This window comes from Lottia gigantea (assembly GCF_000327385.1).
Source record: "Lottia gigantea unplaced genomic scaffold LOTGIsca_112, whole genome shotgun sequence".
Classification (NCBI taxonomy): domain Eukaryota; kingdom Metazoa; phylum Mollusca; class Gastropoda; family Lottiidae; genus Lottia; species Lottia gigantea.
Window position 1 is genome coordinate 547,909 of NW_008707048.1, and position 65,602 is coordinate 613,510.

The 65,602-nt window shown below is 34.8% G+C and overlaps 5 protein-coding genes across 5 annotated transcripts; 2 read left to right on the forward strand and 3 right to left on the reverse strand.

Moving 5' to 3' along the window:
- Positions 1-15,982: 15,982 nt before the first annotated feature.
- On the reverse strand, positions 15,983-17,854 carry LOTGIDRAFT_171277 (hypothetical protein; the record flags this gene model as incomplete). Its single annotated transcript, XM_009047466.1, has 1 exon — positions 15,983-17,854. The coding sequence occupies one exon, from the start codon at positions 17,852-17,854 to the stop codon at positions 15,983-15,985; it is 1,872 nt and encodes a 623-aa protein (XP_009045714.1).
- An 824-nt stretch (positions 17,855-18,678) lies between these two features.
- Positions 18,679-28,240, forward strand: LOTGIDRAFT_171278 (hypothetical protein; the record flags this gene model as incomplete). Its single annotated transcript, XM_009047467.1, has 5 exons — positions 18,679-18,746; positions 19,470-19,593; positions 19,775-19,932; positions 20,706-27,911; positions 28,111-28,240. 5 exons carry the CDS (start codon positions 18,679-18,681, stop codon positions 28,238-28,240), a joined length of 7,686 nt encoding a protein of 2,561 aa, XP_009045715.1.
- A 4,276-nt stretch (positions 28,241-32,516) lies between these two features.
- Positions 32,517-33,731, reverse strand: LOTGIDRAFT_171279 (hypothetical protein; the record flags this gene model as incomplete). The annotated part of the gene is made up of 1 exon (XM_009047468.1): positions 32,517-33,731. The coding sequence occupies one exon, from the start codon at positions 33,729-33,731 to the stop codon at positions 32,517-32,519; it is 1,215 nt and encodes a 404-aa protein (XP_009045716.1).
- An 8,973-nt stretch (positions 33,732-42,704) lies between these two features.
- Positions 42,705-50,465, reverse strand: LOTGIDRAFT_137098 (hypothetical protein; the record flags this gene model as incomplete). The annotated part of the gene is made up of 2 exons (XM_009047469.1): positions 42,705-43,001; positions 48,564-50,465. Coding segments are annotated over 2 exons (2,199 nt in total), but the record flags the coding sequence as incomplete, so codon positions are not given.
- Positions 50,466-56,437: 5,972 nt separating this feature from the next.
- Positions 56,438-56,758, forward strand: LOTGIDRAFT_137081 (hypothetical protein; the record flags this gene model as incomplete). Its single annotated transcript, XM_009047470.1, has 1 exon — positions 56,438-56,758. The coding sequence occupies one exon, from the start codon at positions 56,438-56,440 to the stop codon at positions 56,756-56,758; it is 321 nt and encodes a 106-aa protein (XP_009045718.1).
- Between the last annotated feature and the right edge of the window lie 8,844 nt (positions 56,759-65,602).

Sequence of the window (65,602 nt, forward strand, 5' to 3'; positions counted from 1 at the left end):
AAAGATAAAGTTCAACAATCATCAGCATTTCACAACTATTTAATTCATCCAGATAACTTTGCTGGCTGCAATTTGCCGTCGTTCATCTCGGTTTTTGTATTTCTTTTTTTGTATCAAATATTATAATGTATTGGTGTGAAATGTTTCTGTTATTAGTCTGTCGTCCTTCTGTTTTCTGTCATTTTCAAAGTACCCTACCAATTGATACTATAATTGGTCTTGTTATTATACGACGTCAACTGATTTTCTAGATTATGTAAAAGACAACTCCGTGGCTAATAAAAACATAAACTCAATAGATTTATTTAATCGTGTCTTATTAAAGAATCTTGTACAATTTATTCAATCGTGATTTATTGAAGAATATTGTACAATTTATTCAATCATGACTTATTGGAGAACCTTGTAGGCTACAATTTATTCAATAGTTAATTATTAAAGAATCTTGTACAATTTATTCAATCGTGAATTATTGAAGAATATTGTAAAATTTATTCAATCATGACTGAAGAATCTTGTACAATTTACTCAATCGTGACCTATTGGAGAATCTTCTACATTTATTCAATAATGACTTAGTAAAGAATCTTGTACAATTTGTTCAATCATGATTTATTGTAGAATCTTGTACAATTTGTTGAATCATGATTTGTTGTAGAATCTTGTACAATTTGTTGAATCATGATTTATTGTAGAATCTTGTACAATTTGTTGAATCATGATTTATTGTAGAATCTTGTACAATTTGTTCAATCATGATTTATTGTAGAATCTTGTACAATTTGTTGAATCATGATTTAGTGTAGAATCTTGTACAATTTGTTCAATCATGATTTATTGTAGAATCTTGTACAATTTATTCAATCATGACCTAATAAAGAATCTTGTACATTTTTTTTTCTTTTGCAAAGATAAAGCATGCATGGTTAATTATTCGTACTTAAAAAGACTAGAATGACTCCTTTAATTCAAATCTCTGTCAGAAACAATCAAAGATTCCACAATGTTAATTGTATCTATATTACCTCTTTTAACACAGTCCCTTTTATTCTTCCATCAATTCCTAACGAATTTCTCCAAACACTCAAGTGTTAGTTTGGTATTCTCGGTGAGTTTAGCATTTTCAAAATGCTTTAAATTAGAATTCTCACTGTGAGTGGCCAACATAAAGTCATTGGTATTGGATTAAACACTAATCCCAAATTTCGTTTCATTAAAGGGAAAGTGTGCACCAAAAATCGATTTAAGGTTATCGCGGGAGTAATCATTGTTCATTTTCTTTTAACTTGCTTACACAGTCTGTTTTCAAAAACAGAAATGTTACTTGTATGACGTCACTATCGCAACAGTTGCTATTGGTATAATATGACCATAAAGCGCATATTTTCATAGCACTCAATCTGAATCTAATCCTTTGAAATAGCTATTAACTGGAATACGAGTCTTGTCTTATGTTAATATTTTAGTAGTAAATAAAGAGCATGTAGAACTAGGCGAGTTAAAGTATTGATATACACCTTGATTAACAGTTTAATCTTTCACTGTATCAACATACACTGTTTAATTCGGACAATTATCGTCCTTACTAAAGTTCCTCTACATTTTGTTAGTTTAAATGATTTTAAACAACGAAACCTTGGATAATTTACACAATCATAATCAATTTTTCTCCATCCCTTCACAAGGAGTTTTACGCCTTGTTGTTTCCGTGTTGAAGGGGAACATCATGGAGCTTCCTTTTCACCTAATAATGATCTTAACTTTGGCATCGCCATGACTTTGGAATTTTCAGAAACAAAGCTACAGGCCAGTAGCCAGACTTGGTTGTTCGGAGGAAAAGTAATATATCCAGAGACCATGTCATATGGTTTTTAGTTGCATTAATGGAATGGGTCAATTGTCTATTTTTGGGGCAATCCCCCCCACCTTGTCCCCCTGTAGCTATGGCCTGAAAACCAAACAACTTCCACTAAAAGTAGGGCTACATTTCCACAGATTTCTGTCAATTCAATAACCATCACCAAATTCTACAAATCGAAAACTTGACCTCGATAATTTGGAAAATCAATCTTAGATTTGTTGATTTCCTTTTTTCGGTGGAATGTTTATCTATCTCCGCAAGATTTACCTTTTACCTTAACAGAGTGGTTGAGGTAGGATAAAACTGGTATGCTATTTTGGCACTGTTACATGGTTTAACTTAGTTAAATTGCTGTGGTATATAAACTGCTCTTACAGGGACTGTGAGGAGGCTTTCTAATTTTTGTATGTGTATCGGGATACTGATAGAAGCAATTTGCACCATTCTAATTTTCAGCATGGCGTCAATAGTTCCGCAATTGCACTAAAAATAAGTGTTTAATGACGTCACTATGTTCCTTTAGCAATGATACGGTATTTTCCACATTGATAATACACTACCGTTGCAGTAGGAACATGATATAATGCAAACTTACATAGTAAATCTGAAATTAATATCGTTTTAATAATAGGCCTGACGATGTTTTAAAAGGCTTATATACATTATGTTTATAGCTGTATTTTATGTCTTTATTTATGTTTTGGACACAAGTTCTAGAAGCGATCCGTCTTTCAATAATATCTTCAAAAGGCCTATGTACATCACCACCGACAGACAACTAGCATCTCTTTGTTTGAATAAATTTCATTGACCTTTCAAAATAAACACGTGATTAACATCAGTCAATAAATAAGCCGAATATTGATCGATTCACACTGAATAAACTAAACAATGTGATTGGTCGATAATCTAGAAACCGGAAGACGTGTCGAAATCGTGAACATTGAAGAGTTTGGCCAGTCTCTGGGAAATTGACACAGCAAGTTTGACTCTTGACACATATTGTGTTAATGCAGTCGACTCCAATCTTCATCACATCTAATTTTAAATGTAGGCCTATAATAATTACTCTACGATAACTAATCGCGAATGCTTTCATCTATGTAGCCTATATAACTTAGGCTATTAATCATAATGCTTATTACCATGAAATCATCTTCAATTCCTGATGACTGTATTGTATACAGTATTTTGTAGTTAAATGACAAAATACTTTTATCAATTGACTTTAGGGTTGGGAAATCAGATATTCGACCATTTTGAAAGTCAAAGTTTAGGTCAGAGTTTTGGTTTCGGATTATCAGTAATAGAAATTTGGCAGAAAGGGCTCCTATTGGCTTTATTCGCTGGCGTACAATCCAATCAAATCGATGTAGGCCTGTTCAGTGATCCAAGAATAGCGACTATTACAGTAAATAGACTAAGTACGAAGTTCGTAGGCTAATTGCTTGAAGATGCCTCATAGCGAGTGAGACGACGGGCTTCGCTCACATAGCTCACAAAATGCAGTCGTTTGTAATTCTATTACACGAAATACCTACAATATTTACTATAAGCCTATCATCATTTTAATTTTGGACATTTTTTTACCTGCAGGCTACCAACCGGAAGTTATTTCAGTCATCAGATTCGGAGGATTCGACCGGTCATATTTGTCTTTTGTATGCCACTTTGCAGAAAATAAGAGATGTTTGACTTTTTCAGTTCAAGGCTTGTAGGTGGTAATATGATACTATTTGAAGTCATTTCTACTATGAATTCAAAATTTTATATACTTGGTCGATTCGACAGGTCGTATCGTCCTGTAGAACTCTTCTATTTTAGAGTACACAAGCCTTTACTCTATGGCGAGGGAAGGTTTGAATTCTATTTTTTTTTCACTGTTCCAGAATTTAAGTCTATTGTTGATCAGAATATCTCTAGAATGGTTGCGAGCAGGTAAGACAAATATATAAAGTATTTGAGGCACCGGTTTATATTCATCTTGGCACCCTTACTTGCCTAAAAAACTTCGTAGCCGTCATTCTGTCAAAGTAACCTACGATACCAATTTAACTACATTAAACACATTTTGTACACTGCCAAATCAAAATGAAAAACCCGGAACGTATTTTAGCAAAGCGAACGAAAATGCAAAATGAAATTAAATTTTCCAACCACGTGCTGAGGGCCTAATTTCAACAATACGGGGAGTAAAATCGTATATTCGAAAATAAGTCAACTTTTAAAGCATGTACCACATAATTATGCCGTAGGCCTGTGTTTCCAAGTCAGCTGTCCGCAAATGAAAACCAGTGTGGAAATATTGACCTGACATAGAGACTTTGATGCAGAAATAAACATAGAGATTAGCGTCACACACCCTTTAATACTCTTGTCAATACAAACTCCCATCTTGATATGTTAGGTTCAAGCAGGTTGGCATATTGTGAACTGTTCACCTTGTGATCAGTATAAAGTGAGACATCTCGTGACCATTTTGCTTATGAACAATTTCTCATATGACCAGAGAAAGAGACAGAAAGTCTGTAAACTAAACCATAATCCATAATGTTTAATGACGTTTCCCCCGATTGTCTCTACCTATTTACTAGACCACAATGTGGTCAAATCGCTGCATTCCGTGATACAAAAATTGTGGCTATGGTAGTCAAGGTTTTAGTCTTAGTTTGTAAAGCTTAACATTGTGAAGATGCTGTTAGGCCTTAACTATTAGCAGCCTAATAAAGACTCAGAAAGGGTCGTGTATTCAGATTCTACACACTTTGCCGCCACAATGAAACTTATAAGCACCACAGTAAGGAAGTCTTAGCACATAGCGCCAAAACATAGACTATAAGTCATTTCTTAATATCGCATTGGAATCGTGGAGTTAAAACATGATTGATGAAGCATTCTTTCAAGTATAGTATATCCAACTGTCCAATTAAACAGGGTTTCGTACGAGTTGATAAAGAGAAAGTAATATTAGCTCAGTCTAATACCAAACTAAAATAAATAGTGACTACTATGTTTATATGCTCTGAACAGTATTCTATCTATCTCAATACTTCACACTATTTCCAATAAAATACCGCACCATCAATTCTCACGTAAATATCTTATCGATCGAATCATTCAGATGTCGAAAATATAGGCTACGACGATCAAACTCAATTGTTCAGAGGTTTTTATGTTTAATAGCCTGTGCGATATGGCATCAGTCATAAATTACAATTCAAATGAAAAATATATGAATTTGATCAAAAGTTTGTACTCTTCAAGTCTGCGTCCATCGTCAGACTGAAAAATCTGCATCTATTCCAGCCTCTGATAGATATTTTGACAGTTGTCGGCTGTGTAGAGACAGAAAACAAGGCCCTATTTTGTTGGGATTTTCCTCACTTCAGAAGGTAGATATTGGCGTACAGGGACCGATCTATTTAGTCACAGTGCTCGAGTTAGAATTTAAACGGGTTAAAAATTCTAACAAGACCTTCTCCGTCTGTGATGTGAATTCTTCAAGAAATTAAATAGTTGAAATTCTATTTATACATTCTTCAACAGAGTATGAGAAAATAAATGTTGAAATCCCCTGTAATATTAAGCGTGTCAGATTGGTGAAATTTTCCCCCTATTTACAGACACACGTTCTGAAATGTAAGAATTTCATAAACGCTCATGCCAATCTAAATACAGTGAATAGTTTTGTTATTGACATCATGTGCAAACAGATGCATAATAATATTACAATTCAAATAATGTCTGCATTTGTGTAAATAACAATATCTTTGAGAGGACTTGAATAATCAACTTTTCACAGAGACAATGGAGGGAGAAAATTTAAACCTCTAAGCATCTGATAACAAATGAATAAATACACCAAAATGATCGTCCACAACAAGTAGCAGGTGTCGAATGCCAACGAATCTTGGCACTGAATCGATTAGGTTGGATCTTGTTCTATTTCTTGAATTCCTTAAATCATGGGCTTTCAACACGTGCTTTCGATGTTGAAAATTTGTTAATACAACGCACTTTACCTGTGATAATTATATTTCCTTTTTATGAGAGTACCACGTTTTCTCTGTGTGGCAATGTCTTCCAGACCCCCCTTTCACCTTGTAATAATTGCCTTCCAAGCTTTTCACGTGGTGTGTGTGTTTCGACATACTCGATAGATCGATAAATAAAAAGATGCCACAACCACCACAGTCATTTAAAGCTATTTAAGGACATGTGAACGAAATATTTTTGAGTACCGGTAACATCAAAATATGATAATAAAGGTCAACTATGAATATAATAGCCGATCATAAAAAAGGTAAATATTAGCACTGAGCAAAGCGTAGAGCTGACGTTTTACTGTTGTCATTGTTTAACAAATTAACATTGACTCGACAGTTAACATCCTTATCTTAGATTAGACACTTAAACAAATATTTCAAAAACAATGTGACCTTTATATTGCCTAGACTGTATTTATATTGGTTATATTTCCCGATAATCCATCTTAATCCCCTGATCGTGCTCCAGATAGACTTTCCGATAAGACTAATCCCAATAGCTACGTATAAGCCGGAGGATTTTAACCAATCAAAACGAACCTTTGCATACAAAAACGATTGCCCTTACTGCTAAAATATTCACGAGTTTTGTGTGACTTCATATTTACAAAACAAAACGTATATATAAGCGTCTTGATTGGCTGGTTTGAAAATCACGTGACATGGTGAATAGTTATTATCTCAGTTCCAAATACGAGGTTTACGGACTAAAGTGAACCACGGTAAAAAAAAGATTCGGACGTCTTGAAGAGTTGCCTTTGTCCCTTCCTGCTGCTATACCAACCTAAGTGAAGGTGATTATACCAATCTATAGGTAGCGTCAACGATTATGTTAACAATTTTTCCCATGGAACTTTCTGACCTAATGTCATGTTATCTCAAACGTACAGTATTAACTGAGGTACGTGCCACATATTAATAAACAGTTAATGATTAAATCGAAATAGTGCGAATGATCTTGATATATCTTGACGAATGTCAAAGATATTTCAAAATCATCAATATACTTTTGACAACCCGCTATATATACAACCCACTATCACTTATATTGCAATAAAGCTTTTGATGAACATGTACGCTAAAGTAATAGTCGCTCTGTGCCTACTGTCGGCTGTTGTCGCTATCCAACAAGCTGAAAGAGCTGAGAGGTATGTGGGCTACAATGGATTAAACCCCTATCCTAACAATGGTAAAGCCGGTGGTGGATATTGTGGAATGCAGATTTGTCCTCCGGGAACCTCGTGTAGACGTATTGCTGGAAATATGCAGTGTGCAAGAGTGGGATAACCTGGCTGTTTCTCTACATTTACCGTTTTGAAGTACATAAATCTTGGAATTTATACAAGAAGATTTCGTTGTTTGTTTGATAGTTGATGGACATTGATATTACACAGATGACTGAACGATCCCATGAACCACATTCTTGTATATAGGATGCCTTTGCTCTCGTTTTTGTCAGTGGCTTCTAACTTTTATATTGGATAAACGGTTATGACTTTCAATTGATACTTTTTCTATGAACCTTACTAGACGAAAGTTTATATTTCATCTTCCACACTTTGCTTTTATTTTATTTTACTGTACAAAATAGTTATATAAAGAATATATTTAAAACACTGACAGTTTTATTTGATCTCGTTAAAACGTTGTGGAGAAATATCTTGTAAACCAGTTGTATTTATGAATACAGTCCATTGCCAAAGATGACGTCAACATAATGATGGCAATATATTGAATATTTTCAGAAAAGTGTCGTGTCTTTTGATGTTAACATCTTCACAATGTCAAGCTATTACGATTGGATTGTAGGCCATCAAATACAGCCAATCAATCTCTCAATTACACGTGAACAGTCTTTCTGCCGAGGGCACTGATTGGCTGTATTCGATAGTGTACTTAAATCAAATTAAATCGCTGTATTAACAAACTTCAGTGATACACAAAAACGTGGCTAGTGCTGTCAAGGTATTAGACGCAGTTCGTAATAGCTTGAAATTGTAAATAGGGGTGGTAAGGATTTTTTTTAAACCCATTATTAAGAAAACAGCAAAGCGAGTGAGAGTGCTAGTGAGTATTCTGTGCATTAACTTATTACTTCGCCCTTTCTTAGTTTAATGATTATTTCAGTGTGAAATTTTATTAACTCAAACTCCATCGAACCATACATTTTTATTTAAATCTGAGTAATGTTCTTTTCGAAATACCTACTATTTTGCCATAATTTGGACGAAATTTTGATTAACGGAATTCACAAAAGTGCAAAGGCAATATACACAAATCACATGCAAACAATTTGGTTATGTCCATGGTACAAGAAGAAGGGCATTATATAAATAAATATCCCAAATGCGTCTATTATCATGTCTTGCTCATAAAGATTAGATTATCAGAAAATCGTATTAGAATGTTTCAAATAGAAAAAAATGTGTATGTTAACATTGGTTATATTGACAAGTATGTGAAGCCTAACCCATCTTAACTAAACATTACATTGTCAATTTGTTACAAATAACAACACATTCAACACGTTTGTTTTCGTCTTCACTTTTCTCTACAAATTTTTCAAGATTTATCCAAAAAACTGAATTTTGAATTTGTGTTTCTCTTCGTTTCTCGTTTAAAAAATCACTTTATTGACACTGTCTTGAGGTAATTGTCTCATGTTCCGGATAGAAATTGACAACCAGAGATAGAAAAAGCGTAATTGAGGAGTCGCATATTTGTTCAATTTGTTTAAGAATAGCTTAAATCTTTGACTAATTGTTATATTTTAAACAGGTTAAAAATCAACAAAAAATCCAGCGTAAACAAGTTTTCTATGTTGATTTTTTTACAAGTATTGTAAAGTGGTAAATAACCGTCTAACATAAAGAAGTCTTGCCTATTTGTGAACTGGTAAGTCTCCATATACACATTCATATGCCCTTTTACATAGAAATGTAGTCAAAACGCATCATATTTGGCTTGTAGGCATGATAGAGGCTACAGTTTTTGTCCGATCTTAATGAATTTGGTGCGCATGTACGTCTATATAGTGATGACATCTCAGTCAAGTTCAAATTTGGTCATTATCGGAAGAATTAGTAGAGATTTCTGACAGCAGCTTTGCAAAAAGATATTGTGAAAATTCAAATTACATACACGAGCAGTAGAAATGGTGTAACTAATTAGGTCTCGAAATTATTCAACAGACATGATCTTGAAATGATGAAACCGACATGATCTTGAAATGGTGAAACCGACATGATCTTGAAATGATGAAGCAGACTAGGTCTTGAAGTGATGTCCTAATGAATGAAACAGACTATGGGTCTTGCAAATGTTGAAGCAGACTAGGTCTTGAAATAATGAAACAGACATGATCTGGAAATGATAAATCTGTGTTGGACTTGAAATGACGAAACTGTCCAGGTGTTGAAATTAAGAAACAGACATGATTTTGAAATGATTAATCAGACTGATCTTGAAAAGATGAAAAAGACACAGTCTTGAAAAGATGAAAAAGACACAATCTTGAAATGATAAAAGAGTGTTAGACTGGAAATGATGAAACAGTCCAGGTGTTGAAAAGATGAAACAGACATTATCTTGAAATGATAAAAGAGTTTTGGATTGGAAATGATGAAACAGTTCAGGTGTTGAAAATATGAAACAGACATGATCTTGAAGCGATTAATCAGACTAGGTCATGAAATGATGAAAAAGACACGGTCATGAAATGATGAAAAAGACACGGTCTTGAAATGATGAACCAGACATGGTCTTTCAATTACAAAACAGTCTATTTCTTGAAATGATGAAACTGTAAAAGACTAAGTCTTGAAAGGATGAAACAGAGTAGGACTTAAGATGATGAAACATGATGTTGAAATAATGAAACTGACATGGTTTTGAAATGATGATACCGACATGATCTTGAAACGATGAAGCAGACTAGGTCTTGAAAGGATGAAAAGAACTAGGTCCCGATTTCAATGACTTTTGATACATACTGCAAAAACTATTATCTTAGTTTCTTCATTTTAAAAATGGATAGCTGATACATGGAAACAAAAAAAGTCTGTTGATCGAAAGATTTCAAATAAGGGAGAAATATACGCATGCGCAATGATTATAAATTTGAAAGGGGTGTAAACATTTGCTGACGGTTCAGTGTTACTGAGGTATTGATCAGCCAACAAAATATTAACAATTTTCCTTCAACAGCAAGAAAACAGTGACAAACCGCCCCAGCCGTTGACGATAAAACATGGGTCGAATGATGGGCGAGAAGTAATAATTTTCAATCAAATTCAAAATGAAGAAAAATATGGATTTTGACGAATACTTGTGAACCAAATTGGATTTAAAAGAATTTACCTTGATAAAATTTATCACTTGAATATAATTTAAAATAAGGAATTAATATCATTGGACAAGATCGTGTTACAGGGTGTCTGTGAAATGTGCAGGACCTCTTATCGAGGTTAACAGTCTTAATAAAATGCCATGGCGGATTGTTACATGGATATTTATATTCATTTCTGGATTCTTGGTAAGTAACCTAACCTATACCAGCAAACCTATGGGATGATGAAGCACTATTTATTTTGAAAGAAAAACCAAAATCGCACTTTTAATGGTTTTAGAATCTTCTCAGAGAGATCTGAAGGAGATGATCCTGTAAAGGGGGTGGTATATATTATGTGGTAATCTGCGTCAACTATAGAGAAATATCAAACAATACTCACTGGAAAAACAAAACTTAAATGTGTCTAATTATCAAAATCTATTTCCCTTTCTAATAAAACTAGTTATCTAGAAGTTTTAAAACTTTTAAAATGGAATTTAATTGCAGTCAAGATTCTTAATCTGAACTGAGGCAGAATTTCTGAAATTGGGAACCAAAAAGTCATTTTTAAAGAGTGGAATTACTATTGGCACCACTGCACGTATTATTCTAAATGAGCAATGGTGAACAGTCTTTTTTGAGTTGTTAATTTTATTTTGTGATAAATATGATTTTTATGCCTCTATACTAAGAGCAAATTTACATATTAGAAAAGACTTGGTTGTAAATGTCTATCAGAATCACTGTCAATCAAAATTGCGCGGATTAGAAAGAAAATTCAGCAAGAAAGAATCGATTGATTAGTTTAATAGGTTAGAAACTTTAAAAGTGAACGTTGAACAGAGCAATGTACCAATTTCCCGTGTGCTAAGATAAAGATCTCTGAACAGTCATGTAATAGAAAACTCAAAACCCTATTTCAATTACGTCTTATTCATTTTACTATGCGATTTTCTATAATACTTTCCACTACTAAAATCCAATGCTTCTAGTACAACTATACCCAATGATTCAATTTTGCCATAATTATCGTCGAGTAAGACAAATAAAATAAGAAACAAATAAACCTATATCCCGATAGGTCATGTCATAAATTTGGGCAACTAATAGTTTAAATTGGCAATAAATATGTTTAAAACGCAAGTTTGATTTGAATTAAAATGATTAAATCGTTGGACGCATGTCAAACTCTCTTAACATAGTCATTCACCTTAAAGGGATAGTGAGGAGTTTTTCTAAACATTTTATGCGTATCGGTGGTATTTGTGAATTCTCTTTGCATCATTCCGATTTTCTGTCAGATGGTACCCGAATTCATAGAAACGCAAAATCATAGAAATGCTTAAAGGTGGGTTTCCTTATTTTGTAGTGTCAAATTAAGCAAACTATTTGATTAATTGGTGTTTCTAATGAATTATCAGGTATTCTTAATGTTATTATTGCATATAATTAAGAGTTTTAACTAATCATAAATGTCAATGTATATATAGTCTGGATAAACAAAAAGATACTTTTTGACCTTTCTTGATCGGTCACTCATTGGAATTCTGCTGGTAATTTTCTTCTAATTATGAATTAATTATTTACATGTGAAACAGACTGGTATTTTTCCAAGTCATTAGAACACCTCTACTTTCTAAAAAAAGTAAAAGCATTTTCATTTTCATAAATGGGAACCCATCTTTAACCTTATACGATGGCAAGAAGGAAATGTAGTTAATATTAGACGAAAATGAATTGCAAGAACTAGCTAGATATCTCACGTTTCCTGTTCGTTGGTGAATCCATCGTTTTTCGCTTTCTACTTTGCAATGTTTAGTGAGAGTCATTGAAATCACATGTCGTTCAAATCTTCAAACGCGAAATCACAGGAAGCAATTTTGACCGGGTCTTATTTTCAAGGAAATATGCTTTCGAATTTCTAACTTTATTGATAAATTTTAGAGTTGGAAACCATTGCTGTCATAATGACAATTATCTGTATCCTAAATTGTAACATATCTTTTAAAAATGCATGATTTAAATTAAACTTGGGTAAAATAGAAAAAAAAATCACTATTTAATCTGGCAGTAGTATGAAATGTTACACTGGTATGTGGTAATTTTGCCAAATCATCTGTGAGAGACATTATGATCAATATAAAAAGTTTTTAACAGACCAAATCACCTTACCATTTATTGATTAAAGTCTCTTGGTACACTTTTAAGACCCTGTCATTTAAACTCTCGGTTGAATGTGTATTAACGTACACAATTCTTTAAAATCTTCTCTTTGTAATATTATGATTCACAATGATAAACCTGCTAGACATTCCCAGTTTCAATGATTGACACCTCTATATAAATGTTGTATTATGAATGATAAACCTGCTAGACAAGTTTTTGTTATTTTCCCAGTTTCAATGATAAACCTGCTAGACACATCTATATAAATGTCGATTCTCAATGATAAACCTGCAAGACAATTTTTTTGTAATATTCCCAGTTTCAATGATAAACCTGCAAGACACGTCTATATAAATGTTGTGAATCTCAATGATAAACCTGCTAGACACGTCTTTATAAATGTTGTGAATCTCAATGATAAACCTGCTAGACACGTCTATATAAATATTGTGAATCTCAATGGTAAACCTGCTAGACACGTCTTTATAAATGTTGTGAATCTCAATGATAACCTGCTAGACACGTCTTTATAAATTTTATGATTCTCAGTGACAAACCTGATAGACATCTCTTTGTAATATTATGATTCTCAATGATAAACCTGATAGACATCTCTTTCACATATAATGATTCTCAATGATAAACCTAAAAGACATCTCTTTGATATATTCTGAGTTTCAATGATAAACATGATGGACTCTTTGTAATACTCCTTGCTTTTTGTAACATACAGTGTTTCAAATATTAATGACCTTTTTTTGGCACCTTTAAAGTCATGACTATAACGGGATATAAAACTGGTGGATATTCTTAAAGCCACGAGCGGAAAACAACATCAGTGACATTTTCCTTTCTTTTCAATTGAATTCTTTTTCTTATGGGATTGGTGTATGACGCTATATGGTTTCCCACCAATTTTGTCTGTATTGTATCAAGGCTTAACTTGAACATGATGTGTCTAACTTCAGCTTTCAAGTCACCTTGTTATAATATTTTGATATTGAATTTCTAGAGATACTGGATTAAGTCAGCTTAATGTAACGTTGATCTATAGTGTCTTTTTATCACCTGTCCTCGCCGCAATAAATACGATCTGAAATTGATGTACGTTTAAAGGTGATTAAATTCTATCATCATTGCACAAAGACGCCCGTGGTTCATGCCATCCCCAAAAACAAGCGATTTATGACGTCATTATCACAAAAGCTGCTAATACTATCTAAGGGCCTATGGGATAGTTGCTTCTCGACATAAGTTTCGGTGGAATTGCAAGAACTACAGACGTCTGAATGGAAATCAGTGTTCTCAAGACACATAAAACGTTCAGAAAACCACTTTTCAATCCTTCTATCATCAATAGTATTTGTAACGGCCGATTGTCTTCAATTGCCTTTGCTTTGAAGAATAAACCGCACAATGAAATATTTTAATGTGAAGTTTCCCGTGTTCATGACGTGTAATTAGATGTGGATAAATTTAATTTCAATAATTGTCGTCGTGAACATTCAATATGTGACGGGGTTTCGTTCAGTGTGACGTTCATGGAGGAAAAGTCGTAAGTATTTCAATCAGATTGAAGTTAAAATATACAAGGCGAGATCTGAACAGCCGTATTACCTTCAACAACCACTTTATCGAACTGTTTACATATTGAAATATTTTGAAAACTTTGTGTGCAAAAATGTGTATATTTTGTAGGCGGTTTGAGTATTTTACTTCAAATATTCGTAGCATTCCCGAGTTGGCACTCTCTTAAAGGCCAGTTATTTTTTTAACAACCATTTTAGCCGTGAGCCATATCAATTACTTGTATGTTTTCCTCAGAATGACGACTTGTTTTTGTCTTGTTTAAAAAAAAACGGATCTATTTTGATGTGAAACTCCTCAATCTGTCGATGTAGGGTTTCTTAGATTTGCAGATATAGATATTTCGTTTTTTGTTAAAACAGATTTGTAAAAAAAAAGCACAATATATCACTACTATGTAAAAAAGCCAACTTTCCAGGATAATGATATACAGACTCTTGAACAGTGGCTTTTTAAGGGTCATAAAGAGAGGGGGCCGAATAGAAGTCGACAGGGTTGTCTTGTTTGAAATTTCATTAGACCATTAGAATCTTATTATCTGACGCAGGATTTTTTATTAGCTAAGCTAATCAGTTACATAGTGTTCATTAGTCACCGTTGTAATTGGAGCCATCAGAATGTCCAGAATTATCCGCGCTAGAAAGTGATAAAGACGACTCGTCTTTTCTTTCTTGAGACATTTTCTTGCAATATGCTATATAGAAGATAATTATATTATATACAGATACAGTGAAATTCCTTGCTTAAGGTATACTTGGAGGCATTTTCGTACATTTCTGGTATTACTGAAGACTATTTACATTCAAATCCCCGAAAATGGCGAATCGGTCTCTTTAAGACGATGTTAATTAATATTTTTCAGATTGATTTGACCAGTGGTCGAGGTGTTTTGACCGTATGGCTACTCAACTATAAAAATGTTAAAGGAAGAACTTATGATGGTAGTTGTTGTGATTATGCGCCTACTGGTTCTGATACCTGTCCAGATCAATGTGATTATGTGATGAGATGTATCGTAACCGGTCTTGGCAGGTAAACCATTCTTCTTTCTTGTCGATAATCATACCAGTTACTTTCTCTCTCCTGGTAGTTTCTCGTTGATTCAGAATATAAAATTCCGTGCCATTTTATGAGACTACAAGGGTATACGAGTTAATTTTATATATGAACCATGAGGACAGGCAGAGTAAACAGGAAAAGCATTTCGAAGGTGTTTTGAATTCCTAACCTTGCTAATTGGACACAGAACACTTTTAGTTTCTTATTGCACCATTATATCCAGGTCCGACGTCTTTGGTTCCCGCTATTTCACAAAACTTCGTTATTTTCACATTCTACTGAAATGGTAACTGTGATAATGACGTCATAATCTTGTCATTTTGTTCTTATGATTACACTCGACTCGACTGAGAATCCGAATGGTGCAAATAGAAGCTGTAAGTTTCCTGGATACGCTGCCTATAAAACCCTTTTAACATTCATCACAGTATACCATTGTCTAACAGAATTCAAATAAACACAAATCCATTAGATTTTAGTCATTAGATATATTATATTGTTCAGTAATGTGTTTAAGACAATCAAATACATATTACTATTAGCGTTAAATGAAACTCTTTCAAATCTATATATAGAGACGAAACAAATTATAAATAACACATCTTCTGAAACACTTTCGAAATATGCTGATTCTTATCCTACTTCTGCTTTTCCAATCCGTTTATATGATGATGGATGGTTGGCGATGGCTGACATAAAATTGATTAGAACTTTTTTGGCGACTATAAACCTAACCACCGTGTTCTATAGGCATTCGAGCATTGTACGCTTAATGATGCTACCCTATGTATTACTCCAGCAGAAAAATAAGAAGTAAAACTCTTTTAAGAATATCTCATGTTTTCTATGATAACATTACTGTCAAGTAATTCTCTCCCCGGGTGGTTCATTTAACTTCATTAAGCCTTAAAGTCAATATTGAACAGATAATCTTCATATTGTTGAACGATTTTTGAAATAACATTCACAAAGCAACACCAAAACAGCCGACAGAACTCCAACCAAAAATACTAATATTAATCCATACAGATCATTCAATTGCATAGGCCTTCTCTCTGCAGGAATTTTACACATATTGGGTTGTTGATCTTTGTATACATTGTCCACAAATCTTTGAAGAAAGCCGTTATCCGATAAAGCCATCATTGTTTTCTTTACATGTTTCTGAAGATATGAATTTTTAGGAACAGTTATAGCTGCACTTAACGTTGAAAGGACACTTTCGACCACTCCAAACAGACAATGGTTGCTACTTAACAGTGCATAATTAGGATCTACAAGAATAAAAGCGTAATTCTCATTCACGTTAGAGTTCAGCACTTTAGCAATATGCCGATTATAGTCTACATCTAAAACAGTTGGATCTGTTTCATTAAACTTAATGATACCTTCCCAAATCTGCTTATAGGGCGCTGAAGTAGCACTGGCTAGCTGTTCGTGAACGTACCCCCCTTTACCTATACCCCACTTCCAATCTGACAGTGGGGCCAACTTTTCTAGGCTATTAAACGGCATTGTTTCCACAGTTTCTGTTAAAGTAGCTGTTAGATTACCCACATAGCTTGCTGATATTACGATGCTAAACATCCACAAGAACGCTATCAGTATTCTGGAAGCATCATTTCTGGATCTCAGCCCGTTTGCGTTCATAGAAAGGAAACCGACCATATTTGTGATAGATGACAAGATCCTAACCACGCGTATTCGAGATGCAGATTGACATATCCGACTATCAATGACGTAAAATAAAATTCCCAAAAATATCGAAATTTCAATCAAGCAGATGTATACTGCAGATTGCAAAGGCCGAAATAATTTTATCCATTTAGTTTCCATGTGGCCACTTTTCTTCAATAGAATCCCCATTTTCTGTATATGAAACGCGGGAAAAATGAAGTCAATGACTTTGAACCTGTCGTCAGTAACAGTCAGTTCTGCGATAACCATATCCACTTTCTGGCTGATCAGATCTCCTACTAGTCCTGTCCATGAGCCGTTTACTTCCCGTCCAAATTCTTTATCTTCTGGTTGAACTATGGTGTACGTAAAGTTTAAAATTTGCGCGATGATTGATGTAAGTTTGACTAATTCTCTGTTGAACGAGTTTATTTCCATGCCTTTTTCAATCATGTGTATTGTGTTATATGAGTAGATTGTTCCAATCTTCAAGTGTCGTCTATCTAATTTGTAATTTAAGTTTGGAAATATATCCCTTACTGAACAGTCTTTAGAATAATCTGAACACGCGAGTTTGACTATATTCTGGGTCTCAACAATGGTTAAAAGTTCACGAAAATTCTGCTTCCACTGTAAGATCAAAACATGACGAAGTTGCCATTCAAATTTTACAATTGCTGTATTTTCCGGATTGTCATTAACTACAATCCATTGAGATTCAAGTCTAAAATCGGTGGTTTTATTTGATTCCACATCAAATGAATTGAGGACTGTTAGAAAGTCTATGATTGAAGAACTGTACAACAAAACATAACCATCAGGTGATATTCTATAGCATACATCTAGGGTTTTCTTCAGTTTTGTCTTTTTCATATTACCAATATCCATTAAGGTTATTCGAGTGTCATTATGACTTATCTCTAAACTGGTTACCAATTCACTGAGTAAGGTATCTTCCGAAAATAAAATTACTATGCTTTTCCAGTGCAATATCTTGACTAAATTCTCGATAACCTTAATACAATGTACATTGCAATTATTTTTAGGAACTTGTGATTCGGAAAGAGTGAACAATTCGACCATTAATATACAGATTATAAAACAACTAAAACACGCTGCAACAGACATGTCTGTTTTCATCCTGCATCCAAATACATTAATGTGTATGATTTTATTGTAATAATTTTATCTCTAAATCTGCAAATGTAATTGTTTGATGGAAATTCAATTTCCATTGTACAAATATACATTACATGCGCCAAACTAATGTACCTGTATTATATGTTATTGTTAAAGGAATTACTTCATCTAATTCTGTTATTCCACACGACACAAAAGTAAAACAATTTGTAGCGATGTTGTTTTTCAGAAAGAGTCAGCCACACTTAATAAAATAATATACCGGCAAGTAGAATATAGAATACCAAAGGACCGAAATTCCAGGTTTCATGTTAGCATTCTAAGCACTGGAATCATTGGATTGAATACATTTTGACTTTGGCGAAGGATCAATTGCATCTGCTGACTGCCCCTTCCAAGTCTTTATAATCCGACTCACTGTAAGGAAGTACCGACATATATTGTGGGTGACCGCTTGAAACCTATATATGACGCAAAATTACTTTTTGAGAAAAACGCAAAGAACTATTGTATGTATGTTAAAATCTTATTTATTATTTTTTTTACCGCTATACGTGGAAAATTCAAATCTTGTATAACAATTTGAGTACTCCGACCTATTCAACCAATAAGTTGTATAATAGTACAGTGTGCGAGGTTTTTCGTTTTTATCCGCAGAAAAAGGAACATTGAACCTCGTAAAAAATAATATTTTAGGAGGTTTTAAATCTGACTGTTTACGTAATAAGTGGTTTTGGAGTTATTTGCAATCAAGCTAAGAATAAGAGGTTTTGATCACAAGATCCGCGCTTTTACGAGCTTTCGAAGTCAAAATGACCAAATATGGCATATACGAGAATTCAAGCGGTCACACACGATATAGTTCTGTATACTTAAAAGGGTGTAGAAATTTGAAACGAAAAAAGAAGCAAAAAACTCAAGACAAAATAAAAAAGAAATAAAGGATCCAATGCCTTGAAATATAATATATTATATTATACATCTATTTTAATGTTTTGATACTGGTATATGTTGAAACAGTTATATTATATTGTTTATTGTTTGCTGTTACTTAGATCATTCATTAAGACAGATCAAACAAATTGGTCCAAAGAACATTTATTGGGGGCTTGAAGCTATCACTATGCCATTTTGACACTTTTTTTTTAAAAAAAATTAACAGAGACACAATAAATTCCCTAATAATTACCGGTCTAATTCTGTTCTAAAATTTCATGAATCACGGGCGTCACGCGGGATATTGAATTGGTGTTGATAAACTTTGTATGTACAGCTAATACAGTGTTAATTTTCAGATATTCGTACTACTTTACATGACAAATATTCAGGGCATGGCTCATGTGCAATTAAAAGAACGTATGTGAAATGGCATCACTTCCCACACCGTTATTGGTATTTTCTCGAAAAGTTACAACCTATGAGGTCATATAATGAAAATAAAAATGTCTTCACATCCAATTTTCATTTTGAATTGAAACGTGATGCGGTAGCTTAAATTAATTTCTTTTCTCCAAAAACAAACATAAGACGACCATATATATTATCAGCCAAATTAAAAATGTTCTTCATTCATAACAAGTTTAACAATATTATTCTCTTTCAGGGCCAACGACCATGTGTTCCTCTTTCATCGTCCAATAAAATATGACAGTAATGATATTTCCTTTGAAGACGAATCTAGCCAAATGACTCAACTGACTATATTATTTGACGAATGGCCAACAACGGTAGGCACATTTGTATTCTTCCATGCAACATATGCATAATGAATCCTGTACATAAAAACTAAAAAGTAACAGGACATTAATTATTATGAATGCATTTATTATCGTTTTTTACATCTTATTCAGCATCCACACGGGAACATTCAATATTTGTTTTTAATTTATTTACCTCTTGTCGTTTTAGAGTTCTGTTAAAATGGATGTATTCTTTTACGATTACGATGATTTTGATCACACAACAGTTCTTGTAGATTGGTTTGAAACTCCTCTACAACGTAGTGTGGGGAAAGGAGAAAAACAAGTTGAAATTGTACGAGGAAATAGGCAAATGGATAAAACCAGGTAAATATTCTACTGCATATATACTATTGCCAGAAACATCGCAACACTAACGGAACACGCTTGATGCATTGGCGTGACGTCTTAACACTTTCTTTTTAAGAAATAAACTGTTACCCTATGGCGGTTATGGTCGTACATCCGGGCTAGAAAGTTGAATAAATGCGCAAGATTAATTTTCCAGCCAACCTTAATTTTGTTCTGATATACGACCATAACCGCCATAGGGTAACAGTTTATTGCTCATATTTACGTTTTCAAGACATTCTAATTTGATACAAAGACTTTAGTTTGAATTTAAGTAGGGCCTATTTCTTTACGTTTCAACGTTTGGGACTACCGACATAATTTTATTGTTTACATTGAGAGCGATACAATAACGTCAGTGAATAACGACGTCATTGGTTAAAATTACTACGCCTTATGCCTTAGTGATGCGGCAATGGCGTTTACGGTGATATAAACGCCACACGAATTTGTATTAGTCTAATGGAAAAAATAATAGCTAATGGAAATATTGAAATATAAACGACATCGGTTCGTCATAAACATTACGACGCGACATACTGTAATTGATAAAATGCAACACTAATACTTACAAAATAATGCCATACTAGTAAATTACTTACAACCGGTAGCATGCATGAATCAGAAAAAAAAATTACAGACACATTATCAAAGTCAACAATGTTACAGTTTGACCGAGGTACTTTGAATATTTATGCCTTAATTTCGACCAAATGATATACCTGTATCACATTTTTATATATTTTCAGGTTGGAATTCAAATGGTCTGTTCATTGTTTTGGAACAAATGACTGTCTGAAGCCACCTCCAGAATGGAACATCTGGCCATGGGCTGCTGAATCAAGAACTAATGGAGATTCTGGTGCTCATGGTAGTTCATACAATCTGACTAACGTTTCAAAATCTATGACAACGGTTAACCCCACTCAGAAGAAAACGACCGTTAAAATTTTCAACAAGAACATCAATAAACAATGGGTAGAAGCCGATGAAGAATTCACTGAAAACGAAATCAGATCACCTTTCAGTCCTTTTAATCCACACACTCATCATGGTGATATTCTAAACGTACATGAAAAGTTGTTCGATGCCCGTGAACATGCACGGACGATCGATGCAGAAGAAAGGTTTGATGTTGCCCCTGCACGCCAAGCAAACCACACCAGGTTCAAGAAGATAAACCCCATCGTTGACTATCACAAGCCTATCAATGCATACAAGAAAAATCACAAAGGTTTGAATGATAAAGTGATTGAACGTATGCCAGCCATTGATGACCCTTTTGCCACCGATGTTCCAGTAGTTCGAGATGAACTTCTGAAAGAGATCTATGAAAGGGTTGCTGTTGAGCTATCATTAAATGATGTGAAGAAAGATACAGAATTTTCACCAGCAGATCCGTCAACACGACTCCAAACTATCATAGCTGAGACTGAAACAAAAACTGGTGCCTTGCCAATGCCAAGAAATCCATACATAGATCGTAATGGTGAACATATCAAGCTGCCTAGCGTCGATCACAGCCAAAAGAAAGAAGCCGATGATAACTCTGAAGATCTTAGAAGGAATCCATCAGATCTGAAAACTTATTTGGTGAACACGGATAAAACATATAATCCAATTGAAAGAACATCCGTTTCTTCCAAGCTTGATGTGGAATCTATAACTGATCCTACAAAGGATGGCGAGTCTTTTAATACTAATACAGAACTGCCAAAAAAGATACAGGTGAAACGCAAACATCGGACAAAACCTCCCACAGTCAGAAAATGGGACAAAAATTACAACTGGAAGGAACACTACAAAGATTACGTCTTGCCAAAGCAACATTTATCTAAAGTTAAGACCCATACAATAGTATGGTCTCAAGGAAAATCAAAACGTCCAATAAAGGGAAAGAACAGCGAACCAGTGTCCAGAACTGGTGCTAAGAAATACCCACAAAGTAGCCTTAACCAACTGAAAGAAGCAAGAAAAAATTCATCAATAGAAATGGGATATTATAGACAACTTCACACCGATTTTATTACAAGACAAAATCAAAAGCGAAGAAATGAAAAAGCCAAGGTGAAATCTAGTAAGCGTAGAACAACACTCGGGTCTAAGATAAAAATGCCGGATGCTCATGATTTATCAACGGAGAAAACGAAGAAAATTCCTATTAATGTTGCCCCCATAAATCCCTTCGCAAAGAAACGGAAACCATACCAAGCAACACTAAAACTGGACAGTGGATTCACAGACTGGTCTAAAGATCTCCGAACAAAACTACCACCGGTGAATCCTTCAGCTAAAGGACCGATGGCTGTACCACCTCGTCACTACTTTTGGTCTAAAAATACCAACGTTACTCTACCTAATCAAGTAAAATATGACATTATCAAGTCTAAAAATACCAACGTTGCTGGACCAAATCAGTTCAATGACACGATCAAAACTACCCATGTTGGTACACCTGATTACGTTGAGTACATCAATTCTAAATCCATCAGTGTACCCGATGACGTTAAAACGGACATTATCGTACCTATTATTAGCAGTGTTGATAGACTCGACAACGCCAAAAATGCTATTATAAAGTCGAAAACCACTAACGTTTATGATAAGGATGACACCAAATCAAAGACCGCAAGTGTTGGTATATCAGATAACGCCAATGACATTATCAATGTTAAAAATGACAATATCAACTTCAAAATCAAATATAACTTAATCGAGCGTACATCCGATAACGTCAAGGATCACATTAAACCTAAATCTACCAGCGAGGCTTTACCTGGTCACGCCAAGAAGGACATTATCAAGCTTAAAAGTAAAAGTGTTACTGTTTCTGATCACCTCAAAAAGGACACTATCAAGACAAAAACTTCAGTTGTTGATGTTCCCGATCACGTAAAAAATAACATTATCAAATCTAAAACTACCAATGTGCGTGTGCCCGATCATATCAAAAGTACAGATCTCCATGAAAATATAATCATTAAATCCGAACCTACAAATCTTGTACCGGGTTTCTCCAGAGGTGATCGCAAATACCCCCAGACAAGTAAAGTTGGAACCACTACGCATAAACCTTTCAAAAATAAAGTCATTAATGCTGACTCTGTCGCTGATATCTTTGGAAGTGCTAATGGTAACTATAAGACCATTGACGGCTCTAGAACTGTACGCTATCCTATTAATGGTGACGTTATAAAAACCAAACCGACCGATGCATATAGACCCGAACTTGAAGAAAATGACTTGAATTCTATAACTAAAAAAAGTCCAGTGAGTATATCAAACCAGACCACAGCCAAAACTACGAACGGTGTCCCTCAAAATAAAAAAGTACAGTATTCTGAGAATATCCAACCGTTACAACCACCTATAAAATCACGCGACAAGATTGACAAGATGGCTAAGAAGAAAAAATCTTCAGATGCACCAAATTCGGTGTCTTCCGATAGCCATAAAGTGTCAAAGGTGTTCCATGAAAACAACAGATCATCATTCTCTGTTGGACCCTTTCTGCCGGAAATAGACATGGATGAAAGAACGAAAACAACGATACATTCATGGTATGTGAGCGATAATAGGCTACTGCCGGAGACAAAACAATCTTCAAAGAGACCACATAATCATGGAAATGCGGAAACGCGAAAGAAAACGACTCATCACAGAGAATCCGTAGGTACAAAGTTAAGAAAGAAATCTAAAGATATTATGCAAGTAAAACCAACAAAAGTCGTTGTGGATTCTACTAAATACATCCAAACAAGTTCAATCAAGGAGGCACTAGAAAAGTTAAATCCGAAGAAATCACCTTTTCGTCCTAAAATAAAACCAACGAATTCCCAACCAAAGCCTCACCAAACAACACAGGTCAAAACGATCAATAAAACGATAAAGAAGGCAGGAGAAGTGTTTATATCCGAATCAACAACCATATCTCAAAAGTCAACACCCAAAGCGACGGTTGACATAATTGGACAAGCCACAATTGCGTCTTTCACAAAAGCAAGTGGAAGAGATCATCTGGTTGTTAATATACCACTACCACCGCATATCAATGACAATGGTAATTCTGGTCCACAAATACAAGGCTCCCCAACAGCAATTCGACCTGAGTATAGCAAAAACCCCATTTTCAATGCCATTCTCACTCCAGTTCCAACGAAAACAACCGGAATTGTTCATATGGATTCTGATTTGAAATCCAAAATAGCTCCTTCAAATGGACTTGGTATAGTTCTAGGTGGAAGTTTGATTGTGACATCAGGGGCAAGAACACAATCCACAACGACGTCAATTACCAACAGATTTACCCCGAAAGACAAAGGAAGTCTCTTTGAAACGTTCAAAAGTCTGTCAGAAATTATCAAAAAGGCTTCAAGGAAAGGTATCCTGAAAACAAACGACACTAGTATCATAGCAACAAAAGTAGTAAACAATGTAAAGAAAAGTCCGTTCAGTCCTAACCCAGTCGAAAGAAAACCAATCGTTACCTACACTAGTTCGAAGGCCCCAACAACAATAGAATGGATTAGATATTTGCCAGAACAAAAGAAAACAGGTAAAACGACACAATCAAGATTTCCAACAACGCTCAACCCAATGGCCACTATTCGCCATACCCCAGTTGGACCAACATCTACATCACAATCTCCAGTAATAGTTTTTCCCATTTCAGACGTAAACAGAACCACGACCGTTAGTCAAATGAATATATTTGAATTTTTGCCGAACGCCATTAAAGAAATATATTTTGGAAAGGCCAAACAACCCCTCCTTGGAATACACAACAAAATTCATACAACTGCTTCAGTCTTCGAAACTGTGCGTTCCAAACCAACCACCGGTGGACCTTTTGCAAGCGATCCTAATACACCGGGAAACGCCATCACTCTGAATAATGATCTCGCCAATCAGAATAAACAACCATATAGTCCTCTTGTTCCAGATTCAAAACCAGAAAATAAAGGATCCAGTGATCTTGATATTCTTGACAGTCTTAACAATCCATATGATCATTTGAAAAATGATAAGAACCAAAAACGACAAGACACTTCCATTCCAGTTGTTCCAACACTTGACAGTAAGAAGGAAACTTTAAATTACGTCTACCACGAACCAAATACAAAATTAAAAGGAACCAATTTCTTATTCAACAACAGAAAATCTGGTCCAAAAAACCCACGAACTACTTCAAAAATACCAAGACCAATTAAACCAACCACACGACATCGGCGACCACAGTTTCCTACTCTTCCGTCTCATAGATATTTTGCATATACTAGATTGGGACCTGCAGATGCCTTTACCACCACGCCCGCTACAACTAAGCGTAAGCATAGGTTCAAACTACCTGCTCTTCCGACACATGGATATTTTGCCTTTACCAGAAAAGATGCGCCAACTACAACTAAACATCCCAACAATAATCCTTTGGGATCATTAATAGAACATGGGAAAGTAAAACTGGTGTCAAAGCCGGGTACAGAAAAGTCACCGTCAGGTTTTGAAAAGAAAATATCCAAACACACAACAAAGACTAGGTTTCCAAATAGTGCTGCATCCAAAACGTTCAATCCTTATCATAACTTTAGAAGCAACACGGCATCACCGAGATTCCCAACACAAATTGGTGTAAGAAAGTCTGGTAATTTTATTGATCATCAAACCGTAACAAAACATCCTTTGGCAGAGCAAAACGACGGGGATATGCTACCTGGTAAACCAGACTTTTCCCGGACCTCTCAGTCCATACTCACCGAACAGATGAGTAGGGGACCTCCCCCAAGGACAATAAAAACAGCAAACACAGTTGTACCACCTGGTGAACCAGAACTTTCTCAGACATCTCAGTCCATACTCACCGTACAGATGAAAAGGGGACAGTCCACAAGGACAACAAAAACAGCAAGCACAGATATGCCACCTGGTGAACAAGATCTTTCTCAGACCTCTCAGTCCATACTCACCGAAATGATGAATAGGGGACAGTCCACAAAGAGAAGACAAACAGCGAGGGCAGGGATGACAAATGGACTTAGAGAACACATATATACAACAAAATCAGTGAACAAGATTGGAAAGACTTATCTGGAGCCTGGTATAAAGCAGCAAAAGTCACCAAAAGCCACAAATAGCATACACGATACTAGAGACCAAACTGTTGCTACCGAAGCAACTGAAGGTATCAGAGGGGTCAAAAGCATTGAGCATAGTACAGCTTTTCCTGTAACAACCCAGCATCAATCACTCCTAACTAAAGAATCCATTAACCGAAGTTCCTACCAAACTACGGATAAAATGCATATCAGCACAAACGCATCCCACCCTCGATCTACATCTTCTGGTAATGCAGGTGAAGCATCCTTAGAAACAGATAAAAAGGTTACAATAACTTCCAATATCTTCAGATGGATATATGATCTATCCAAATCTTTACCAGAAATAAATAAACCCGTTTCAAAAACCAATAACACGGTAAATTTAGAAGCACCCAAAATCAAGGACAATGGTATATCTTCGAATGTCATAGACATTAAAGATACAAACATACTCAATCCCTTTTTTAACATGTTCTTCAACTTTACCAATACTATTACACCAAAGACAAATCTAACTATTAATCGAACGAAACACATCTCCGCTAGTGGTGATCCACCACCTGTGGAAGAACTATCAAAGGGATCACCAACTGGTCGTGGATTGCCATCTCAAACTAAAGAGATGTGGAACGAGGGTGTGGCTGTGCCGTCTCATACAGAAAATGAAGATAACAGGAGAAAAATAAAACAACAAAGCGTTCCTCCCAAAATTCCTAAATCAGAAAGTCTTGAAAAAGATCGAAGAAAAACTAATAAACCAAAACCTACCTTGAAATCTACAGTTACAGCACAGGAGACAACAACAAGACGCTTAAAGCCGAAGAAAGTACCAAAAACTACTTTGAAACCATCCAAATTATTACCGAAAACACATGCAACATCAGAATCCAAAGGAACAAGTTCAAAAACTTTCAACAACGTTACCTCAAAATCATCAAACACACCAAAGGGAAGGTTGGTAATGACATCTAAGCCAGCAGCTACGATTATAACAAAAGTAATGATAACCCATACAGATGAACAATCCACAAAAACAAGAAGCACCACACAAGCTCGAACTGCAACTACAAAAGAACCAACCACTCCGAAGAAGATACAGCTAACTATTCCACCATGGTTGAAGATCACGACTCAGCTATGGACTAAAGTAACAGATAAAATAACAACAGTCATTTCCACACAACCGACAACAACAAAAGAGAAAACAACCATACAACCTGAGAAACCCACGTCCAAGAAACCAAAACATACCAAAGACAAGAACCCGACAAAGAAACCAACCATGAAAATGCCACAGAAGCCGACAACCAAGAAACCAACTACGAAAAAGCCAAAGAAGACGACAACCAAGAAACCCACCACGAAAAAGCCAAAGAAGCCGACAACCAAGAAACCCACAACGAAAAAGCCAAAGAAGCTGACAACCAAGAAACCAACCACTAACAAGCCAAAGAAACCGACAACCAAGAAACCAAAGACAAAAGCAACGAAGAAAGTAAAGTTCACAACAACCATATCACCAAAGAAAACGACAAATTCCACAACAGCAAAGACGAGACAATCAACGACTAAACGTCTTCCTAGAACGCACAAACCAGTCAATATAACCATCAACATGGATCCAAATTCCAATGATGGTCCTCGCATAATTGTACCGAATGGAGGTCTCTTTATTCCACAACCCCGGGACTACAACTCGAGTAGTTACGGATATCCGGGGGGTTCAGCACGGCTACAAGTCCGCAAGATGAACTTTAAGACAGTGTTTAATAGATACTGGCCTGCCATACTTGGTTTAACTGTAGGAACTGTGTTTTTGGTAGCTGCTGTTTTGACGTCTGTTGCCTGTCGTCAACAAAGGTAAGAAGCATATGATATTTTGTCTGTTTCTAAGAATACTTGAAGCCCGTAGTTCTGCCCTTTAACCCCAAGCTATAATTCTTGCTAAAATTATGTCATCGGAAAAGAATGATGGTTTTATTATTATAAAATAACATTTCTTACTTTGAGGTGGGTTCACTCGAGATGATATTTCACATAGAATTTGTCCTTTTTGCAGGTTATACATTAGACGTTCGGGGTGGACGGATATGCCACATCATGTATCTGAACCACCAGATACCAGTGAATACTCTTCTGCTGCATCTCTTGTCAGTGACGCAACACGATCCTCTATTAGTTTCCCTTGATAGATTCAGGACTGTAAATTTAACAAATCTTCAGTGTACGTTTTATTATAACATAATGTTACTAGTTGATCTGGGTGAGTGAAGTAAGACATAATGCGGTAACATCTTTTATCGTGGGTGACTTCACATGTACCGGGAACATAGTATGTGAGTAGTTTTATAGATGTGATCGAAAGTTCTTGGACCACCAGACCTTTGAAACTAAAATATTAAGTACATTAGAGTCTACAAGTAGTAAGACGATGAAATGAGGTGGTATTGGTGGCGTTCCTTAGTTTTTGAGGGTCAAACAACTATGGATTTCAACAAAGGTTTCTGGAATCAATCTGGCTTAATCTTTGTATTCAGTTGCTATGAAATGATCTATAAAGGTAACCTGTACATTTTACTTTAATTTATTGATTCAATGATTATCCGATGAATAAAATCTAGCTCATCTTACGCCTTTTTCAAATCTAGAACTTAACTATTGACTTTTTCAACGTAAGTATAATATAAATACTCTGCCTGGTATCTTTCATATCGATGATACTTATATTTCTGAAGGTATTTTCGAACAATAGGTGCCTTATGAATGTATTTTTATCAATTCTTACAGTGTAGCTACTTCATCAATAGCATTAATCTCGACAACTTAATGTGAAATATCTGATACTAAATTACATGTATATTATGACAGCACATTGTGAACGATTCTGTTGATATTACCAAAGATAAAAGGGCCCTTTTTGAAATGGTGAAGTTTTGTTCTCTTACTTCATCGAGCGGACCTAATTTTAACTGTATGCTTTTCAGAACGATATCGTAAATTTAGGTCTATCTTCTGGCAAGTATTTAAGCGACTGTATTATCTTGCGATCTGAACACCAAAAATAATAAAGTTAATGTTGATTGTATAAAATTTTCTTGCATTTGCAGACCATTATGTCTTAATTTGAACCTTTTCTAGTCAAATATTAATCGAGACCGCCTATCCTGAACCTCGTGGCGGCGTCAGTGAGGGTACGGAGAAGGGTTTGCACCCCCTATTTTACCCCCACTTTATTTTTGATAAATTAGAAAGTATGTTTTTAATACGTTTTGCCCCAAATTATGTATCTGAATGCACCAAATCAATTCAATTTTCGAAAATTTTCTTGTGAGGAAATGAGAGGCTTGTGATTATGTCGATTCCACAGAGTTGCAGCATTTTGAATTTCAGTTGCCCCCCGTTGAGTCAGTCCGCCCCCTATTTGTACCCCCAGTCTCGGGAGGCTATATCCACCATTGATTACTTATATACATATCTCAATGAATTGCAGATTGAAGTACAGGTTTTTTCTAGCATTTCGAAACATGTTCCTGTTGTTAGACATTTATTGCGAAACTACAGTAGAGCTTCACCTGCCGCTTCCTGTTATATGCGATGCCGTGTATAAAACATTTTTCTACTCGGAAATTGCTATATTTTTAAAAACAATTTGAACAATCCCACTTTAATAAAAGGAAATAGTATTGTATTTTTATATGTTTATTGTATATTAATGATGTAATATAGATAAGTGTATTATTATATCATAGGGTAGGGTAGATTTCCAAACCAACAAAGAGGTAGTCGCCACAAAATGGAAGTTTACACAATATGTAATTTTATCCTGGGTGTATGTTTAATCAAACCAAGCACGAAAAAAAGCCAAAAAAAAAAAAAACAAACAAAAATACACAAACCGGAAGAGACTTTCAAAAGTGTTATTTATTTGTATTTTGTGGTTGAATATACAACTTAATGACGGGATACAGATATGTAATATTTATTTTCAAGCTTATGTAGTTTTAACGTCTTTCAATAACAGTCCTGCAAAATCTTCTTTTTTTTTCCTTTTCGTATCTTAAAGTTTCGAGCCCATGAAATTCCGAATATACGATATTCATATCTTTGATGCAATTTGTTGGTTTGTTTATTTCTCTCCCACATAATTTTTGTACAGTCTGCTTGGCTTTTGGTTTATGCTAAGTGTTAGCTAATTTTCGTGTGTAGATACCCAAATGCATCAGACTTACCTTTTCTGGTTTCCGTTGTCATTTCAACCAACTTCAATGGTCCTCTCACATAGATACAAATGTGTATGAGCTCTGTGGCATCCCGATGTAAGTAAGTTTGGGACATATCTGGAACACGTATATATTTTGAACTTATGAAATTGCGGCTCTAGATAATACGTTTTTTCTTTGGTGAGTTTCTCGACTTAAGATCGAAGGTGTGTGAGATAACCTTCTGAAAACAATGAAACAAAATGTCTCAAATATTTACTTGGTATTTTTGTAGTTTTTCAAACATTTTCTGTATATATTATATAATGTTGCATGTATTCCACTTAGCACAAAAGCACCATTTCGTTTCCCTATTTCTTTTCACTAACTTTTTTTAAACATTGAAATGTATGTATCTATTTATGTAGTTACCTTATAAAATTAAGTTCAAATAGATTCTTTAAATGAAAACCTTATCTTTGTAAATGTCAATCAATAAATCATTGCAAAGAAATAGTTATAAAATCTGAACTTAAAGCTTTCATATCCTAAAAATACATATGTCCCTTTCTTTTGGCCCGTCGTGACTTTTGCTCAAAAGGATTAATTGGCTCATCGTCCAGTTAATCTTATGGTATTCGGCAAAATATTTATCAAGATTATGAATTTTATTCTTATAATTACATGATAGCTTTAAATACATGTAAATCATTGATAATGACGACAATAGAGAACTATGGAACATGTTTTTGTCTTGCTTGTTTGTTTATTGCTATGTATAAAACTCTATTGTAGCTGTGTTAATTGGTCTCTCTGATTGTATTTGTAACTGATTTCAATAAATTTTTCAATCAAACTGATGTTTTTTGATAAAACAGCAATAAGTGATTATTATTATTATTATTATTATACCAGTCCAGTAGGCAATAACTTGCTGAATTTGATATACATCTAGCTTCTAATAGATATTTAAATCATTATCGGCTACTGCGGCAGAAATATTGTGCACATATTCTACGAGGTTTTTCCGACTGTCTTTAAGTTCTATGGTTCTACCCTGTTACTATCGATTAACCAGAGTTAATTAATTTGTTTTCACAATTTCATCATTTTCAAGCGCTACAACCGACTGAGTTTGTAGTTTTATTGACAGCTTTTACATTACAATATAATACTTTAACATGGTATCGTTTATTTAATTACCTTCAGATAATTAACCCTGGATGATTTCAATAATAGATATAGTCCACGGTTCAATAACTATACGATTGGTGAGAAATAATACCAGCTTAACTGGTTTTATCACATACACTTAAATCACGAACGGACAGTATTAAATGGATTTAGTTGTCATAGTATTTTCTTGATATCAGGACCGTAAATAGGATTGTTTATCACATCTAACCATTGCTATCACAACACGATATTCTAGTCGTTAATCTAGATTGGTAGAGACAAATTATAGCGAGAAAAAGCCTTAATACTTAAACGCAAGATTCCCAATAGCATGTTTAGTATCTGATAGTCTAGTCTCAGGGCTGAGTTAATGTCCAAATGGTCGATCAAACGTGATAGTTAGCAGAGCACGGGTGAAAATTAATGCTTCTGCAGCTGTTTCACCGCTTCCAAATATAGACACTTTGGTCGAAATGAAGTATATTCACAAAGCAAGAACGACTAAACAACAAAAGAGTTAAGCCCCCTGCCATTTTACTATGTTTCAAACATCACCTGAAAACAGTAAGATTTAAATTGATTTAAGATCTATCTATTGAGAAAGCAAATATTTATTTTTGTATTTGTACAGATTTTATAACCATTGTTTAGCTATACAGACATCAAATTAACTCTAACTGGGGGTGTGTTTAGTTCTAGAAGATCATCAGGAACCTCATGTAACGTTCTGTAGTTGGTCTGAAATCCAACCGGAACCATGGCGCAGTAAAGATATTCCTCATATTGTAAAGTTCCAAAACAATTAAATTTAGATGAATATTCGAGTCAATATTATGGAATCTCTTTTTCACAACACGAAGCAAACAAAACGCAAAAAAAGATGTGAAAACATCATTTCATAATATCGATGGTTGTTTTTTGGGTTGGTTGGTTGGTATTTCACCAAAGTACTTTGTTAACAATCCTTTGTCTTTTGTCTCGGTAATGATAATTGACTGTGAATAATTGTTGAGCTCAACTGTATCATTTTACATTATTTATGTATATCCGTTGAACATTTTGTTTTACCTGGCAGATAATTATGAGATCTCTACTGGGTACATATTGGTCTTGTCGCACTCTCCATTTGTGGTTGGTTAAAAGGATCAGCTTCCAGAACAATATGACTTTCGGGTTTACATCCTGCACATCCTTTGCCACATACTCCAGTTATTTCTCTGTTTTCAGTAACGTAGATATCCATGACAGCATCGTGATTATCTTGGACCCAGATGACATCGGTTTGAATCAGAAATCCAGTACCTTCAAGGTTGATCTCAAACCTTCCCAAAAGGCTACATGTTGTGTCTACAGGAAGGCAGTCAGCAGATATCCCGTAGCCAATTTGGGTATAGTTTGTCCATGTAAAGGTAAAGTCTTCGCGTAGAACTCGAGCAGTCCGTGGTGCGAATGCTATCTTTTGGAAATTGGTATATCCTAGCTGTTCCTGAGCGATCTTGGTCGTACTAGCTTGAACTGGAGAACAGTTAGAATCATGAAGGTATATACTACGTGAAGAAAAGTTGTTCTCTACCAGAGTGATGTAAGCAGTTGGATCAGTATCTAGTTTACCACAATACAATTTCACCATAGCCCCATTTAATGCTGGTGGATACAGCCAGTACTCACCATCACTATATAATGTATTGCAAGAGTCCTTCAAATATCGACAATTAGGTATTTCTTGATATGGATGACAGGTGAAGACGGACCAGCTGCCATTGGAGAGACATGAAACGGCATCAGTGCTATAGTAGCCAAATTTACAAGGCTTTTCAACAGCTTCTCCGAAATTGTGTATCTTTGAATTGAATGTTTGTGGGTCTGCGTTCGGGATTCCAGAACCATAGCATCCAATGATGTTACACCTGTAACCAATCTCAAGAGATTCACATAAGCTCTCTTGTGAACACATATGATTTTCACAATTTCCAAGGTGCACATGTGGCCAAATTTGAGCATTGACAGTCAAATAACTAGGAGCATTTTGCAGAGTTTCAGAATTGACATCGGTAGAGATTAATTCACATGTGCCATTTGAGTTGACAAAGTTGATGGAAAGACACATGGAGTTTGACCGACACATGTGAATGCATTGTAACAAACCAAGAGGAGCCTGTGTCCAAAATGATTTCGACGATGACCGTTTCCCTTCATAGATCTGTTGATCAAAATTTTGTACATTTCCACACATTTGACCAGTAGACCGGGCATAGATATTCAAAAATACATACAGAAAGCATAGCTTATATGTAAACATTGTCATTCTGTATTCTTTAAACGTTTCACAGTTTCAATGTATACAAGAACATTCATATAACACATTCAAAATCTCTATAGTGGTAGTGTAGTTTATCTAAGAATGGTTATTATTGAAAGCGTTGAACATTGATGGGGGCATGACTACATATATGCAAAATGTTAGGGTTTATAAAATCCATATTGTAGATAACGTAACAGAGTGCAATGATCTAGGGTACAAATTCTATAGAACGTTTGAAGTTCTAGAGATGGTTCAGAAAGCAAATTGTTTACATCGCCATTGCTAGCAAGGGGTTCAGAATCAAAATCGTTTACAATTTCACTACTAGCGAAGGTTCAGAATCAAAATTGTTTACAACGTCCACTTCAATCGATGATTCAGAATCCAAATGGTTTACAACGTTTACAGCTTTTTGACAACGTCGAGAATCAAAATCGTTTACAATTTCACTACTAGCGAAGGTTCAGAATCAAAAACGTTTACAATCGCTCACAGATAAAAAAATATATAAACTGTTCACAGCGAACTAAGATTCCCAATTCACACTGTTCACATCTAAAGTGTTTACAAGGTTTACAGGTTCAGAAACAAATTCAATATATCTGACAGAGTGAGATGTTCTTATTGTTATATTCACGACTGTAGATCTGTAGTCTTATAGAAACAATATAGTCGGAGTGAAGTTTAGTCATAAAAACCTTTAAAGAAGAATATCGATCTCATTGATTAAATTCGTGAGTTTTGATGCAGATGGATAATATTATCTTAAATTAATAATGATAATAATATCAAATGTATAATTTCTTCAGAACCAAATCATTCACTATGACTTTTTTTTTATCAATATTGCTTGGTTCATTTTGTTTTGATTTAAACAGTATTTTTTAATAATTTGTAAATCATGCATAATGAATTAAGATAAACAATGGTTTCAGAAATTTATTTTCGATGATCATTGCATGTGAACAAACCGTGATGGACGTTACATTAGGAAAGTTTTAGTTGTGACACATTTTTAAATTGTCAGATATTAGGTCTCGCACATCCCTCTTCGTCCACTCGTTATTTGTCAGTGTCACTGCACGTATTGTAGCCACCATACAAAATCTCGGTACCTGAACACGGAGAACTAGGATATTAGTCCCATTCCCAAGTGATCGTGGCCAGAAAGATAAAGGTTAAACTGTATGGTTCAGGTTCGACTGAAATTGTGAAAGGGAGAATGAACAAAAGTTTGATTCGTTTTCTTATTGAACTTCCATTTCAGTGTTATGCGAATCGTCCTCCTTCGAAATGAAGAAATTTATGTTACCTCTATAATCACCTAGTTACATACATGCAATAAGCTATTATCCTCATCGGCTCTGAAACTCGTCCAAAACTATAACATATTTCTACCGTATCACCCTTGAACAGATAAACCTCGTAATTTGGTACGTAATCCCTGAGTAATCTACATCATATGATCGATGAGTATTAGGCCTGATCCTAATTCATACGGACGCTGAGAAATCCTCCTTATACGGAATTTGAGTTATCCACATCATACGGACAATGCGTACTCCTCATCAAACGGAGAAGAGTAATCTTCATCATACAGACGATGCGTAATCCTCCTCAAAAGGAAGAAGAGTAATCCTCCTCAAAAGGAAGAAGAGTAATTCTCATCAAACGGACGAAGAGTAATCCTCATCATACGAACGATGCGTAATCCACATCAAATGCACGAAGAGAAATCCTCATCATACGGACGATGCGTAATCCTCATCATACGGACGATTCGTAATCCTAATCATACGGACGAAGAGTAATCCTCATCAAACGGACGAAGAGTAATCCTCATCATATGGACGATGCATAATCCTCATCATACGGACAATGCGTACTCCTCATCAAACGGGCGAGGAGTAATCCTCAAAATACGGACGATGCGTAATCCTCATCATATGGACGATTCGTAATCCTAATCATACGGACGAAGAGTAATCCTCATCAAACGGACGAAGCGTAATCCTCATCAAACGGGCGAAGAGTAATCCTCAAAATACGGACGATGCGTAATCCTCATCAAATGCACGAAGAGTAATCATCATCATACAGACGATGCGTAATCCTCATCATACGGACAATATGTAATCCACATCAAACGCGCGAAGAGTAATCCTCATCATACAAACGATGCGTAATCCTCATCATACGGACGATTCGTAATTCTAATCATGCGGACGAAGAGTAATCCTCATCAAACGGACGAAGAGTAATCCTCATCATATGGACGATGCGTAATCCTCATCATACGGACAATGCGTACACCTCATCAAACGGGCGAAGAGTAATCCTCAAAATACGGACGATGCGTAATCCTCATCAAATGCACGAAGAGTAATCCTCATCATACGGACGATGCGTAATCCTCATCAAATGCACGAAGAGTAATCCTCATCATACGGACGATGCGTAATCCTCATTATACGGACAATGCCTAATCCTCATCATACGGACGATGCCTAATCCTCATCATACGGCATTTTAAATCTTTCGTTAGCTAAAGTTAAAAAAAATTAACATTTCCCGTGTTCCAAACAGAGTCTGAGTAACAGTAACAGTCTTTACCGTAGACCTAGATCTATATCAATCGGAACAGAGCATAGTAGTAACGGAACGTAATTAAGACTTAAGTATAGAGTCAAATAGAACAATCGAATGCAGCCAAGGGGGGGTTATTCATTTACCAAATGGAAAAGGACAGGTAGGTACAGGTATTTATTTTGCCAAATTTGGTTTTACACCCACATCTGTTAATAAATATGAACGAACGTCGGCCTCTATATCTGCCCGTCCGTCCGTCCGTCTAGTGACATTTACTCGTAAACGCTCCAGAATATGTGTTTGTTAACTAATTGATATAAAAGCTGGTAAGTGTAGACATTACAAAACAACTGTATGAGCAAGTTCGTTGGTATGTGAAATTTCTCCCATTTATGAAAGTGAATTTGAATACTTATAGTCAGTAGTGTTTCTATGATTCTAAGGGTGTAGATAGGGGAGAGGGGGGGGGGGGGGGGGGGGTTTGTCCGAATTGTCAAGGGACGCTTTTATCCTCTTTGGGCACTAGAATATAAGACAAAAGTATCTTGTATAATTCTCATTAGTAGAGTAGTAAATTCACCATTCCTCATAGAACAGAATCTGTCTCGGTCATGAATTGAAGATTTCGATCTGTTCAATTTTCGCATTCGGCATTCCTTGGCAGTTTCCGTTAAACTGAATCTGCAGAGTGTTAGCGGACTTTTCACGGTAGACCGTTTGGCTTGAGTCATTTTAATTGCCAGTGGCAATTGACAGTCGGACCGAGCTTCCGTTTAGAGTAATATTATCGGATGACTTTCTTATGGAGAGGCTAATACCTTCGTAATTGGTCAGGGTTTATAATATTCTTCTTCTGAGCTTAAATCGATATTGCCTCAAGTTGTTAGAATATATTTTGATAATGGCACTTCCTGAATGCATTCTTTGTTAAGCAGTTATATTATGATATTTAACCATTAAATTAACTTACGGTTTCTTTTTGATTGTAGCTTCGTAAAACAGTGAAATCTGAACAATTATCACTCAATCAATAATACGTCAAATCAGACAAACAAGGAAAATAATCTATTTATCTTTTGTAATCTTTTATCATTATAATTCTCTTGTATTTATTTGCTGTACATTGACTGAATGTATATTTTTGGCGAGGATATATGAGTGTGGCGCAAAGCAGGATATGCTTACTCTTCTAGACACCTCATACCACTTTTCATTATGAAATACTTACTCACCTGAGCCACAGTGGCATTTGTAAGATGGAAAATGGCTCACTGATATAGCAGTCCAATCTGCGAGCTGGAAATTGATTTTCGCAATAATCATCAAGAGAAATATACAGTTTTAAAAGATATTATTACTAATCTTGACATATATTCTTCATGTTTTTCACAATCAATTACTGTTTTATTCACGAACTTGAGGAAGTACATTAAAAAGTTAAAAAAAAACAATGAAATAGTACACCTTAACCGTGTTATATCTTGGCAATCGAAGAAAACATGACTATGTTTTTGACACAGCATTTTCTTGGCGGTTTTACTGGTAGTGGTACTAATGGACAAGAACGTTACGTAGACAAGCAAATTGTCTATAGGATCGTAATCGCGATTCGGTCATAGTCGATACATACAATTTGTTCGTGAATGGTTTTAAAATGCATGATGATATATTGATATTTGAGAAAACAAACCACAAAATCAGTCGACATTGCATTCGAGGTTAATGGTGTTTAGCCCACATGGCGCAGAAAGTAGGACGTAAAACTCCATTCAATTCAATTCAATACTGCTATTCTGTCACAATCTGCGAGCTACTTTGAGAGAATGTTTTATATGCTACTTGCTTTGCATTTGACAACTCTACCTTAGTAATGAATCGAATGTTGCTAAGTGGATTCTTGGGCAGAACTCTTTACTTCCGACATTTTACCATTTGTCAAGATAGTAACTTTGCGATCTGAATACATACTGATGCATACAATGTTGTATGAGTTTGAATCCATATTTTAAGTCATATCGCGCTATGTTTACAGACGTCTGTAGTCTTAGGCGACCAGCCTTTGATGTGTTAACTACCAGATCACGTTATCAAGTGACAATATGGCAATAGTTGCGACAAGCAATGGCTGCCATTAAATATCGTGATATGTTGTAGTTGTAGTATAGCTCGACAAATCTAGCTCTACCCGTTCCCCAGACTTTCAGGGTAGCACGACTGTTGACTTGGTAGTTACAACTTGTGTTACCCATTCAACGTATGATAAAGACATCATTATCAAATACCATTCCAGCCATTATTATATCACAGGTAATATTATAATGTGATCAGATTATTCCTGAAATTAAAGACACCACAGAAATCCGGATGATGCCATTATATCCATCGACAAGAAAAACTCTTTTCAAGTCTCAACCTCTTGAACAAACAGAGGATGTTGTTTTAAAGGGTACTTCATTTCAAGTATCGATTTTTGTTTACTGCGATCAGTTGATTGATTGATTTTTATTGATTTGTCATCTTTTATCTTCAGTGATCAATCTTGATACATGTTTAGTAACAAGTAGCATATTGATTTGAGATATATTGGGGAAATACTGTGGTATACATAGCCTACATATTGTCAGGGGTGACGTCAATATAGACGTACGATAAGTAGGAGAGGGGGTGGGCGGCATATTAGACAGCTATTGTAGTCAGATTATCTTTTTAAAGAATTGTTTATAGTCAGAGTAAGTTACCTATAATTTCTTCCTAGTCCGCGTAAGTTACCTTTGATTTATTTGTAGTCAGAGTGAGTAACCTATAATTTATTCCTAGTCAGAGTAAGTTACATGTGACTTATTTGTAGTCAGAGTAAGTTACCTTTGGTTTATTCCTAGTCAGAGTAAGTTACATGTGACTTATTTGTAGTCAGAGTAAGTTACCTTTGATTTATTGGTAGTCAGAGTAAGTTACCTATGATTTATTGGTAGTCAGAGTAAGTTACATGTGACTTATTTGTAGTCAGAGTAAGTTACCTTTGATATATTTGTAGTCAGAGTAAGTTACCTATGATTTATTGGTAGTCAGAGTAAGTTACCTATGATTTATTTGTAGTCAGAGTAAGTTACCTATGATTTATTTGTAGTCAGAGTAAGTTACCTATGATTTATTTGTAGTCAGAGTAAGAAACCTATGATTTATTGGTAGTCAGAGTAAGAAACCTATGATTTATTGGTAGTCAGAGTAAGTTACCTATGATTTATTTGTGGTCAGAGTAAGTTACCTATGATTTATTTGTAGTCAGAGTAAGTTACCTATGATTTATTTGTAGTCAGAGTAAGAAACCTATGATTTATTGGTAGTCAGAGTAAGTTACCTTTGATTTATTTGTAGTCAGAGTAAGTTACCTATGATTTATTGGTAGTCAGAGTAAGTTACCTATGATTTATTTGTAGTCAGAGTAAGTTACCTATGATTTATTTGTAGTCAGAGTAAGTTACCTATGATTTATTTGTAGTCAGAGTAAGAAACCTATGATTTATTGGTAGTCAGAGTAAGTTACCTATGATTTATTTGTGGTCAGAGTAAGAAACCTATGATTTATTGGTAGTCAGAGTAAGTTACCTATGATTTATTTGTAGTCAGAGTAAGAAACCTATGATTTATTTGTAGTCAGAGTAAGAAACCTATGATTTATTTGTAGTCAGAGTAAGTTACCTATGATTTATTTGTGGTCAGAGTAAGAAACCTATGATTTATTTGTGGTCAGAGTAAGAAACCTATGATTTATTTGTGGTCAGAGTAAGAAACCTATGATTTATTGGTAGTCAGAGTAAGTTACCTATGATTTATTCGTAGTCAGAGTAAGTTACCTATGATTTATTTGTAGTCAGAGAAAGTTACATAACTGTGATTTATTTGTGGTCAGAGTAAGAAACCTATGATTTATTTGTAGTCAGAGTAAGTTACCTATGATTTATTTGTAGTCAGAGTAAGTTACCTTTGATTTATTTGTAGTCAGAGTAAGTTACCTATGATTTATTTGTAGTCAGAGTAAGTTACCTATGATTTATTTGTAGTCAGAGTAAGTTACCTATGATTTATTGGTAGTCAGAGTAAGAAACCTATGATTTATTGGTAGTCAGAGTAAGTTACCTATGATTTATTTGTAGTCAGAGTAAGTTACCTATGATTTATTGGTAGTCAGAGTAAGAAACCTATGATTTATTGGTAGTCAGAGTAAGTTACCTATGATTTATTTGTAGTCAGAGTAAGAAACCTATGATTTATTGGTAGTCAGAGTAAGAAACCTATGATTTATTTGTAGTCAGAGTAAGTTACCTATGATTTATTCGTAGTCAGAGTAAGTTACCTATGATTTATTTGTAGTCAGAGTAAGTTACATAACTGTGATTTATTTGTGGTCAGAGTAAGAAACCTATGGTTTATTTGTAGTCAGAGTAAGTTACCTATGATTTATTTGTAGTCAGAGTAAGTTGCCTATGATTTATTCGTAGTCAGAGTAAGTTACCTATGATTTATTTGTAGTCAGAGTAAGTTACATAACTGTGATTTATTTGTAGTCAGAGTGAGTAACCTATGATTTATTTGTAGTCAGAGTAAGTTACATAACTGTGATTTATTTGTAGTCAGAGTGAGTAACCTATGATTTATTGGTAGTCAGAGTAAGATGAAAATATCACGACAAACTGAGAACATGTGTGCTACAGATTGTGCGATGTACAAATCCTGACAGCTGAACCGACAGCTGACAAAAATCGAAAATTTCCTTGATGGCACACAGTATTGTCCTCGGCAGTCAAGATCACTCAGTCATACCAGGAGCAGAAAAGGCACAAAGGTCATTAAATTTCCAAAGACACAATTGTTGTTTAAGTTTTTTAAACTAGTATTATCTCCCTTGAAGTATAACTCATTCTCATTCGTACACTAGCAGGGTTTGTTGTATTCAAGTTTTCCATTCATTGTCAAAGTAAATCTCCATTGACGTACTATTGGGTAAATAAAGAATCCGGCAGCCGCAGTGTCTCAGACATTTACTAGGGTTCAGTCAATCCCGTCATAGGTCGAGATGATACCTTCGGATTTTTCAACCCGGTTTCCCCCTGTTAGTGATGCAGGTAAGAAAAAGCGTCTAGTTATTCGGATGGGACATTAAACCAAGGCCCCATGTGCTTCAGGCTGTGTACGTTAAAGATCTCTCGACAGTTGGAAATCGACGCCAGGTTTATAAGCCTACCACAGTCGGCTTAAAAATGAACACCATGAAAATAAATAAATGGTTTTTTTTATTGCACTTTCATAAAATAAATAGTATCTATAAATATCAACAATAAACTATTTTCTTAAATAAATATTTTCAGAATAGTGGAGAAATAAGTATTTACTCCTGTATTAACTAGTCAAATAAACAACTAATGAGTATCGCTGTTCTATGCTGAAAAATGCTATCAGCTAGAGAAAATCTAAATGCAATTCCATAAAATAACAAATTATCACATATACAACATATATTAATAACAGGGCGATATAACACTGTCTTAAACTACTTGATAAATAGATCGTTATAACCTAGTTGATAGGTTCGTTCTAACCTAGTTTATTTTTGCCTAATTTATAAGCTCGTTCTAACCTGGCGGATAGGTTCATTTTTACCTAGTTTATAGTTCGTTCTAACCTATCTGATATGTTTATTCTTACCTAGTTGATAAGCTTGATAAGATTGTAGGTTCGTTCTAAGCTAGATTGTAGGTTCGTTCTAACTTAGTTCGTAGGTTCTTTCTAACTAGTTTGTAGGTTTGTTCTACCTTAGTTTGTTGGTTCGTTCTAACATAGTTTGTAGGTTCGCCGAGGGATTCGTTCTAAGTTCATACAACCAGGTTGTAGGTTCTTTACTTTCACATAGGGTAAATAAAATGAAAGTCAACAATGACGCGACGTGAAAAATGAAAGGAACAATACAAATGAAAACTGTCTACAGAGTTATGTTATATGTACATGCAATTTGATCGAAGAAAACATTTGATAATAATTATATAATGAAAACTGCCATAGCTTTATCTTCCACTCAAATGCTTAGAAATCCAAAAAATGTTGCCGATTATCGGTATAGTTGGCAAATTGTCGGATTACTTGGCATTGATGTTTAATGATTATTTGCCCGTTGGTGTTTGTAAATTCTCGTTTAATGGTCTGAATTCATGGCGTAATGATGAAAATTATCAATTCACCACTGGCAGGCTACTGACTAACGATCATGTCACTCAGTCGACATGGGGAGACCTACACATCCAAGCCGCTTGATAAACAACATCAAATGACGATCGTGAGTGTCGATGACGTAGTAGACAGTCTGTGGTTTCTGATAGAAAACCTCAGATTTGCTCAGAAAAATAAAAATTCACTATCATGTTCCACCTGTTCTTCTAGCGACATGGTATCATTGTAGAAGGTTCTATCAATTGGAAGCCCGTAGCGTGTGACATTTGCACCAGCTAGTGGTCGTCGTTTATCTTTTGGATCGATGCGGATTGCGTCCCTGGAAGCCATGGACGGATCTTCACTATAATAGTTGAATGGTGTTATGAGGAAGGTGAGATGACCACCAACTGTCGGAGTATTTGGCATATGTTCTGTTTGTGGTATATGATATGTTCCTAGCGTGATCCAACTTACTAGATCCTGAAACGATAAAAAATATAGGCACATAAGGTTAACATGTTAGGCAGTTTACATAACTGATATAAGATTATATAATACTGAACGCATTACTGCTTTAGATCGTACGACAATCAACTAAACATAACTATAAAAAGACATAATTATTTTAATGTCAAGTAAAGTTTGAAATATTTACAAGTAAATAATCCTCGTAAAGTGTGCCCCAGGCCGTAACGCAGGATTAATCGATGTCATTCATGTGATAAATGAAAGTATGGAAGATTTTGGCGGGGGAGTAGGACTAAGTAACAGTATTACAATATACAGCTGACATGACTATAAATGACGTGTATCTAAGACAATAATACTAATTATCCTACTTTATTATGGAATATTAGAATGACTAGGTTCTTGACAGTTTAATTAGCACAGGGTTATGATTGATTTCTGACGTGATTTGCTTTTAAAGGAGCGCATTTTATTCCAGACGATACTTTATTCACTTACTGTCAAATGTCGTGAGTTGGCGGCGTAGAGCTGGGAATAGACGTGGCACATAGAAGCAAATTGTGTCCGCATCGTCCCCGTGTCCGGATTCGTACCTCAAGGCGGAAGGATAATTCTAAAAATAGTTGTTTTGTGAACTCTAGCGGATGAGTATAACCGGTAGTAGTCTACTTTCAATTTGACTAGCTCAAAATTTTCATAGTCATCATATATTGAATTTTTTAGGAGACATTAAGGACTTGTCAGGCTCTCATTCGACATATTGGAAAGCTTTCAACGAGATTTCTGGAAAAAAGTTGTAGAAGGTTGAATTTCGTGTTTTAACATGGGAAGATATGGCAAATGAAGTAGTGGAGTTAGTCCATATCCTATGTCATTTAACATTGTTAATTCCTTTTATTCTTGCAAAGAATACATACATCACAGAAACGATTTCACTCTTAGAATAGAGTATCCTTTTAGGGTAGTATCAGCATCCGATAAGAGTTGTGTCCACTTTTTGAACCATACCACTTTGTCATAGGGGTGGTTAGAATGCGCATGATTATCATAACTGTACAGTATAAACTGCTCTGACAAAATGGCAAAAACTGGTAGGAAATTTCGTCATATCATTTTTATGAAGTGTGAAAACGTAGATGTTTCGTTTTCATATGTTTACTAAATTGGGTTTTAAATGATGTTTCTACACACTTTTAAATGTCAAAACAACCACTTTCTCTTAATTCTATGAAGAGTTCTATATTATGTATCGATAATGTACCTTTAATTTGAGTTATTTGAATGAATGTATTTTGAGGTATGGTGGTTGTAACACGACGTGTAGGTGTTTTGATATAAAAGTAAAAGCTGTCACCCAATCGATGTCCTCAATATTTTTAGCTTCAAATCGACCCAAACTTACGTTTGTAACATGTGAATGAAATTAATTCAGTGCTAAAGGATTCGACATCATATACTAATGAGAATGTAATAGCCGTTCAATTAAAATATTCCACATGACCCAGTTCAATGTGACTGGCGTATAGCGATATAAATGATACATTAAAGATACATTAGAGATAAATAGATGATACATGAGTCACGAATGAAATACAGAAGATACAAGATACAAAATAAATACATAAAAGTTATACAAAAGATACAAAATAGTGATACATGAAAGACACATAAAAGATACCTGAGAGATACGTAAGAGATACAATAGAAAAATAAGAAGTAGACACATGTAAGATATATTAGAGACTGAAGAGAAGCATTAAAGAAACATAAAAAAAAATAAAAAGATGCATTATTTTATGATGCATTAAAGCAATTGATTATTACATATGCATTATAGATACACCAGGGAGATATATTTTGTTTGACTGCAAAGATTCGATAGTAAAAATAGCAGTGTGCGAAAGTGTATATTCTTTAAATATACATAGCATAGTCATAGAGTAACAGAATTGAAAATCGGACTGTTTTTTAAAGGTCGTTACCGAATCCCTCACCAGTATTTCTCCTACCTAGTAAATAAAAAAATAATACTTAACAGTATTAACAAAAACCCATTCATTGTAGTACACTGGGAGATAAGTTTAAAAAAGATTGCCTGACCAAGGAGTGCCCGTTGTACATTTTTAGATTTTATAGGAACAGGACATAGTTAAATATTTTATACCATCTCTTTGTGACGTTTTATAGTCCAATACAATGGTAAAACAGCAGTGGTAACGTGTTCAATTAAGCGATATCCTGAATGATAACCCACCTATAATCTATACATTCCTATACTTTAAAGCGGGGGTATGTTCTATTTTTTGCTTATTTTGAAAATTCTATATAATAACCTTAAATCAGAGTTTTCAGGGATAGAGTATTTAACCTTTGCATTTAATAACATGCAAAATAGTCGAATTTTACCGTTAGTTTTATGACGTCATTGTTCCAAAAGTGTTAGATTTTTTAAATTAGATTAGTGATGTCATTAAGTTAAGTCTGATCGTTCCATTGAAGTCCTCGTCTTCATTAGCCCACATGGTGCAGAAAAGTCAGACATAAAACTCCATTCATTTCATTTCCATCGAGGTCTATCAATTCCGTACATTGAGAATCGACAATTCCTTTAATAAATCGCTAGTCGTTAGTTTATAATGAAAAATAACCTTGTAAACGGTCGTTCACTCTCAATTCTAGAAGTATCTTACATTATACATAAAAAATAAATCCCATATGACATTGAGAGGCATTACCACGCTTAATTTCATTCACGAATAAGCTATTCACGTCAAATAACTAGCATTTCATTATATTCAATCCACCTCTTAATGTTGTTCTTGGCTATAAGTATTGGAAACGTTCCAATGTCCTACCCATTTTAACAAGGAATTCGATGTATGTATTGTTTTGACGCCACTTTTTAGGCTATTTAGACCAAACAGTTGATATCAAAAGTTACTGGGTTCAGATAAGCTTCTTATGTTATTATTTTAGAACTTTAATATTATTACTAGCCTACGTTTGGAAAAGGTCATTAAAATTCAAATTAGTTTACAATTTTGGTTCGTTTTTTTTGTTATTATTAGATAAGAAAAATCTTGACGTCATCGAATACGATGTTTTTGTTGTACGTACATCGTTATATCTGTATTTCAACATGAAACGAAATCAAACACTCTTACGTTAATAAGTATACGTTTTAGACACCAACATTAAATTCTAGACATAGCCTGCAATTTCGTTGCCAGTCTTGATATTATCGTCTATTGGTATCATCTCATCTAGGGTTTCATGATTTTTCGTCAAGGGGATGTTGAGTTGAGCAACAGATAAATGTTTTGACCAGATTTTAATTGGGGGTAACAGATTTGAGACTGGTGCTCTAAGAAGTATTAAAGTTATACTACTCGTTCTGAACAGGTTTCGTTTGTTCAAATTCTGACCTCATTCGAACGGTAGGCCTACAGAACCAGATTCTGTCCCATTGAAAATTTCCCCAATTCTGACACATTGAAAATTTCCCCAATTCTGACACATTGAAATTTCCCCAATTCTGACACATTCAAAATTTCCCCCATTCTGTCACATTCAACATTTACCTTCTAGTCCTTTTCCGCCATTTTGAATTCTGTCCGCACCTACTATTTTTTTGGTACAAGTGGACGTAGAACGCGTTCTGAACTCTGTTCAAAATTGAGTTGATTGCGCGTTCACTTAACAGCATTACAATCAAATTAAGGAAAAATTCTTCTACTGAAAACAGTATTTCAGAAACTAGAACGAACAGTATACGATTCTAGGTAATCGTCCTTTAACGACTCACATTTTTGACATGAACCAAATCAGCCATGTTATTACTTTTTTTCTGTTGTTGCTTTCATTTGTCTGGTGTGTGAATAATGACCCAGTGAACTCTACATGTTTATAAAATTTGGACCAAATCCAAGTAGTGTCTTAAATTTATGTCAGTGGGACAAAATGTTAAAATGGTGCAGCTGAACCAATAGCTGGCTACATTCTTGACCTTTCCATCGTAAACAAAAGATAATATTCTGAAAAGCTTGTAAAATGACATAAACCAGAAAATGGGCGCAAAGCCATGAAAAGCAAAACAGCAACCAGAACCGTAGAACGAAACACCGAGGGACATAAATATACCGTCTCGTGAAGGGGACATATTACTTGTAGTTACCTAAATATTTCATGGACCAGATGATGAGTCTCAATTACAGTTGTCATTTTTTTTTCTTTTATTTACAGCGTGAACGACAGTTTTAACTGTGATTTGAAGGCTTAGTTGAAATATTATAGCCTTTTTCCAAATTCGATTTATTAGGTCGAGGAAGAGATTCAAAATGGTTAGGAATTACGTGTGTGTTATTTCCATGTAACAACCAAACGTAGTTGCGTATGGACAGATGTACTTTACAACAGAATTCAAAACCTAACAGGACACCGTAAAAAAGGTTGTTTCAGCCCACTCAGATCTGACTTAATTTGCGAGTAGCGTGTAATTTCATTCTCTTTGAAACAAAAGATCAATTTTTGTTACAAGATCACGTTTACATACTAATTTTCTTTTAATTGCCCAAGGAACAATTTATATGAGACCTTTTTGGTAATAGAGCCTCTAGTTTCATTGGAATTAATTAATATGTTTTCTATTTTGATGAAAAAACAAATCAATACTGTTCTTGGTCACATTTAGACTGAAAATCAAAAATATTCCTGCTTTTCAACTTTTATCAATATAACACACAAGGCATCGTATTACGTTACTGACCGAAATGATAACTGCGGAGGATGTGTTTTGTTAGGGCGATTTTATAATTGAAAATCGTGCAATTTGCACTGCAGAGAAATATCATGTTGTCAACTTACTTTTTTTTCCAATACTAACGATTATTTTTCAAACATTGACGATTTTATTTCCAATACTGACGTTTATGACTCACAATATTATTATTTGTCTATCATTTTTCTAATGCTGACGATAATATTTCTACAACTGACGATTTATTTTTCTTATATTAAAGTTTTGTTTCTGTAATACTGATGATTTTGTTTCTGAAATACTAACGATTTTTTACTGACTATTTTGATTTTCTAAAAGGCCTTACTGGTGATTTTGTTTTTCAAATATTGACCATTTTATTCTTCGGATACTGACGATCTTGTTTTTCTGATACTGAAAATTTTATTTTTCTGAAAATGACGATTTTGTTTTTTTAATAGGCCTTACTGATGATTTTGTTTTTCTAAAAATGACGATTTTGTTTTTCTAAAAATGACGATTTTGATTCTGTTATATTGACGATTATGATTTCTAATACTGACGTTTTTTTGTTTTTCCAATACTAATGATTTTATTTTTCTTAAAATGACGATTTTAATATTGACGATTTGAATTTTTTTAATATTGACGATTTTGTATTTCTAAAATGACGATTATTTTATCACGTCTGACAACTGACTAATACTGACGATGACATCGAATCTATGATATTAACGACTCTATCGTAATACAACGATTATTCTTACTAAAATGGCGATAGTTAGCTCATATCTCTTGAATGAAAAATATCAACTCACCTCATCTACAATATTTTCATCATCGTCGAGATATTTCTGGAAATTGACCACTGGATCTGTGGCGTCCCACATTGCGTACACTGAACTACTTGTGTATTCTTCATCCTTCTGTTTTGTTACTGCCATCTGATATCGAGACCAAGACACCGAAGGTTCAAAGCCTTGATTTACCGGAAGCTTCATTTTGGACATTCCTGATATTTTAAGCCTGTACGATTTAACATTCCCTAAGTTGTCCGTCTTGTTAGCATTAGAAAATAAAAGATATTTTGGGTGATTAAAGTTATAGCGATATGCCGCACTAGATTCAGTTTGTTTAAGGCTCTTCTTGATTTTGGTTTGCGAATGCCAATTGTTCGGCCTGGAACTCCACTCGTCTGTCTTATTTTCGGTCTTAATAGACCATGTCGAAAACCGATTTGAAGTTCCTTTAACGTCAATGTCAGCTTTAAAATGAAAGAGATGATGATGAAGATGTGCCACGACGTTCTTCCGAATTCTAGTACCATATGGCTCTTCTGCCGGAGTATAGAACCCGGACGCTAAATAACCAGTTGAAGCTACTTTCACTTCTATGGCACCGTTATTGTGAAACACAAAGTCATATACATAGTCATAATTTATCACTGAAATAACTATACGCAGAACTAAGGTATTGTCCAATAGTCCCCCAAAGAAAGAGTCAATTTTGCCATAAGCGCGATGCCTTCTTAGAGGCATCAGATTGTTTTGTTCAAATATACACACAGCATTTCTCAAGCGTCTTTGACCGCCGTTATTAGCCGCATAGATTTCAATGTCTTGATAATTAGCATAGGAAGGACAGTCAATGCCTGGCACCAGTCCTCTCGTTCTGGTTCCAAATAAACCAGCACTATCGGCAAAATATAACATACTGGAAGCTGGGTTATGAGCAGTGTATAGCACGGCAATTTCCTGCATACTTAGTTCATATACGATTCTCTCTCCTGCATGTCTCACGTCGAATAACTGGATGCCAACCGTCGGCGACAATCTATAGGTAAACTGCCATTTCATGTACTGAACTTGGTTACCGCGAACTGTATAACGAGGACCATTAGGTTCATATTGACGTGGTGCTTCCTGATCTAGCCGGGGAAATGATTCCTCTCCTCTTAAATGTAAAGAAGTGGGTATGTCTTTAATGTCCTCTTGTGGGTATGAAACTCTCGTTTTATTCGTTTGATTCTTCTCGTACTTTTCTAGCAGATCATCCAGAGATGGATACAGTTTACTAGCATACCATACGTTTTGGACTTTCCACTTTCCAGGGTGTATATCTGACATATCAACCAGAAACTGGAAATCCAGCGGATGTAAGGTGTAAAACTCAAGATCATAAGCAAACCAAAACCATGCTTTTCGTTCACCTTTAGCAAGGAAAGCAGAGGAAATTGGAGTCATCGAAAATTTCAAACATTTTTTGCCACAGTTCCCATAAACAGCTCCGTAACTTTCGTTAAGTAACTTCCTAGCTTTCTTGCTTACCAATGGAAGAACTCTTTGGTAGATTGGTCTGAATTCGGCCATACTAAATGGTCTAACATGAAATGGTATTTTGGTTTTTCTAGCAGTGGTGTTGACAACTCTGGCGTATTCTATTCCAGGTAGAGGACCAACTTCATATTCTTCTACAATTGGTGGAATGACATCTGCTCTAAATAAGGAAACCGTTGCTACTCGAGGTGGTAAGTCACCTTTATTGTCCAGGTGTTCCAATACTTTCTTCTTGGGTGCTAGTTTGAGCTCAATTGAATGGATAACATTAGAGCTAACACCTGCTCGTTGGGGATCCGTTATTTTCAGAGATTTGTTGCTTTTTAAAAAGTTTATTATTAATTTGGTTTCTTCTCTCGTGATTTCAGTAAATGGGCCAATTTTGCTGTCGATATATTGTTGTTGATTATGATGACGCTTACTATGAATTTTGGCGTGCTGAGTCTGGGTTTTGCCGTCAGGGTTAAAAGAAGTTAAAACAATTATCACCCCTACTAAAATACAGATGATAAAACTTAGCAGTCCAATAATGAAATAATAGATCTTTGTTTGCTTCTTGTAAAGACCAGAGGAATCAGTTGTCACCAAAAATCTGAAATGACAAAAAGTTGAAAATAAATTAGACCGGAAAAGACTACATACGGGCTGATATTTTATATCCTTTTTCGGAAGAGGGGTAGGGGAGTGAAGGATGGTATCATTTGGATCTTCCTACGACTTATCATCTGCGCCGCCATCTAGGTCCGTTTGTCATATACAGATGCGAAACTCATCACCTCCTTGAACTAAAGATGGTATTTTTTGATTAAATTCTAAGTCAGCCATAATGATATACAGCCGAAAGAATGATACGTAATATATATGAAAGGTTTCTTTTAATTATGAATGACGATAGCAAATTGATAGGAGTTTAATAGAACCCACGCAATATATTATTTCGATGTTATCAAGTCTACCTAACTAGTTCCAACTAATTAAAGTCTTACAGAATCTGTCCTGAAAAAGAAAATTTTATGACTCAATTGAGGTATGGCCATATATCATTTTTGTTCTAAACTGAAATTTGATCCCACGCAAGTCGAAATTAAATACCACATTCCAAGTTCATTTCCATTGATTTTACATCAACCAAACATAAAGATAATACAAATCAATTTATAATATATCAAAAGTACTCATTCCTATTCGCGATATGTATCCTATACATTCTAATTTACTCGGATATTGTCTAAGATCTTAGATAAAGAAAGTTCTGTGATTAACGATAAGGTTAACATCTTGTCTAATGCCGTGGAAACTAACAGTCGTTTATATTGAAATGACACAATGGATCCGAAATGTATATAAAATCTAAGTTTGACCGAAATTGAAACCCAAAGTAGCCAAAATAACATTATTGATCATTATAGATAAGTTAAAAAGGATTTCCAGATTGCGGATTTGCGTTAAAAAGTTGTTTTAGGAAGAGCGAGTTTTTCTTCTTTAGTTGGCAACAGCTTATTCATGACGTCAGCCACAACTTAAAGCTGACAGAATGTCGTTTCGTTGGACTAACATTTATAACTTATAGGTTGAAGAATGTAGCATTGAAATTAGATAGACTTAGACCGATTTAGACAGAGTCGTGTAGGATTTAGATAGATCCATAAGAGACAGAGTAGTGTATGATTTAGATAGACCTAGTCATATTTAGACAGAGTAGTGTAGGATTTAGATAGATCAAGACAGATTTAGACATAGTAACGTATGATTTAGATAGACCTAGTCATATTTAAATAGAGTAGTGTAGGATTTAGATAGATCAAGACAGATTTAGACATGGTAAAGTATGATTTAGATAGACCTAGTCATATTTAGACAGAGTAGTGTAGGATTTAGATAGATCAAGACAGATTTAGACATGGTAACGTATGATTTAGATAGATCTAGATGGATTTAGATACAATCTGCTTATTCATATTAGTTTTTCAATATGAATGTTGATTCAGAGCTCCTACACATTATTGCTGATTTGAATATCGTGCAAGTTTGTGAATCCATAAAAAAAATTCAATTGACGGAGTAGGATGTAAGATCAAAACGTTGAAAGTGTCCCAGAATATACTATTGCTTGATGAATTTGTGATTAAAGTAAACAAAGAAACCGCAATTGATTATGTATCAACTGAATGGGAAATAAATAATAATTTATCAGAACTGTCAGCCAATTTCTACAATGAATTATACTGCTATTGTAATCCGTCTTCTTCTTATGTACTTAAAATTCAAATGAAATCCCTTGATAATCTATGTTAAGATTAACTACAGATTAAATTACAGATTTTTGATTCAGGGTAAGTTTCAGAGTTTTGTTTTGCGTCAGTATTGGTTTCAGAGTTCTTGTTTGGCGTCAGAGTCGGTTTCAGAGGTTTTGTCTGGCGTCAGAGTCGGTTTCAGAGGTTTTGTTTGGCGTCACTGTTAGTTTCAGAGGTTTTGTCTTGCGACAGTGTTAGTTTCAGAGTTTTTGTTTGTCGTCAGAGTTAGTTTCAGAGTTTTATTTGACGTCAGAGAAAGTTTCGGAGTTTTTTTTTCTTTTGCGTCAGAGTTAGTAACAGTGGTTTTTTTTTTTTGTCGGAGTAAGTTTCAGTTTTTTTTTTATCTGGCGTCTGTGTTAGTTTCAGAGTTTTTGTCTGGCGACAAAATTAGTTTCAGAGTTCTTGATTGACAGCAGTGATACATGCGCGTCAGAGTTTTAGCCCCAGAAAATTTTAATTCGGAACAGTTTCATTATGAGATCATTGTAATTTGCGAGTTTATTTGTGATGTAGAAATGACAGATTATTTAGATTGTAAGAGATAAAAACATGAAATACAAATAAAAGTGGGAGTGTATTCTGGTTGATTCTTGTAGAAATTACGAGTAAATGAATGAAATCTCGTCTACTAGTATTCTATCAATATTGATACAACGTGTCGATTAGACATAAAAAAACATTCTATTCCCATGTTTCATTAATTCATCATAACGGATCAATCTGCAGATTACTTCCGCTTCAGGTACAAAAAATACCACGTGTGCGTGTTCGTGTCCTTAATCATCTGAGCGGATACGAATATCACAAATCTTTTCTTAACAAAATTCGACCAATGAATGACAGCAGGCCTATCTTGTGGTATATGCTACGGGACATTATGTTTATAGGAAACCAGCCCAATTTATGCCATTGTCTACCTGGTGATTTTCTCGCACCGGCACGTCTTTCTAGTGTCATTGACATAGGTGGAGATGATAAATTTTGTCATGATTCATAAATCCATGCCATCAATATGTAGGCTGCATTGCGGCACGTAAATTAAATCTACCATAACTGAAAGACGTTGAAACTAGTTTCGGATAGATATCTAACGTAATGAAAGATTTTAACAATACAGCTATTGCAATTTGCTGACTCAGCATATATATATTAGAAATGTACTCCAGCTGAACGACTGTACTATAAATAATATTGTTATAAAACTGTATTATGGTAACCAATAGCGAGTATTTCTTAATGAAATGATGTGGATTTTTACGCCATGCGATTCTGCTCCTTGTCGTCCATGCTGTATGTAGTTAACTGAAAAGGATCAACCCTATACTATTTCCTATTGTCGAGGAATCTCTTAAGGGAGGTACAGTTCCACCTTGCGAATTGTACAATCTTAGCGCATCTAGATTTTCAACGGATTCTATAAAACAACAACAGAATCGAACGATTGCCTCTTGAATTGATATCGAATGATTGTGTTATATAAATTTATCTGTCTGGAACTGGTATCATAGATCATAGAATAGATTGATATCAAATGATTGTGTTATATAAATTGATATGTCTGGAACTGGTATCATAGATCGTAGAATAGATTGATATCAAATGATTGTGTTATATAAATTGATCTGTCTGGAACTGGTATCATAGATCATAGAATAGATTGATATCAAATGATTGTGTTATATAAATTGATATGTCTGGAACTGGTATCATAGATCATAGAATAGATTGATATCAAATGATTGTGTTATATAAATTGATATGTCTGGAACTGGTATCATAGATCATAGAATAGATTGATATCAAATGATTGCGGTATGAATTGTTGTATCGGGTGATCTGTCTGGAACTGGTATCATAGATCATAGAATAGATTGATATCAAATGATTGTGTTATATAAATTGATATGTCTGGAACTGGTATCATAGATCATAGAATAGATTGATATCAAATGATTATGGCATGAATTGTTGTATCGGGTGATCTGTCTGGAATTGGTATCATAGATCATAGAATAGATTGATATCAAATGATTGTGGCATGAATTGTTGTACCGGGTGATATGTCTGGAAGTGGTATCATAGATCATAGAATAGATTGATATCAAATGATTGTGACATGAATTGTTGTATCGGGTGATCTGTCTGGAACTGGTATCATAGATCATAGAATAGATTGATATCAAATGATTGTGTTATATAAATTGATATGTCTGGAACTGGTATCATAGATCATAGAATAGATTGATATCAAATGATTGTGACATGAATTGTTGTATCGGGTGATCTGTCTGGAACTGGTATCATAGATCATAGAATAGATTGATATCAAATGATTGTGTTATATAAATTGATATGTCTGGAACTGGTATCATAGATCATAGAATAGATTGATATCAAATGATTGTGACATGAATTGTTGTATCGGATGATCTGTCTGGAACTGGTATCATAGATCATAGAATAGATTGATATCAAATGATTATGTTATATAAATTGATATGTCTGGAACTGGTATCATAGATCATAGAATAGATTGATATCAAATGATTGTGACATGAATTGTTGTATCGGATGATCTGTCTGGAACTGGTATCATAGATCATAGAATAGATTGATATCAAATGATTGTGACATGAATTGTTGTATCGGGTGATCTGTCTGGAACTGGTATCATAGATCATAGAATAGATTGATATCAAATGATTATGACTTATATTCGTATTGAACAAGAATTGTTCGAATTCGTATCGAATGGGCATCGTGACTAATGATCATTTCATAAATAGTTATGAATAATCAACTTGTGACTATCATAATTTGTTAATGAACTATTTCAGATCAATTAACAAAATAATCATCAACCACAAAAGCTTGGAAAATCTGCGTCGGTGTTCGTCCGAACACATGACACAAACCACGACGTTTCAGTTGTTAGAACAATCATATTCTTTGCAAATTTTGGAAAAGATAGCTTCACTGGAGCTTACCACACTTTTTCATTAAAGTAAATTTTTTCATTACTCTTAGTTACTCGTCGCATAGTGGAGTATTGTGAGTGCCTGATTTATTTTTAATGACATTCGTTGGCTCGTTGCTTGAATCGTGCAAGAGCATTCCCCAAAATAGTAAATAGGATTAAAAATAGAAATTCTTAGGTAATATTGGTGTGGAATTGAGTAAGAAATTATAAATAGTAAATACCTAAGTATATTTTTATGTTTCGGTTATGTCACACCTTTCCAATTATGTAAACACAAAAGATTCTTGAAAGTGACTTTCCTCGAAAATATTGCGTATCATATTTCGTAGTTGTCTTACATGTTGGATAACATGACTTAGACACTAAATAAAAAACAAAACGATTAAACTGTATATACTATAGTCAAAAGTAATGTTAAAATATAGGTGCGCAATTTTGGAGGGTTGATTTGAAACTCGAGACTACTAGAAATGTACCAAAATCGCGTAATTCCTTCAAAACTATCTCCTTTCCTATTTCTATAGATGTATTTTTATATATATGGAAGTATCCCAATAAAAGACGACTCGTCTTTTTAACTTTCACACGCGGATAATTCTGGACACACATGGATTTGAAAGCTTAAAATATTGACTGTGAGCTGTGAACACTTACTTTTAGTATAGCTTTAAAAAATCCCGTACTAAGGGAGGATTGGTAGAAATAGAAAAATGGCGCATCTATCCCTTTAATTATTTCTTCTTCCTAACATTCCAACATTCTTAACATTAGTAGGAAAGATATTTAATCTTTCCGCATTACATTTTTCCGTCACCAATGTCACTAAAACCGTAGCTTCATCATCGTATATGTAATTTGACTTTTAACTTCAATAATATCAAATAAGAAATTGAAAATATAAAAAGATTCCATTAGCTTGAGCCCAAAGGGGTTTTTCTTAACCTTTATGTGTATCAGGTTTGCATCGAGTTGCGGGATTCTCATTTTCACTAAGCATTTCATGACGTCACTATCGCAAAATCTGTTGATATCAAGAGGAGCTAATGATCGTTGTGTATACTTTAAAGCATGTCTGTGATTACATGAATCAAAGACATTTGATGCAAAATCATTACAAGAATCAACGACATCTGACGCAAAATCATTACAAGAATCAAAGACATCTGACGCAAAATCATTACAAGAATCAAAGACATCTGACGCAAAATCATTACAAGAATCAAAGACATCTGACGCAAAATCATTACAAGAATCAAAGACATCTGACGCAAAATCATTACAAGAATCAAAGACATCTGACGCAACATCATTATAAGAATCAAAGACATCTGACGCAACATCATTATAAGAATCAAAGACATCTGTCGCAAAATCATTATAAGAATCAAAGACATCTGACGTAAAATTATGCGAATATTGAAACCATAGATGGTCCCTATACACATTTGAAGTTTTGAAAAAACCTCTTTAACAAAAGTATCTTTGCTGTAAAGTTTGACATCATTCTTACCTTTGAGTTTCATTATAAGTTTCCAAGTTCCCATGACATCGTTTTCTATCTAATCTTTCTGCTGTAGCCATCTATATGCTGATATGAAACCAACGTTAAATTCTTTTCACAATATACAAAAAAGTTTTTGTTTTTTTTTTCCAAAAAAAGATCTAAAAAAAATTTGCGACAAATATTTCTTATCGTTTGTCAATCACTTCAACTTTTCACTCTTATTTTTGTAAGCTTGTTTAGTTGCGAATTGTTTGAATGATAATATTTCTAAAATATAGAGTATATGGTATATATCGTAATTTTTCATTTCATTCACACGTTTTGGTGTGGGTGTGGGACATATCAGCCAATCGTAGGAGTCTTTTTCTTTGTCTCGACCAATCAGAACACTTGGCTCCTTGATTATTGCATCAGCGTTTGTTTACATTTTACAATTCTAAATATTTTACTATATAGCTTTAAGAAAGATAAAAATCTAGCACAGCCAATGGTTAATAGCGGACACATATTGGACATATACGTAGGTCAAATGTAAACATTGACAATATAGAATTTATTCTTATATAAATAATATTATAATGAATACAAGCTTATATAGAGGTCGTGAGGTTATGAGGACAAAAGTATTATGAACTACTAGAGCTCAAATCTACCACAGATGGGAAACATTGATTTTTTTATGCCTTATTATTGTTTCATGAATTGAAGTATTATTGGCAAATATTACATTTTCTATATATCATATTTCCCACCCACAAGCGTTGGAGAAAAACATTATCGATTTGAATTCAGTGAGTCACAAGTGCATCAAGTGCTTTGTCATCAGCAGAATGAAGATTCATCAATAACTTTCAGGGCGTGTCTAGGGTGTTGCCAGCTGGTTCTACACGATTTACAATTCTCGTATTGTCTTATCAAGGTAATTGACTATATCATGGGGGTGGCTGTTTTGGATGGTTAAGTTTCTCAAATGTATTTCATTGATATATGGCACGTGTCGCGGTCGAAGCAAAACCAACTTGCCTTAAAGGGACAGTTTCGGCATCTAATCGTTCCATAGTCTCGGAAACTGGAGTATTTAAGCTAAGCTAATCAGTGTTCACAGTGTTGAGCCTTCAAATCCAAGTGTGTCCAGAATTATCCGTGTTTGAAAGTTTTAAAGACGACTCACCTTTTTTTAGTTGAAATTGTATACCATATATAGAAAAGAAAATTAAATTCAAAATTTTTGTGAAGGCACTATGCGATTTTGCATATTTATAGTATTTCTGAAGACTATTTACATATGTACTCAACACTCAAATACCGCCCCCACCCCCACAAAAAAAATTACGCAGCTGACCCTTTAAGAGTGATGCAAGTCTTACATTCTATTTCTATGCTTTATTAGATAAAACTTGGCTTGTGGGTAAGGTGAATAAATATATTTATATGTATATGCGTCAATTATTGAAAACTATATGAAACATAATCGTGTTCAGTTTTACCAGGATACAAAGGGCTAAACGTAACAACTTACACATATTCTAAGACTTTGCTGATAACCCACACATGTGGACCCGTTTATTGTTCCTTGGATCACGAGCTACACATTTTAAGTCTATTTTGATCTTTATTTTGGTAACATCTTAGTTAAGCCGAGTCAATCTTAAGAGTAATTTCGTCACGACTGACCTTAGTTGTCACACATGGATTAACCTGCGTAAATCCTGGAGTGTTAGGTGACAGTGTTTGTTTACAAAATACAACTGTTTGGGCAGTGTTCCAAAAACGTATGTCACGGAGGGCAAAATAATCACGTGCTGAATGATGATGAAATTTCTTTTGTATGTACATGTATATATAGTAATATTTATTAAATGTATGGAAGTTCGCGACGGAATTTATGCTATCATCTCACTGTAACTATTGAAAGTGCGCATTACTTTTTGGTCGTTCCGTCGAGTAGTTGTAGTCTTGTGTCGTTTGGTTATCGAAGGCTCATATTATTATATTGTCAAGATGAGTTTTTGGTTTGTCTCTGATAGAAATCATAGTTGACAATACAATTCATTATATTGGCCGCAACATGCTTCCATAATGTATGGAATAGTACACGTGTGTACTTCGAGGTTCTTATACAACAGAGATATATCTGTTATAAATCTGTATGAGGTAAAAGTGATGCATTTCCGCTAAGTCTTTCCTTATTTATTTAGTTATCATTGAGTCATTAACCTTGTGATGTCAATAACAAGCTTATGAATTGTATAGCTACATTGTAATATAAAAGGGTTTCTTTTAATTACATTAAAGGGGTTCCCCTCCCCACGCCTGAAAACGGAAGATGTGAATCGACCGGTCGAACTTGAGAGTAGGTCAGGTTAAGGTGCGAATGGACGAGGTACGGTGCGGGATTATTGATACAGTAGAAAATAGAAGAACATATCGTGTTCGCACCGCGCCCGGACCCTTACGTGTTCACTTCTTCGTTTGTATCGACTTCTATTTCGTTTGTATCGAATATCCCGTACCGTACACCGCATCGAACACCACACCTTGTCTATTATACAAGGAAAGCTGAGGTGTATAAGTAAACGTGGGCCAACAAAATGCCCGAAAAGCCAACTCCTTCCCCTGAAGAGGTTCATACATTGTATTATAGTCTAGGTTCTACAATAAAACAGATATTGGTCTGCAGTTTTTGCATTAATAAATCACAGAATAAAAGTCGTCATAAAACATAGTTGATCTGACAATTTTCTCAACTATGAAGATCCACACGTGCTGACAATTATCAAGTCTATGTAGATAATATGCGTGCTGACGACAATTTTCTAGGCTATGTAAATAAACACACGTGCTGACGACTATTTCAAGGCTATGTAGATAACCATATGTGCTGACAATTTGCAAGGCTAAGTAGATAACCACGTGTGCTGACAATTTTCTAGGCTATGTAGATAACCACGTGTGCTGACAATTTTCTAGGCTATATAGATAACCACACGTGTTGACGACATTTTTTAAGGTTATGTAAATAAACGCACGTGCTGACAATTTTCAAGGCTATGTAGATAACTGCACCTGCTAACTATTTTTAAGGCTATGTAGATAACCGCGCGTGCTGAAAAATTTCAAGGCTCTGTAAATAACCGCACGTTCTAACCTTTTCAAGGCTATGTAGATAACCGCACGTACTAACAATTTTTAAGGCTATGTAGATAACCGCACATACTAACAATTTTCAAGGCTATGTAGATATCCGCACGTGCTGAAAAATTTCAAGGCTCTGTAGATAACCGCACGTGCTAACCTTTTCAAGGCTATGTAGATAACCGCACGTAATAACAATTTTCAAGGCTATGTAGATAACCGCACGCACTAACAATTTTCAAGGCTATGTAGATAACCGCATGTGCTGAAAAATTTCAAGACTCTGTAGATAACCGCACGTGCTAACCTTTTCAAGGCTATGTAGATAACCGCACGTACTAACAATTTTCAAGGCTATGTAGATAACCGCACGTACTAACAATTTTCAAGGCTATGTAGATAACCGCACGTGCTGAAAAATTTCAAGGCTCTGTAGATAACAGCACGTGCTAACCTTTTCAAGGCTATGTAGATAACCGCACGTACTAACAATTTTCAAGGCTATGTAGATAACCGCACGTACTAACAATTTTCAAGGCTATGTAGATAACCGCACCTGCTGAAAAATTTCAAGGCTCTGTAGATAACCGCACGTGCTAACCTTTTCAAGGCTATGTAGATAACCGCACGTACTAACAATTTTCAAGGCTATGTAGATAACCGCACGTACTAACAATTTTCAACGCTATGTAGATAACCGCACGTGCTGAAAAATTTCAAGGCTCTGTAGATAACCGCACGTGCTAACCTTTTCAAGGCTATGTAGATAACCGCACGTACTAACAATTTTCAAGGCTATGTAGATAACCGCACGTACTAACAATTTTCAAGGCTATGTAGATAACCGCACGTACTAACAATTTTCAAGGCTATGTAGATAACCGCACGTACTAACAATTTTCAAGGCTATGTACATAACCGCACGTACTAACAATTTTCAAGGCTATGTAGATAACCGCACGTAGTAACAATTTTCAAGGCTATGTAGATAACCGCACGTACTAACAATTTTCAAGGCTATGTACATAACCGCGCGTACTAACAATTTTCAAGGCTATGTAGATAACCGCACGTACTAACAATTTTCAAGGCTATGTAGATAACCGCACGTACTAACAATTTTCAAGGCTATGTAGATAACCGCGCGTACTTACTATTTTCAAGGCTATGTAGACGAAAAACCAATCATTTCTTACAAATTTAAAATTTTGTTTCAGAATGCACTAAATGCATTCAATTTTCCAAATAATTTCTTGGCGAACATTGCAGGTCACAAAGCTCCAAACATCCTCTTAAGTTCAAGTAACCTATCCTTCACGTATTAAGCCGATCCTATTGTGGACCACCAGCAGTTATTCTTCAGATTATCATTGTTCGACTATCCCTATTTCTAATCCGTTATATTCTCAATGGGGCAGAATTATGTTATTGTATTATTTTGATTCAATCTGTACATTAGTTTTTTTATCAACAATCAAAAACATAGCTTTATTATTCCGAAAGTAAATGTGTTATTTTTTTAATTTTTCTTTTTAATGCTTCACGAAATCAATAATGTCAGTCTTATTTATTAAACCAAACATTCGTTCCGTTATTTTTCAAACTTTAATTTTTAATAGAGTCACTTTGGTTTGGGTCTGATGACAGCCACCTTGTCAAATTAATCTTCTGACGCTAGCATTTTGTGAAACTGTGTTGATCAGATTGGGCCAAAAGATTAATTTGTCAAATGTTCAAGGGGGTTGTCTTTAGACCTTAACTGAAGTGGCTTTATTAAAAATAAAAGCTAACAAAAACGGAACGAAAGTTTGATCTAATTTTGATTAAACTGTCAATAAGCCTTCCGATGCTGCACGAACATCATTGCGCTGCTAAAAATACGCCTATATTCACGTTTAACATTTCTATTCTATATAATATTTCCTTTGGTACAGCAGGGCGTTTCGGACTTTCAGGATATGTATTTACAATGGTATCTCGCTGGTATTGATAATAATAATAATAGGACCTATCCTCTCATACAGCTGCTGTTGTTTCCAAATTTCATAAGTGTGTCCTTGAAGTCCAATTTACGCCCAAACCTTTTTTTCTTTTTTGATAATGATGTGATATTAAGACTTTCTTAAATGATAAGCTCGCGGTAAATCAATTTCACTCGAACCAGGTGTTTTTATTCTGAAATTAATAGGGACAACTGAACGTAAGTTTCATCAGCTAGTAGCGTGAGTAATAAAAACGGCATTAGTCTCATACATTCTCTTCTAAACATAAGGCATAAGGGTCAAAACGCACTTGCGGAAAAATATCGCATCGCCACAAAACAAACATCAGAATGCAACTTAACGCGAAGTGAGCGCAGATATTAGAGCGAAAAGAAACACGTGACCCTTGAAATAAGGTCACATGACTTTTTTTTTTCAACATGGAGGACGAATACGAATTTCTGTTACTCCTTATTCTAAACAGGCGCCGCATGAGGTTCTCTGATTCGATATGTCAGCTTCGCCACCAAGCATTATTCCGCTACGACCATGAAAATAACATTATAATGTAAATTGTGACACTCTGCCGCACCGCCGCAAGTGTGCGACCTCTTATTAATTTTCATTGAAACTTCTACATTTATTTATTTATTATTTATACAAAGTACATAAGCAATTACAAAATAAATATAATTGATTTATAATTGATAAAGCGGCGAAAGGTGGGTGGAGAGTTTACTTTTAATAAAGAAAGTAAATAAAATGATATTTCATTTGACATAAATATGACGAGTATGTATATATCACTGATTTCTACACTTCAGAGCACAGTTTAGATAATTACCTAACGAATTTTAATTAAGAAAATCCACTAGCTTAAAAACGGATGGTTTCCTCCAGAAATATCGTTGTAGGTTTTTTTTCCTGAGATCTGTATATTTGGGGCAAACTAACATAAAGTGGAACTCATCTATTTCCCGCGGACAATGTGGACAAACTCTTCATCTCGTGCTTGATGCTCATATCTACCTGGCTAAACTATGCGCAGATATCCGAAACTGACACTCAAAAGGGATATTCTTTGTGACTATCGCTAAGCGGTTCAGCCCGACGAATTTTAAAACCACTTAATCATGTAATAATTGAAAATAAAAAGTTTTAAAATTTCTAAATTTTGGATATAATTTTGCAAGCCTGCAGTTCCACTTTATTATCAAACTAACGTACATTGCCTTCTAGTTTGACGAGTTGCAGGTAAACTAAGTTCTGATAATCCTTTCGAGTGATGTACTACAGATATATATATTTCTAAACCTTAGTTATTTAAAGTGGGATGGTCTGCAATTATTTGTTTTCAATGATTCACAGACATAAAGCACTCCTAGGAAAGGCACCATCTCATTGTCACAAGATACTTATTATCAGTAATAACCTTTATCGTTTGATCAGATCGTGACCAAAGTTCAAATTCAATTTCCCAATCAATATCCCTTTTCAGACCGAAACTCCGACGTCTGGTTTATCCATAATAAACTAAAAATGGACATTACCTGTCGGAAGGCACGTTTTTTTAAATGCAAGCAAACTGGACATCTGACGTTCCTTGTGAAAGTTATACAGGGCTTTTGATTGATAAAAGAATAAATGATATTTAAATGAACATGATAATACATTGCATTCGGCTCAACTTTCGCCACTGTTCGATAGTTTCCGTAGGTAAACAGTATTTGTCCGGCAGTTGATACGTGTGAATATATTGATGACCATTGAAAAAAATAGCTGAAAAGCTTTTTAGCGTTTTAGTTCCAGGATGCATACATTGCGCAGTTAATCTGTGGGCCTTTATAATTCAGTATATACTCTTCTTTCTTAAAGGGGCAGAGGCGGCATTTTAGGGGGTTGATTTGAGTCTGCAAAATGTACATTCAGAAAACTAGAAATGAAAATCGCATAATTTCTTTAAAAATATTTCAAACTAGGAATTTCTTTTCCTATTTGTATAGATGTCTTTTCTACATATGGCATTGTCAATAAGACTAGGGTACGATTAGTCAAAAAAGGCACATCTGTCTCTTTAAAGATATCTGTTAAATACAGAATGTGGTGCCAAGATAAACGAATCGGAAAATGTTTCATGACATTCCTACCAGACATCTAAAGATCGGAATTCAGCTAAAATATGTCAGCCTACTGCCCTTCACACTCCTTGTGTTTACAATTTGTAATACTCGAATTACCAGTAACGTTTACAAACACATCTAGTCTTGAACTGCCAAGACATTAATAGCTGATGGTGATGCAATCGCAAGAAATAACTATGTAATGGACCATATGCTCAATAATCCAACTATAAAATTGATTAGGTTGGATTTTTAAATATTGTGGAAATTATATTGTGACGTCATGAATATACAAATCAATTCCGAGAAAACACTATATTGCAAAGATATTCCTGATCTTCCGGGTCCGACTCAATTCAAAATATAAACACGAGAATTCTAATTTAATTTAGATGGAGCAATAGCAACCGACTAAACTTACATTTTGTTCAGTACAAGTTACTTCCCTTGAGGTACGGAATTGCTGGAACTGTTAATATCCGACCACAGAAGACTCCAAGCATGCGTGCTTGTCTGTCGCCTCCAAAGACCACATCGTTAGTTCTTTTAGTCACTAATCTTTCTACTGCTTTTTAACAATCTGATAAAAATACAGAGCTAGTTGTTTCTTTTATTGTTTCTTCTGCAGGTTAATGTACCTTGATCGGAAGATATAGATGACAACAGATTTTGGATGACAAGTGGAGAATGTCGGAGGGAAAAAATGAAACAAAGCATCTTGATTCGCATTTAAATCATACCTAATGGTCGTGTTTGCAAAACAATGCAATAAATATAATAATTTTTAGATCTATAAATTTTCCTTGACAGCCCTGCGTCATTCATTGTTAGTTTTTTCTCAGTTGACATTTGAAACAAGCGAAATTTTCCTCTAAATCAAAATAACACCTACAAAATGTAATTGAAAGAAGCTGCAGAACTGTAATAAGGACATTGCAATAGTTTTGACGTAGATGGATGGTCTAATTTGGTTAACAACGTCCGTCATAAAAGGAAAACAAGATAATGAATACGGTTTGATATTTCACCCCCACGCCCAATTTAAATCAATGACCAAACACGACCTATATATATTTCTAATGAAGTCTCATAAATGTTACTTTCTAATAACCAGGGAAATTATTTCATTATATTTTCTGATTCATATAAGATGAAAACTATGAAGTGAAATTTTCGGCTTTTCGCACTATAAGAAACTTGTCAGAAGCTTGTCAGCTAATGTAACTAACTCTTTCATCGTAAATTTGCATAAATAGTTGCGCGGTGGGTTAATCTCAACCGGTTTCTTCTTACAGTGAAAAAAAGTAGCCGTTCAGAAAAAAAATAATAAACCGAAACTCCTTGTGCTCCAGGCTGGGGCACGTTTAAAAATTCTTCGAGAGTAGAAAATCGAAAAAAGGAGGCTATTGCCGCCGTCCTCACAAATTTTCCCCTATTACACACAGCATGGCATTGCCAGTCTTCATTATAGCCCAATACGGCAGAAAATTAAGACAATCAATTCAT